The sequence below is a fragment of the Myxine glutinosa genome, chromosome 1, assembly GCF_964187855.1.
Source record: "Myxine glutinosa chromosome 1, kmMyxGlut1.1, whole genome shotgun sequence".
Lineage (NCBI taxonomy): Eukaryota > Metazoa > Chordata > Myxini > Myxiniformes > Myxinidae > Myxine > Myxine glutinosa.
In genome coordinates this window covers 19757125-19818072 of record NC_136261.1, presented here as the reverse complement: position 1 = coordinate 19818072, position 60948 = coordinate 19757125, and the positions used below count along the sequence as shown (strand labels likewise).

The 60948-nt window shown below is 44.6% G+C and overlaps 1 protein-coding gene across 1 annotated transcript; it reads left to right on the top strand.

Annotated features, from left to right (window-relative positions):
- Positions 1-1850: 1850 nt before the first annotated feature.
- On the top strand, positions 1851-31434 carry SSX2IP (SSX family member 2 interacting protein). The gene is made up of 12 exons (XM_078770885.1): positions 1851-1866; positions 3250-3305; positions 7678-7868; positions 8015-8173; positions 8671-8781; positions 10700-10835; positions 11056-11131; positions 13893-14064; positions 16328-16436; positions 19931-20022; positions 20146-20316; positions 31309-31434. Exons 2-12 carry the CDS (start codon positions 3263-3265, stop codon positions 31432-31434), a joined length of 1386 nt encoding a protein of 461 aa, XP_078627011.1. The 5' UTR covers positions 1851-1866; positions 3250-3262.
- Positions 31435-60948: the final 29514 nt, after the last annotated feature.

Sequence of the window (60948 nt, the reverse complement as noted above, 5' to 3'; positions counted from 1 at the left end):
AAAACAACGGAACCACAGCACCGCTTAACCAAACTACAGCAATTCACCCCGTCAAGTCCACTTTGAGCAGAATCTTTGAATATGAAAACAACGGAACCACAGCGCCGCTTAACCAAACTACAGCAATTCTCCCCATCAAGACCACTTTGAGCAGAATCTGTGAATATGAAAACAAGGGGACCACAGCGCGCTAAACCAAACTACAGCAATTCTCCCCATCAAGACCACTTTGAGCAGAATCTGTGAATATGAAAACAACGGATCCACAGCACGCTTAACCAAACTATCGATTCAGTATACAAAAAAACCCCAAAAAAAACAAAAAAAAAAACAGCAATTCACCCCGTCAAGACCACTTTGAGCAGAATCTGTGAATATGAAAACAAGGGGACCACAGCACTGCTTAACCAAAGTGCAGTAATACACCCCGTCAAGACTGCTTTGAGCAGAATCTGTGAATATGAAAACAAGGGGACCACAGCGCCGCTTAACCAAACTACAGCAATTCACCCCGTCAAGACCTCTTTGAGCAGAATCTGTGAATATGAAAACAAGGGAACCACAGCGACGCTTAACCAAAGTGCAGCAATACACCCCGCCAAGACCGCTTTGAGCGGAATCTGTGAATATGAAAACGAGGGGACCACAGCGCGCTTAACCAAACTACAGCAATTCAGCCTGCCAAGACCACTTTGAGCGGAATCTGTGAATATGAAAACAAGGGGACCATAGCGCCGCTTAACCAAAGTGCAGCAATACACCTCGTCAAGACCACTTTGAGCGGAATCTGCGAATATGAAAACAAGGGAACCACAGCACCGCTTAACCAAAGTGCAGCAATACACCCCGTCAAGACCACTTTGAGCAGAATCTGCGAATATGAAAACAAGGGGACCACAGCACCGCTTAACCAAAGTGCAGTAATATACCCCGTCAAGACCACTTTGAGCGGAATCTGTGAATATGAAAACAAGGGAACCACAGCACCGCTTAACCAAACTACAGCAATACACCCCGCCAAGACCACTTTGAGCGGAATCTGTGAATATGAAAACAAGGGAACCACAGCGCGCCTAACCAAACTACAGCAATTCAGCCTGTCAAGACCACTTTGAGCGGAATCTGTGAATATGAAAACAACGGAATCACAGCACTGCTTAACCAAACTACAGCAATTCACCCCATCAAGACCGCTTTGAGCAGAATCTGTGAATATGAAAACAAGGGGACCACAGCGCCGCTTAACCTAACTACAGCAATTCACCCCGTCAAGACCGCTTTGAGCAGAATCTGTGAATATGAAAACAAGGGGACCACAGCGCCGCTTAACCAAAGTGCAGCAATACACCCCGCCAAGACCGCTTTGAGTGGAATCTGTGAACATGGACGTAAACGAACTAAACACAACAGCCTGTCTATTTGATTCTGTCATCATTGTAATTCTTTTTTATTTGTGGTGTTTTTGCTGAATGTCAATGTTAACTCTTTGTGATGAATTCAGGATTACTATAACTTTGCAGGAACTTCATGACTCATTAAACATTCAAGATAGTTAATTGAATAGTTTAATTTAAATTTTAATTCAATTTTTAGTTTCTTAATTTTTAAAACTTATTTAGTTATATATTAATTTATTTAATTTTATTTATTTATTTTAATTTTTTTTTACTTTTTAATGGTTTAATTGGTTTAATAGCGGAGCAAACTCGAGCTCGAGAGTGGAAGCAAACAATGTGCAAAGCCGCTGCACTTCCCGACCAATGGGCAAAGCCGCTGCACTTCCCGACCAATGGCGGAGCGCCGAGCACTTTGAAAGCTCACGGTGGACAGGTGTGCGAAAAGCGTGTTTATTTCGCACGAGTGAAGGTGAGTGATTGATGGGTTTGGCAATGACGGGAACACGGGAATGGTCCCCGAGGGTGCAGTCGATTGGAGAGCATCACGCGAATGGTACAAGGAAAGTTCTAGACATATGGGGTGCGAATTGGAAGTTTTTGTAGTTCGGGTAAATTATAAATATATTCATAATAAATTATATGTATGACGCAGGTTAGCGGAGCCACTTTGAGCGCGGTGAGAAGCAGATCAAGGTGCAAACGAACACACCTTCATATTGATACCTGGTACCGTCATTACTAAACTCGATGTACTCGGACTGAATATTGATGTAAAATGGAAGAATCCCGAAAATAATTCAACATGGATGAGCAGGTTTCGTTATCTTCGTGAGGTGCACGAACGTTGCTTTCACTCCTGTCTTTGTCTGTGAGCAGGATGTCTCAAAAAAGTTGCGGACGGATTCGGACGAGGCTTTGTGGACAGGTTGGGTGTTTGATAAGGAAGAATTTTTTTCGATTTTGGTGAAGATCCGGATGTGGATCCCAGAATTCATTAAGTTGATTCCTCACCATTCAGGAATGGGGCAAAAAATATCTAGCATTATATTTCAAAATCTTGTGGAAGGGTTAATATGGCAAAACTTGGTGGATGGGGTTGAGTGTCGAGAACAAGCCGATTCGATTTTTGTTCAGGTCCGAATCCAGATCCGGCCTATCTGGGATACAAAACATGAACTGTTCAGCCTGGCGGAGGTGTGCGCTCTACCCAGTGTTCTAATTGTCATATTGTTTTCATCTTGCTCCAAACTCTGTCCGACGTGTCTGCTAAAGTTACATCCATCCATACCGCCAGTTTTTTTTTCTTTGGGTTAAGTACATTTTTTTAAATTTTTTAATTTTTTTTAAATTTAAACGGTTAAGCCGTTTTTCTTTTGATATCCATATCCCACTCGTATGCTTCATTTGAACCGTCTTTGTTGACTTTGGAATTCCGAGTGTTGGCAATTTCCGATGGCTCTGGCTCTTCTGACCCCTCATTGAATTATTATTATTTTTTTTTAATATTTTCCAAAAAAAAAGTTCATTTTGTGGTTATCTTGGTGTAATATACAAATTTTCCATTTTTCACCCAATTGGACAAATGGATGTGTAATGGGACATGGTTTTGGGATACCACAACAGCTAGAGGGTGCTTTGATGGAATATACATGTATGTTTCCATAGTATCCAAATATGGGACATGACGTGCCATACCGATCATGATTAACGCCGAGTTTGACATTTAGATTTTTTTTTTCATCTCTGTGATGCCATTTGGCCCAAGGTTGTCCTGCTGTGGTCCTTCAGACAAGACCTCTCTGGGTGTACGCCCGCGTAAGTTTGTTTGATTGTGGGTTTTTTTCTTTCGTAGTTTGTCTGCAACAATGGCTGATTGGAAGTCTGTGACGTCACCAGCGGAGGCACCAGGTTGGTAGAACATGGTTGGGGGTCGAGTTGGTATAATAAATGGTAAATGCTTGTGAATAATTTTTAACTGTTTGGTTAATATTCTAAATGGAACCCACCGTTTTGATGGTAATGGGACAGGTGCCAGTATAGTTTCATCAATTATTTTTTCATTTTCATGTCAAACAATTTGGTTTTGAGGTTTTAGTTTTGCTGGTAGATTGGAAACAAAACTGTCTCGATCAAACAACGATGGTCATTTATTTTTCTTTACGGTGTCTATCAGGGGGTTCTAAACCCACTTACCTGCATTACCCACCTGGCGATGCACTGCTCACACTACTACCTGACCTAAAGTTGTAGTAATTTTTTTAAAGCGGTGTAAAATCATTTTAGTTCAGCATCAATGACAAATCGGATACTATAGGTGGACAGGGCCAGGTAATTCAAGGGAAAACTTGTTTTTTTAATTTATTTATTTATTGTAACTAACACTGCCAATCGAGATGCCGTAACACTCGAAGCACACCACCAATCTGCTTTCCCTTCTAATTTGTTTCGTATCTTCGTTTTTATTGCTGGCAGAGATGAAAACGCTGTCTCAAAGGTAGGTAGATGAAAATTGGATCAGCACTCGAAGAGCTACTTGGCTGGTGTTTGGGTATACCAGGAGCATCTTGGCCCAGAAGTCTGGGGACGCTCAGACTGGGAAATTCACTTTACATTGGTGTTGTCTGTGAGCTCCAAAAAGTCATTTTTGTTGTCTTCAGGAATGTTTTTCACTTAAGAGTTTCACTTGATGGCCATTTGAATGCTCAATGTTAATCCGGAGGAAGTACCGCCCAAATTTCTTTTGGGCGAGCTTCCATTACCCCCTGGATATCCCAAATTACCTTGTTTGGGGATAATTGTCCCATGTTGAAAACCCCTGGTGTAGGCACTGACAAAAACTGGACATTTAAGAATTGATTGTGCATTGATAGCTAACTTCAGTTATTGCATGTACAACTCTTCCTTTACACTGCTAGAAATGTCAGATCCTGGCATTCCCTTGTACACAGTTTGGGTCCGGGTACCTTTGCTCCAACGGCAAATTTGGACTGTATTTGTTGTCTCTTTACTCGCTACGATGATGAACATTCTGACCCAAGCAGATTCCAGAATGAACAAAAGTTTCTCGACAATCTGCTGGAAGGACTGTCTGTCCTTGTCCTGCATGTGATTTGTGCTTAACATCCTCTGCGCTTGATCGGTGATTAACAAGACCGATGGCCTAACAACGGCGTAGCCAGGCTTGGATATGCTGAGTGGAGGATCTGCAGTCTCGCCATGTTACCAGATCCTCAGCTCTGGGCATTTGTGAGGAGCAAATGCTGTTCCAAATGGCATTCCCCTATGGGATAGGCCATGAAAATATGGCTGCTGAACCATGTGACCGATGACGTCAATTTTTTTTCTCAACAAATTTATCCTTGGATCATGCTAAAGAAATTTCATACTGATTGGATCAAGCGTTCTACTTGTCAATGTATGACGTCATAATTAAGGCCCCTATGACATTAACATAGGTCATTACACCCCATGTGGTGTACTTTACAATGAGCCACCAATTTTTTCCATGGAGTGGTTTTAAAGATGTGCAAAATGTTTTGGTATTTCCAATATGGCGCCGATACCACAACCTATGATGTCATAATTGTCATTATAAAACGTTCTACAGGAGGAGCCACTACTGTGGTGAAAATGTTGTCGATCTGAACGGTTGCAGAGAAAACAAATTTTAAGGGGAATAAACCCGCAAAATGCCGGCGAAAGGGACATATATATACATACATACATACATACATACATACATACATACATACATACAGTTACGTTTGTAGGGGGTAGACAATGATTACCTTAGAGCCAAGTAGAATGTATAGATTAGTGTGCTCCTACTGTCATGAAGAACAAACCTCAATGTGTCATAAGTAGGAAATTTGTGTCGACCGTATGTCATGTAAGCTTGTATCTTCGTCCCCATGAGAGGGCTGGGGTTTGTTAATTAGCGAGCGATTATGGGTAATTAATCCCCTGTATGTAATTGCCTCTAATATTTTCCTGTGTTCTTTATGACACCGTACTACAGACCATTAACCGGCCATTAACTAAGAAATCGGCCATTAACCACTAATTAAAAACCAACCGGAAACAAGACATCAAGCACTATCGCTAATAACACCGACTTGGTGAGCGCAGAGGCACAAAAGGTCTGGGACCCATGCCCCAAAGAGCAGTGATTGGCAGGGATTTTATTGGCACAGACTGTTAAGATGAGGTTCGCTGATAGGCGCAGAGATGGAGACGTCATGGGATGATGTCAGCCTCAAGTACAAAATAGTTGGAGCGGCGGACATTTTCTCTCTTGGGTCTGGACTTTGTTGGTGAACAGTTGCCGAGAAGCTCTCTCTCAGCATCAACGTCCTCTTGGCTCTTCTCATTCTGGATCCCATAGCGAACGGTCGCTATTGCTCTTGCGCAAGGAAGCTTCATCACGAATGGTCGTGAGGAGGACATCTTGCTGGTGGTCATGAGGAGGAAAAGCTGCGCCGGAGAACTGCGGTTTCCCGTGCAGAGATCGTGAGGACAAGCGCTGCTGGAAGAGCGAGCTGCACGCCAAGGCCGTTCGCTTTGCGCACGGAGCCAGGAGTGAGTGGGCCACGAGTGAGGCTTAGTTCGCGCCAACAAACGTGCGTTTCCCACCAAGGCCTCAGACAATCTTTGACGATTCCTGACGAGATACACCAGCTGATTGGAGAAAAGTTCCACAAATCACACCTTTTTATTTTCCAGTTATTTTATACTTTGTCTGTATTCGGGTCTGTGTGGGAGCGCTCCTATTAGAAATATAGTTTTATCGTGTTTTCTTTGTTACCGGCATTTTCTTTAATAAATCCGGTATTTTTGTACATTTTTATTCCGTGTTTGAGTTCATTTATCCATGTGTGAAGATGTCGGGTGGAGGCCGTCCAGGTAATTTTGTCATCCCCCTTTTCCTTTGAGTGTAACAAATACCGTCATATTGAATTGAACGCCTCGGAGATAAAGCTTGTTTGGTCTTTCGTGTCACCCTGCGGTGTTCACCACACGGGGTAGTGACACGGCAATGCATACATACTGACAGACAGGCAAATGCTGTTCCAGACTGCATTGCCCTCCGGGCTATGCCGTAAAAATATTCCATCCACATCATTGTTCCCAGGATGAAAAATATTGGCGAATGCAAATCTGATTTAAAATAGAACGACCCATGAGCAAGTTTTATGAAAGTTAATTGGCAAGCCTCAATAGCCAATCACTTTTGCTCCTGGGTGATTGCTGCAAAGTTAGTCCGTGATGGGGTTTGAATGCCTTGAATTGTTTGTGATACAGAAAATACAATGTTGGGAGTGAAAATTATGTTGGTGGTAAATATCTGTTCAAATTAATTAACACTTCGACTTGTTCAGGCCCTAACATTGTTGGGCTCCATTTATTGCTCTTTTTATTCCTGTTGATTACTCGCCCCCATTGAACTTCATCCGAAATGAGGGCTTCTGGATTTGGTCTCGTGTGTCCATGTGTCCGCAACCATATCTTGGAGATTTATGAACCGATTCTGTTCATACTTGGTACAAAGACGGTATACCTCGGCACATCATTTTGTTTCGCGATGTGATCAAAGGTGGCTGACTGGCGGCCATTTTTGTTGCAAAAAAAAAAAAAAAACCCATCAATATTGAACACATGTTCAACCATTTCCCGGGCATGCATTTGCTGATGTTGTTCAAATTTGGCACACAGATGGTTTGTACTTGGCTCACATATGCCCGTCATTGATTTTCAAGAACGGTTCCAAGATGGCCAACTAGTGGCCATTTTGTTACTTTAGCGTGCCCCCATCAATTTATAGGACATGCATGGACCGATGTTCTTCAAACTTGACAGACAATACATGAGTATACATATGCAGAAGATATTGTTTTGCCATCCGACCAAAGATGGCCGACTGACGGCGTTTAACTCCATACAGCAAAACTGCTAGAACCACAGCGGGGGCTATGACTGTCTTTTTGTTATTTCTGGTGATTCCCTTGCTTTGACATCGTGTTCTCATTGCAACATGGAAAATTTCAATGTGAATGGCAGTTAAACATATTCATAATTGATTTAATTTGTGAAACTCGTTGGTGCAAGGGTAAGCTTGAGCAATTAAATGAGCAAGTTCCATCAAAGCATTTTTTTATGGACGAGAAGTCTAAAGGTGGGAGGACAGTTGAGCTGGGATGAGCATGTAGGGAATGGGGAATGACCAAGCTGGCAGTGTTTTGTCTGACCTGAATATATACATATATATATATTTTTTTGTCAGATGGACACAACGTATTCTCCCGATATCTGTCAGTCTTGCGGTTGTCACCGAACAACAGCTTCAACACACTCACTTTTTCTCTCCCTGCTGCTCGCTCCACTATTCGTGACCAAGATTCTCTAACGTGCTTGACTCCCATAAAATCCTCTCCATCTGAAACAGAATCCAACTTCTTACCATTGCTCGATCAGGTGCGTGATTACTTTGAATTTGATGGTTCCTTAGTTTCAAATTTGCCTCTTGCTGTGATGCTTGTTTTACTTGATTGTTGTTTTTGATAAACCTGGAGCATCACTTGTGTGACTCATCACGATACTGGCCATTGGGACACCTCCAGGAAGCCGAGGTGGTGGCCGGAGCGCCTCGGCCTGCCTGCTTGCATGATGTCTTCTCGCTCTACGATTTGATGAAGCGACGTTGTGAGAAGCTAAGACAGGAAAATGAGAGCACAGCTAAGGAGCTGAAGCAAATGAGTGCTGCCAACACAAGACTTCAGGTGAAGTTGAATGTGGGTATTCGTCCAATAGGAAATTTATTGACGTGACAATGTGATGAAATATAATAGAACCAAAAATAGTAATTGGCTTGTTCTTGTCACATACCCAGCTCATCCACCAAATTTTGTCATAGCCTGTGCACAATATTTAGGAATATCGTTTTTGGCCATACAACTCAATTCTGAAAAATCACTTAAATTATCGGATTCGGATCTTTGCGAAAGTCTAATCCATCCGGCCTCGTCACACACCCAACCTGTCCACTAAGTTTCGGCCAAATCGATCTAACTTTGAGATCGTACTCACAAACAGGTGAAAGCATAACCGACATACACCTTCAGTGGCAGAGGTAATTCAAGAATGTTGAATACATTTTCAATGTTATGATAAGTTTGAGAAAGCTTGGCGTTGCTTTAAGTGGATTTGTACTTTTGCAACTTGCTGTTTATTTATTTAATTGTTAATTTTTTGTTGTTTCTCATTTATTTTTCAAAAGGATGAGTTTGAGAAAGAAAAGCAGGAAGTGTTTGGGTTGAAAGAGAGGGAGCAAAAGCTGCACAGTGAAGTACAGACCCTTAAAGAAGAAATAGACAAAAAGAAAGATGATGTAAGTGGGTGAACGTCGTACGCATGCACATGGAACCCTAACTCTCGCTTCATTTTTCTTCCTTTATTTTGCTCTTCACGAAACAACTTCTGCTTTAATTCCACATCCCCTCTGCCTGTGCCACAAATTTATTGGCTTAAATTTGAGGAACTTTCCTGAATAATTGGTGGATTTGAGCTTGGCAAGTTGACTGTTTACAGATCCTCACGCCATCACTGCCTCATAACAGATGTTCTTAAGTGCTTCCAGTCCTTGTTTATTGGGCATTTTTTTGTTTTATGATTGGTACCGTTCCAAATCTGGTGTTTTGAACCAAGTGACAATTGGACGCCTTTGTTTGACTTTATTATTGTGGCTGTAGTGTTCAAATTGCGACCTGAAATTATCTGAAGGCTGAAGCTGCAGCACGAGGCGCAGAGAAAAAACATTCTGTGCTTGGGCCGCCTGAATCTGAGCGTTTTGATTGGCACGAGGTGCGATTGATGAACCAAGATGGCGTATTGGTTACAATGTCACCTCTGAGTCTGCACATTCGGCGGTTCCGTCCCTGACAGACTTTACCAAAGACTTTAAAAATGGTACGTACTGCTTCCCTGCGACATTCAATATTTGAAAGGATGGAGCATGGACAAACAACCCTAGGTTGGCAATTGTAGCACAGGCTTTGTCTAATGGGCTCCTCCTGCATTGAAGTTCCTTGAAAGAGACCTCTTGTTAAACCTTGTGCCATGTTAAATATGGCAATGAAGAGCTCAAGAACACTTATCTGATTCTATGTGAGGTATTTGTGGAGGATCACGTTGACAAACTGAATTTTATCACAATGTTCGCTTCCATTATAAAGTTTATTCTTTTTTAAAATTTATTTAACAATTATCATCTGGTCGATCGTGATCGGACACTACAGACAATCTTTTTCTGTTCTCTTATCGCCATCGCTACAGGGAGGTCACACCTGTTGATTTTTGTCGCGTTCCAGTATATTGATGTATGTTGTGGTGGGTCGTCCTCGAGCAGTGACCATGAGAAGGTTCCCAGAAAAGTACCATCTTGGCCATCTCTCGATCACTTCTTCAAACAGTGCCCTTTAACCTGAGATGTTTCTGGAGTAGTGACTCCGATACTCTGGGGATCTTTCCATACAGCTGTTCGTTAGTCCAGTGTGCTCTCCATGAAATGTTGAGTGATGCCCTCAGTCATCTGGTGTGTACACCTTCGAGCCGTTTGGACAGTGTTGGTCATCCAAGTTTCTGCTCGATACAGGAGCACACTCTCGACTGGTGCGGAAGAAGTGTTCCTTCAGTTCTCTGCATCGGTCTCTCCTCCAAACAACAATATGATTGCTGATGCTGCCCAGGCTTTCGCAATCCGGACCTCCATGTCCTTCACAGTGTTGTTAATGTTTGACCCCAGATATTGGAAATCTGGGACCCACTTCTATTTGGTACCACTGAGAGAGCAACTCAGTCTTTTAAAAATATATATTTTTTGGGTTTGATTGAGAGGCCGACTTCTGCGGCTTCACACTCGGCCCTTTGTAGAAGTTGTTGTGCTTCAGCTAGAGTGTCGGAGAGAAGGCTAATACCATCTTTTTGTTGTTTGTTTGTGTTGGCGTCCGTCACCTGTGTTTATGCAACACCTGTGTTGGCGTGCTCCCAGTTTGTGTGCAATATCAAGTTTGCATTAAAAGAAACGTTTTGTATTTTAAAATCTCAACATGGCTGTTGATGAAATGATTTTGTTTCCAGTCTGAAACTCGAAGCTTTATCTTTCCTCCCCATCCCTCAACCTTTATATTTTTAGGTTTGCCAAATGGTATGGTTCCACATGGTACCAAGGTTTGAGAGGGGATCTGAATGCTGTCCTGCCGTTTAGGGACGTTCAGGTGACGTGAATATAAATGTTTCCTTGGATGCAGGAGGTGAAGATCCAGCAGGCGCTGAAACAAGCCAGAGTGAAATTTTTTCACGAGCAGAAGCGGGCAGAGCATGCGATGAACAAGATGAAGCAACGGCTTGCTTTGCTGCAGACCTCCAAGAAGGATAGGTTTATGTGTATGTAGAGCACGGGTCGGGTAGTGCCCACAAGTGCAATGCAGTTTGTTTGTTGCCCCCAAGTATCAATTTAGCTTTCCTCATAGGTGGATTTAAAGTTTTCATTTCCCCATCGTTGTCCTTTGTGACCAAGTTGGGCTCATAACAGTTCTTTGACTTGTCATGCTTTATGCTTTCGAAAACTCCTCTATCTGAGGAACTGATTCGTGTTTTTGTTCAGCGATGGAGGTGCTCAATTGTGTGGGTCGGACAGACGGTCGTCGCAGCTCGTGGAAGACCGGGGACTTGCAGCAGCGGTAAATATGTATGTTGACTACCTTCACCACCGAAGGTGGACAGAGGTTTTCATCTTGTCTGTCTGTGAGCAGAATATCTCGAAGTGATGGATTCGGACGAAACTTTGTGGAAACGGGTGTGTGACGAGGTCGAATTGATTCGATTTTGGTGAAGATGTTGGTCAGGCAAATCTGCATGTTGTATTTTTAGTGATTCTTTGCAATTGAGAGATGGGGCCAAATGACACAGCGCAATATTTGAGAACGTTGACGGGTATGACAAAAGTAGGTGGATAAGTTTGGTAAGCGACAGTAACGAGTAGATTAGATTTTGGTTCAGGTTCGGATGCAGATCCGGCCCATCAGTGGGATACAAACGTAAACTGTTCAGCCTGGCGGAGGTACGCGCTCTACCTGGTGCAGTTCTACTTGTTAATAGTGTCACGGTGAGACTGTAGATTAGCATGTTAATACTTTGCACCACAAACGATATTCAGGAGCATTGAAGATAGAATGCTGTTATCCTCACGTAAATATTGCATGACAATATCTGACCAAAATACATCTATCTTGCGATAATTGTTTGCGGTGCATCGTCTTCTCCTTCGAGTCTCTGAGGGGGTGATGTCTTATGGTACCAAGCTCCTGCCTTGACCACGATACTCCTCCACTTCCCTCTGCCCTCAGCCAACTCTCTCCACCCTCCCCCTACCTTACTGATATCCATCCTCACACAATCCTCCCATTTCAACTGTGGTCTACCGCTTTTCCTTTCCATTCGCCCTCATCCTATCCGCTCTTTGCCATTCTCTTCTCGATCCACACCATGTCCTACCCAACTACAGACAGAATTTCATCAATCTCCCTGTCAAGCTCATCTGCACACCAATGCCATTCTCTTCTCGATCCACACCATGTCCTACCCAACTACAGACGGAATTTCATCAATCTCCCTGTCAAGCTCATCTGCCCAGTGTGCTGGGCCCTGTGCTTTTTCTGGTCTTTATCAATGATCTCTCCGACTCTGGAAAATCCTCTCTATCTCTTTGCTGATGACTCCACTCTCTGCTGCTCCAAGCCTCTTCCCTCAGATCGGCAGTCTGCAGCCTCCTCACTCTGAAGACCTGGACAAAATCAGACTGGTCAAACAAGTGGAACATGTCTTTCAATCCTGACAAATCTCACACTCTTACTATGTCTCTCCGAAAAGATCGACTGGACAACCCTCCCATCTACTTTCTCAACAATCCTCTCCAAGAAGTTCTGTCGCTCAAGCTTTTGCGTCTCACTATCTGCCATGATCTTTCTTGGGAAAACCACATTTCCAAGCTGGCCTCCAAAGCCAGTCGCCGACTGGGCATCCTCCGTCGTGCGAAGTCCTTCCTAGGCACACCTGAGCTCCTCACCACATACAAGGCTTTCATCCGCAGCTCTGGAATACTGTTCTCCCCTATGGGCTGGTGCTCCTGCCTCACACCTGACTCGGCTTCACGCTGTTGAATCCAAAGCTTTCAGAATCATTGGAATCTCCCACGATGAAGCTATCTCTGAGGGCCTTTCACTCACTCACCGCAGGCAGGTAGGTGGTCTTTCTGTCTTCTACCGACTCCTCTCCGGCCTTGCTCCCCCAGCTCTTTCTGTGCTCTGTCCCCCAAATATTCCTACAGGTCGCACAAGATCTGCCAGCTACCCTCTGATGGTTAAACTGCCGAAATCTCGGCTCTCTGCTCACCTTCACTCTTTCATTCCTCTTTTCTCCCGCCTCTGGAACAAACTCTCACACTCACTTCAATCACACTCCTCCCTCCAGGTCTTTAAAACAGGTGTTCACCACCATCTCTTATCTTCCCCCCATCCAAAACCTTGATCTTTTCTACCCCCACTAATTCACCCCAGATCCACCTTGTTTGAAATTCCAACTTCTTTCGTGGAAGTCCTGGCAGTGTCCATATGTTTTATACCTCTCCCACCCCCCCCCCTTCCCATGCCTCCCCCCAAAGCCCTCTCCCTCCCACAGTTCTCTCGATGTCTCCATGTCTCTCGGTCCCTGCTCTCAAATGTTGTTTGTGTCCTTCCCCCTCTCTCCCCATCTTGTGTACCGCTCCCGATGTTATTTGTTTTATGTGTCTGTCTTTCTGTGATTAATGTTCGCTCTTTCACGAGCCTCGATCTTGTATACAAAAAAAATAAAATATATCCTCCTCCCTCGATTCATCCATTCTCCTTATATCCACCCTCCTCACTCCTGCAAACCTCCTGACCCAGTTGTTCTCGCAGACCTGCAACCTATCTTTGTCATTACTACCATTTTGAGACTAAAGGTAGTCTGGCATCGCACAAGACACCAAAACGTTCCCTTTCAAATTTTCAGTCTGACATTACACCCTCCGCCCTCATCCATACGTTCACGGTCACCAGCATCCTCTTCTGCATCTCTGCTTCCCCGGATGTTGAACGTTGCCCTTCCTCTTTCATATAGGTCCATCCAAAGTGAATTTGGGTCTAAGCATTTTCAATATCCTTTTTTAAATTTTATTTATTTATTTATTGTTGATGACTACTTTTTTGTCTGCTGGCAGATAGTTGTCATTTCTTAATTTTTCCAAAGATGTGCTTGATAGAGTAGAAAGCAGAGCTGTAGTTGTAGGTATGGCATTGTCCTACTCTCCCCCCCCCCCCCCCCCCTCTATTGCCACCTGGAGGAGGTGGTAAAATTGCAATTTTGCTTTTGTTTAATAATGCTCTTATTTTTGGGAATCGTTTCCCCTCCGTTTGCTTTCAGGCGTGAGTCGGCCATGCTCTCTTCTCTGCTATCCAAGCATGAAGCTCGGCAGCAATCCTTGCACATACAGAATCTGAAGCTGCGCCAGCTGCTCACGCTGTTGAACCATGAAATCCGTGCTACGATGACGACCGCTGAGCTTCCTGCAAAGAGCGAGGTTGAAACTACACAGGTTGTGTGCGGATTGTACTTTATCACACATCGAAACTACAACGTCGCTAAAAGTGTGGGACCACAGCCAAACTGCTTCCAATATGTTATACACTACTCACAATAAGTTCGGGATATTGTGGGAGTGAGTTAATTACTGTATATATATATATATGGGTTAGGGTATTGAAATCAAGAATGCTGTAATTTTTTCACACAATAACCATAGAATTAGGGCCAACAACTTTTTTCAACATAATTGATACACAAAATGAACCACACCGAAGAACCTGCCAATATCCCTAACTTATTGTGAGTAGTGTAAGTTGGCAAGCCTTAACTTTGCATTTTGTACAAACTAATAATTGTGCATCAGATAAATCTGTTGAAGCCCTGTTGGGTGCTTGCTCAAATTGCAGTTTTGAGGCTGATGAAATTTATAATTTTTTATTATCTGGAATTCAAGAGGTGAAGGCGCTTCAATATTTGGCGATGTCGGTCCGTCAAAAATGAAGAACCTTTTATAACCCACCGTGTTTAATTGTAAAGGGTAATTCTAATGGGTTTCATTCTTTCTAGGTTTGGCCTATTTCATATTAAAAATGCCAAACTGAACTGCTTCCTTCAGACAATTTTTTTGTTATTTATATATATCTACTATATAAGAGATGTCTGTCTATGTCGCCATTTTTCTCAGATATAGCTGAACGGATCTAAGTCAAACTTTCAGAGGTTTATCAGTGAGTGCCTGGGAGTGTTTTAGGCGGGAAAAAAAAAAATCGCTCTCGTGTCGAAGCCTTTTAAATTAATGACAGTTATATACAAGTACACATTCGCATAAATAAATACAAAACAATCACCAGACATTTGAATACAAATAAATCAAACAATTCCAGAAGTGTACGAAGTTGGTAGTACGGCTTCTTCCTCTTCCTGATCGGCATCACGCTTAACTCAAAAACGTGATGAACGCCACATTCACCCACCAGCATATATATGAACCCCCTTCCTCTCCTGCCTCCCCGCTCCCCCCTTTCCACCCTCCCCTCCCCCCTTTCCATCCTCCCCTCCCCCCTTTCCACCCTCCCCTCCCCCATTTCCACCCTCCCCTCCCCCATTTCCACCCTCCCCTCCCCCATTTCCACCCTCCCCTCCCCCCTTTCCACCCTCCCTCCCCCTTTCCACCCTCCCTCCCCCCTTTCCACCCTCCCCTCCTCCCTTTCCATCCTCCCCTCCCCCCTTTCCACCCTCCCCTCCCCCCTTTCCACCCTCCCCTCCCCCTTTCCATCCTCCCCTCCCCCCTTTCCATCCTCCCCTCCCCCCTTTCCATCCTCCCCTCCCCCTTTCCATCCTCCCCTCCCCCTTTCCATCCTCCCCTCCCCCCTTTCCATCCTCCCCTCCACCCTTCCCACCCTCCCCTCCCCTTTCCATCCTCCCCTCCCCCATTTCCACCCTCCCCTCCCCCTTTCCATCCTCCCCTCCCCCCTTTCCATCCTCCCCTCCACCCTTCCCACCCTCCCCTCCCCCTTTCCACCCTCCCCTCCCCCCTTTCCACCCTCCCCTCCCCCCTTTCCACCATCCCCTCCCCCCTTTCCACCCTCCCCTCCCCCTTTCCACCCTCCCCTCCCCCTTTCCACCCTCCCCTCCCCCCTTTCCACCCTCCCTCCCCCTTTCCACCCTCCCCTCCTCCCTTTCCACCCTCCTCTCCCCCTTTCCACCCTCCCCTCCCCCTTTTCCACCCTCCCCTCCCCCTTTTCCACCCTCCCCTCCCCCTTTTCCACCATCCCCTCCCCCTTTTCCACCCTCCCCTTCCCCCCATTCCCCCCCTTCTATCCATATATATATAGTGACAATCAATTTTTGCACTGTTTGGCTTTGTCAAAAGGAAACTGGATGTTTCAGAGGTGGACATCAAGTGGTTTTGGATATTTGAGCATGGCCATCGGTCACACCAAGGTGTTTTCTTTTGTTTGTTGCAGTGGAACATGCAGTAGGAAAGGTGATCTAACTTTCAAGGTTTTCATCAACTTGCGTTTAAAGTCTGAATATAAACTGGAACGTACTTTCCATACAAGAAAACATTTGCATTTGGTGGAAATTTAGAAGAAGCTTGTGACATATTTGGCCCTCGAGAACATGTTTTGAGACTTTTGTGCTTCATCATCAAACTTGCAGGATGGGTCGGCTTCGGTTGTCGGTCTCGCCTTGCCAGAGCATACCTACGAATTTGCATTGGTTCACGATGCACATGGTTGACGAATGTTATGATGCGTTTCTGCTTTTAGCTTGTCGTTATGGAACTGGAGGACATTGAGAAACTGGAGAGTGACACAAAGCACCAATGGCAGCTTTTGAAATCTCACATTGAGGAACTGGGATTGAAAGGAATAAAAGGTGAGATTATTTAATTGTTATATTGCCCTCTGCCCCCAAATAGTTTACAATGCAGTTTTTTTTTTTGTTTTTTTTTTTTTGTATACAGAATCGAGGCTCGTGAAAGAGCTAACATTTATCACAAAAACAAATCAAAGCGACAAACAAATAAACATATGTCACCCACAGGGTGAACCGTATCTTGCCATTTGACCTTGACCTTTGACCTTGACCTTAATAATTTCGTATGGTGAATAGTATGTCTTCATGACCAACGCACATGAAATATTGAAAGATTTTGATGAGAACTGAGGAAATAATTTTTTCATGAAAATTCCGTTTTTTCGTCATGACGTCATCAAATGACGTCATAGCGTCAAACTGTTTACAGATCTGGGAAGCACTCATCAAGGGCATTCATATGAGGTATTACTCGATATGGTACCTACGATTTCAAAATTTGACCTTGGGGTCAATAATTTTCGACCTCCAGCGCTAACCATGAAGGTCAAGGCCGATCGCCACCAAAAACTAATCAGCTGAGCGCCGGACCATATACTAGATTCCCATGAAGTTTGGAGACGATCCGATCAAAGTTACTCAAACAATTAGTGTTTCGTCGACCTCCATGATTGGCCGCAAAGTGACCTTGACCTTTGACCTTGACCTTCATAATTTTGTGTGCTAAAGGGTATCTCTAAAAGACTGATATGCGAACTTACAAGAGTTTCCAAAGGGAACTGTGCTCTACAGAGTGACCTAAACAATGCGAACTAAAGCAATACAATATACATGAAAAGTGCAGTTTTTTCGTCATAACGCCGTCAAATGACGTCACATTGTCAAACTAGTTATATGTTTGGAAAGCACTCAACAAGGGCTTCAATTTGAGGTACTACTCGATATGGTAACTGAAACTTGAAAATTTTACCTTTTGGTCAAAATTGAATGACCTTCAAAATGACCTTGAAGGTCAAGGCCGATCGATACCAAAAACTAATCAACTGAGCGCCATACCACACCCTATATACCCACCAAGTTTGGAGATCATAAGATCAAAGTTACTCAAAAAATAAGGGTTTCGTAATTTGACCTTGGGGTCAATAATTTTCGACCTCCAGCGCTAACCATGAAGGTGAAGGCCGATCGCCACCAAAAACTAATCAGCTGAGCGCCGGACCATATACTAGATTCCCATGAAGTTTGGAGACGATCCGATCAAAGTTACTCAAAAAATAAGGGTTTCGTTGACCTCCATGATTGACCGCAAAGTGACCTTGACCTTTGACCTTGACCTTCAAAATTTTGTGTGCTGAAGGGTATCTCTATAGGACTCTGATATGCGAAGTTACAGGAGTTTCCAATAATAACTGTGGTCTACAGAGTGATCTAAACGTGAAAAAAAAATGATTAACCACAAACAAAAAAACAAAAAAACAAAAAAATGAACATATGTCACCCACAGGGTGAACCGTATCTTGCCATTTGACCTTGACCTTAATAATTTCGTATGGTGAATAGTATGTCTTCATGACCAATGCACATGAAATATTGAAAGATTTTGATGAGAACTGAGGAAATAATTTTTTCATGAAAATTCCGTTTTTTCGTCATGACGTCATCAAATGACGTCATAGCGTCAAACTGTTTACAGATCTGGGAAGCACTCATCAAGGGCATTCATATGAGGTATTACTCGATATGGTACCTACGATTTCAAAATTTGACCTTGGGGTCAATAATATTCGACCTCCAGCGCTAACCATGAAGGTCAAGGCCGATCGCCACCAAAAACTAATCAGCTGAGCGCCGGACCATATACTAGATTCCCATGAAGTTTGGAGACGATCCGATCAAAGTTACTCAAAAAATTAGTGTTTCGTCGACCTCCATGATTGGCCGCAAAGTGACCTTGACCTTTGACCTTGACCTTCATAATTTTGTGTGCTAAAGGGTATCTCTAAAAGACTCTGATATGCGAACTTACAAGAGTTTCCAAAGGGAACTGTGCTCTACAGAGTGACCTAAACAATGCGAACTAAAGCAATACAATATACATGAAAAGTGCAGTTTTTTCGTCATAACGCCGTCAAATGACGTCACATTGTCAAACTAGTTATATGTTTGGAAAGCACTCAACAAGGGCTTCAATTTGAGGTACTACTCGATATGGTAACTGAAACTTGAAAATTTTACCTTTTGGTCAAAATTGAATGACCTTCAAAATGACCTTGAAGGTCAAGGCCGATCGACACCAAAAACTAATCAACTGAGCGCCATACCACACCCTATATACCCACCAAGTTTGGAGATCATAAGATCAAAGTTACTCAAAAAATAAGGGTTTCGTAATTTGACCTTGGGGTCAATAATTTTCGACCTCCAGCGCTAACCATGAAGGTCAAGGCCGATCGCCACCAAAAACTAATCAGCTGAGCGCCGGACCATATACTAGATTCCCATGAAGTTTGGAGACGATCCGATCAAAGTTACTCAAAAAATAAGGGTTTCGTTGACCTCCATGATTGACCGCAAAGTGACCTTGACCTTTGACCTTTGACCTTCAAAATTTTGTGTGCTGAAGGGTATCTCTATAGGACTCTGATCTGCGAAGTTACAGGAGTTTCCAATAATAACTGTGGTCTACAGAGTGATCTAAACGTGAAAAAAAAATGATTAACCACAAACAAAAAAACAAACAAAAAAACAAAAAAACAAACAAACAAACAAACAAACATACAAGCTGACTGATACATCTTGCAAAAACTTCGTTTTGGCAAGATAACAAACAAACAAACATACAAGCTGACTGATACATCTTGCAAAAACTTCGTTTTGGCAAGATAACAAACAAACAAACATACAAGCTGACTGATACATCTTGCAAAAACTTCGTTTTGGCAAGATAACAAACAAACAAACATACAAGCTGACTGATACATCTTGCAAAAACTTCGTTTTGGCAAGATAACAAAGTATATAAAAAGGGGAGCGGTAGACAAGATGGGGAGAGAAGGGGAAGCACATAAACACATTTGAGAGCAGAGACATCAGGAATGTGTGGGAGGGAGAGGGATTGGTGGAAGCTGGCCCCCAAAGCCAGTCGCCGAATGGGCATCCTCAGTCGTGCGAAGTCCTTCCTTGGCACACCTGGAGGTATTGACTTCTATAGGGTTGGTTTTCTAAGGCTTGTATGAAAATATTAACTTATATCAATTAATTTTGTCATCACTTAAAAAAAAAAATTTGAACTGTGTACGATGGATGTGTACAAGCTTCAGAATTTGGATGAAATATGTTCTAAAAAAGTTTGGATATGATCCGTTTCACTTTAAGAATGTACTCTATCCCACGTTGACGATGCATATTGAGGGTAACTCTCCCCAAAATGTTTGCATCACGTTTCATAATCTGAAACTTGTTTCCAGTGTACCTGTAATATGAGATTTGATTACTTTGTTGATTAGTGTTATTTGCAAGTTTTCTTAAAGCTCTAACCTGTTGGGACCTTGAAGGAATGACGTCTGAGCCGGAGGTGGTGGCGTGTTTGAAGTCCGAGCTCAGCGAGTGCCAACAGTTGCTGTACCTGCATGAAAAAGTATTTAAGGTAATGATGGAACGTCTGCACGTTAACTTGATTAGTTTTGGACTGCAATTCGCCACGCCAAGGTGTGACTGTGTGCTCGTTGAATTAAGAGTCGTATAACAATGTCCACACCCCATCGAGCAGCAATTTACCTCTCCACCGGACCTGGAGACCAAGGCACTCCTGCAGGATTCGTATCTGCTCGAGGAGCGCGAGTGCTTCTTGGCAGAGCAGCAACGCTTTGCTCAGGAACGTTCAGCATTCAAAATGGAACGACAACGCTTCACAGACGCTGCAATCTGCCTGGGCCATGAGGTACCAAGTTTTCCTGATCTCTAGTGATTTTGCTTTGCTTTGCTTTGATCTAAAAACAAAAAACGACAATATGAAGTGTGCTCTGCTTGAGTGCTCATGTTTCACCAGCAAAACGAGCGTTCACAAATTGCTATCGACCTTCGTCCGCAAAAATGACTCCAGCGAAACTTTATATTAAAAACTATCAAATTTAAGCTTGTGTTTTCTGTTTTCGAACTCCAATTTGTGTTTTCTCAATCCTAAAGGAGTCTTAATATTGAATATGTAAGCTTTAAATTTGAATTGTGCCGCGATAGTACATCTATCTATAATTCCACTAATCTCTGTGTGTATGTTTGTTTGTACGTTTGTTTGTTTGTTTGTATGTCTGTGACCGCTGTTTCTCGACAACTACCGGTCCGATATACTTGAAACTTGCCAGGTATATTGCTGGGGACCCGAGGATGTGCCTTTTCAAGGTTTCATATTAATCGGACAATTACTTACCGAGCTATGTCCAAAAAACGATTCAACCAATCAGAGAGCAGCGAGCTATCGCGTGTGCCGAACGTGGCGGACACACTCTGCCTCGGATGGCACATTTGAGAGCGTATTCATTTATTTCACGTTTGCAAACTATGTTGCCGTTAAACTATGTTTTAAAACTAATAAAAACTAATTTGCGATTCATCGTAACTGCGATATACGACCTTCCGGACAGAGGACTGCACTTCCGGCATCCAATCACAGAACGCGTTATTGCGTAGGCGTGGCCGATGTGAGAGCGAGCTGATGCTGAGCCCAGCGCGTGCGCCATTACGGTACGTAATTCGATTTCTTCCGGAGAAAATAATTTCTCGATTTCTTATGCGCATTATTTCTCCCAATTCAGTCAGAGCGAAGGGCGGAAGCGAAGAGCGTTGTTTTTTTTGTTTACGGGCGTACGGGCGGGGTAGAGCGTACGGGTAGCGTTTTTTTTTTTTTTGGCACATTTGAGAGCGTATTCATTTATTTCACGTTGGCAAACTATGTTGCCGCTATGTTGGCGTTAAACTATGTTTTAAAACTAATTAAAACTAATTTGCGATTCTTTCGCTTTCCTGCGCATTTGTGCACGCTATGGCGATTTCTTTACCAAACTCCGCTAGCCGTTAGCTTTGGACCAAACCATTTCATGTAAATAGAGGGGGGGGGGGGATTGTCACCGTACTCGCAAGCCGTTAGCTTTGGACCAAACCATTGCATGTAAATAGAGGGGGGGGGGGGGGGGATATACTTTTAGATATATATATAGTACGGGCATGCCCTAGTTGTATTAAAAGCATGGCACAGAAGAACCATTACATGGTTCATTTAGGCCGAGGACCCTCACTATACCAGAGATGAGGGCGTGTGGGGGTTGGCAGGATTTGGGTGTGATGGGGGTGGAAGATGACTGCGATAGTGGACACCAGTCAACACCGGATGAAAAAGGTACCAAGGTTAGCAAAAATGTCCAACGTGCGTTTGCCGAATGCTGATTGATTGCAAGGACAGAAAATCGAAATCTGAGCAGACTTTTACAAGAAGTGATATCCTCAACCAAATTATCCTCTGACCATGTGGAGACATGGGTTCAAATATTTCGTTCAAATTTTATCGTTCTTTGTTTAGTTGCATATATTATATATATATTTTTGTATTTTTATTTATTTTATTTATTATATTTATATTTTATTATTGTACACCGCTCCTTTCCTATGCCACCTCCAGGCATTGCAAATCGTCATTGCCGGGCACCGAAGGGGGCTCGGCAGTGACGCACGCTGAAAGGGAGTACTCAGTTTTCACTCTGGTTTCTTGCTTGTTTGTCCGGGCGATATCTCAGCCATCCTTTGAGCTAGGAAGCTGAAATTTCGGCACAATAGTGAGCAAGTCCTTTGTCAAAATCGATATTTTTTGTTTTTTGATTAATCAATTAATTGATTCGTTATTTCATTATTAGCGATTAATTAAGTACTTATTTAATTAATCAAATTTCCTTTCTCTTCTGACCATTAACTCAGGCACCTTTTGAGTTAGGAAGCTGATTTTTCTGAAATTTCGGCACAATAGTGAGCAAGTCCTTTGTCAAAATCGGTATTTTTTGTTTTTTGATTAATCAATTAATTGATTCGTTATTTCATTATTAGCGATTAATTAAGTACTTATTTAATTAATCAAATTTCCTTTCTCTTCTGACCATTAACTCAGGCACCTTTTGAGTTAGGAAGCTGATATTTGGACATGCCAATGACCAGGTGATTTGGCTGCAAAGGATATTTTTGATTTATTAATTAATCAATTAATCGATTAATTATTTAATTATTCGATTAATGACCAAAAAATTTTTTTTTTTTAAGTTACAGATTCTGATGAAATAGTGGTAGTTTGTGTTCTCTGACCAAATTGATTCATAATTTAATTTTTTTATGATTATTATTTATTTATTTTCATTATTAATCATTTATTTATTTCCTTTCTCATTTGGCCAATATCTCAGGCACCTTTTGAGCTGGGAAGCTAATATTTGGACATGAGTGACCAAGTGATGTGGCTATCAAGGTTATTTTTGATTTATTGATTAATCATTTCATCTATTAATTATTTATTGATTAATCGATTAATTATTTATTGAGTAATCAATTAATTATTTAATTTTTTATAAATGACTTATTTAATTAAATTTCTAAAAGATACATCTTCGGATGAAGCACTAGTGGTTTAGTTATGCGATTAGCCAATTGATTATGAAAATATTTTGTGATAATCTTTTATTGATTTTAATTATACAATTAATCAATCAATTAGTGTACACCTCTCCCTCCCAATGTAGCCTCAATGAGCTGCACTGCGGTATTGCGAGGCGCCCCGGCAATGCCGCGCTGCAGCATATTTAATTATTTGGCATGGGGCGGTGTACTTTGAATGTATTTGTACTTGTATTGATATTTATTCTATTTATTAATATTATTATATTATTATAAATGTATTTTATATCTCTTCTCTCTATATTATAAAAGAAAGTTTCTGTTTGTTTCTCTGTGCAAGCTGATCTCCTGAACGGTGAAAGATAGGAGGAAACCTCCAATACATAAAATGTCGGGACGGGCCCCGGGAAGGTGATAGGCTAGTTGGCGAGACCGGTTGAGGCCGCATAGGCCGGACCAGGCCCATTTCGCAATGAAAAGCTGAGCTGAATTACAGTAGTCAATCTTCTTTGGCCGCGAGTAAAAGCTGAATTATAGTCGTAAATTCATTCAAATATAACCCGGGCAACGACGGGTGCTTTCAGCTAGTCTATATATATATATATATATAGACAGACAGACAGATAGATAGATAGATAGATATAGATATATATATATATAAAAAGGTTTTCTTTGTCTGCACACGCTAATCTCCTGAACGGTGAAAGACAGGGGGAAACCTCTGAAACAAAAATTTTTTGGGCCGGGCCCCAGGAAGGTTATAGGCTGGGTGGCGAGGCCGGTAGAGGCCCACCTCGGCTGGGCTGGGCCCATTTCGCAATAAATCATCTTCTTCTTTCAAAATTCTCTTGAAGTACAACTTACGCACTTAATAGGAATATCTGAATGATTGCAACACATGCTTCCTAAATTCTCTCTCACGGGGCCCGACAGAAGAAAGAACAAGGAATCGTTGAGCATTAACTGATACTGGGCTTGCGTCAGACCTATGTACAGGAGATTAAATTAATTCAAAAAGAACCCGGGCAACGCCGGATGCATTCAGCTAGTACATATATATTTATTATACGATTATATTTACATAAAAAATATATTGTATTTTATCTATTATTTTATTTCTATTATATTATGTTTATATATTATATTTATATTATAAATATATTATATTAGATTTATGATTATTTTATTTATATTGTATTATATTGTTTTATTTTTATTTATTATTTTATTTATATTATATTTATATTTACTATTTTATTTATATTATATTTATTTATAATATTTATTATTATTTTTCGTTTTTTATTTGGTTGTAATTTTTTATCGTAGAGTAAAATTTCACTAGGTCTGGGAGGTCGGTGGTTCAAAACCCTGTCTAAGTCGTACTAAAGATTTAAAAATGGTACCTGCTGCTTGCTTGTGTGATGCCGAACATTGGATAACAGATCACAAAGACAGCCTTCTTTCACCTGAAAAACATCGCCCGTCTCCGTCCATCCCTCTCCTCCGTGGCTGCAGAAACCCTCATCCACGCCTTCATCACTTCCCGTCTGGACTACTGCAATAGCCTCCTTTATGGTTCACCCTCAACAATCACCAATAAACTCCAATACATTCAGAACTCCGCTGCCCGTCTACTCACCCATTCCCGGACCCGTGACCACATCACCCCCCGTCCTTTACAAGCTTCACTGGCTCCCCATCTCCCAGAGAATCCAGTACAAAATCCTCTTCGACCTACAAAGCCCTCCATAACCTGGCCCCATCCTACCTGGCTGACCTCTCCAAACACACTCCCACCCGCAACCTCCGCTCTGCTGGTACCAACCTCCTGACCCCCCCCCCCCCAATCCGGACCAAATTCAGATCCTGGGGGGACAGGGCCTTCTCCATCGCTGCTCCCACCCTCTGGATCTCAATACCTCACACCATCAGAGACTCCTCCTCACTCACCACATTCAAAACATCACTCAAGACCCACCTGTTCAACACTGCATTCAACATTTAACCCACAGCATCTAACCCCTGACTATCTCCTCTCCTTCTCCCTCCTTTGTGCTTTGAATATTTCCCTTTTGATTCTTCTTTTTTTTGCAATTGTTGTTATGTTTTGCTATGCATTATGTTTTGCACTCTGTCAAAGCGTCTTTGGGCTCCCTGAAAAGCGCTATATAAAATAAATGCATTATTATTATTATTATAGAGCATGGACAAACAATGCTGGAAAGGCAATTAAATGGCAAACCACCTCGTATAACCCTTGCCAAGAAACTGTTTTGGCAGCATCAACGCTCTGTGGACTACGGTACATACAATCAAAATCTGTGTACTTCTCCGATGTATTATATAGACCCGCATACAATTTGGTACAGAATACTTGAGCATGCACACACTGATGCTGATAAAAGAAACCCGATCAGGAAATTGGATGAGCAGCATGTAATGTTTCACTTTTCACCACCTGCACTGGGTCATCTTCGAAAATGGCATCCACATTACTTTCCCACAATCTGTGCACGACCTATGTCAATACCTCTAGATTGGCCACTCGTGCAAATATGTTTGGGAATTGCTCGGTGTCTGTCACCAAATGTTGCGTCGCACCATTGGGACGGTTCAAGGGGCAAAGAATGGCTGCCGCTTCCAGTGCAATGCCCATAAGTGCAATTTCTGGAGCGCACGTAGGTACTGTCAAGCTGGATAAGTCATGGAGACCTCATTAAAGTCGCCCAAAAGTTTAACTCTTCGTGAGATTATCTTGTCACCCTTGCCAGAAGGAGCTGTTTTTTTTTTTTAAAGCATGATCCCTCCAGAATGACCCGCAACGAGTAATCTCCCATCAAATTTCATACAGCACAGTTCATAATGGCTCATCAGTAGTTTGAGATCCAGAAGACCACTGTTCTACTTCCCTTAACTAGGGCCCAACGACACCGTGTGCAATGCATGACGCAATCTCAACTTGAGGATGAAAGGTTAGTGCCTTGTTCTTTTCATCAATTCATCTAGATTCTGTTTAGGCCTCAATGATGGATGTGTGGGAGAAGAGCTCGGTAGTGATTTGCTCATTGAGCAACATAATCTTTGATTAGAGCAACTTGATTGTGTTTGGCATACAAAGTTGTTCATGTAACTGGGTCTTGTCATTATTCAGAAGGGGTGCTACTTGTGTCACAAATTAGATATATACACCTGTGGTCCCTCTAGCCTGACTAAGATCAACTTTTTATGACATAGCTGTCTAGAACAGTCTGTCCGTCTGTCCGTCTATGTATGTATGTCCCCTCAAACGTATACCAATCAGAGCTGAGGATCTGGTCACATGACAGTGTGATGTGATTACGTCTGTCATTACGTCAGCTGACATTCCACACGCCGCCATTTTGATTTATATGCCGTTCATGCCGAACATATCATCGAACCTGTCGTTTATCGCAATCGCCATGCTCGACCTTTACGTTTTTCATTCAGTGTGAAACAAACAAATCAACCCTTGTGGGGTATGTACCCAGCCCTTGTGGGGTATATAGATTACAGTAGATCTTCCCTCAGTTCTGTAAGCAAAGCTTGCCTCATGGATGTTGGGATTCCTCCAAATTTCTTTGTTTAATGTTATAAACAGCATTAGTGACTGTTTAAAAAAAGCTAATCACGTGTGTTTGTGGTTCATAATATATTGCAAGCCCGGCTACACGGTGTTAGACTTTCGGTCTTGTTTTTTAATACCTCTGCCAACAAAGTTGCCAGAGACTGTTTTTGGGTTGTCCGCTGGCTCAGTCCATGTTAAGTTTTCGTTTCTGCGATAACTTAGTGGCTGAAGGGATCAAAGTCAAACTTGGAGTAAGTATGCATGAAAGCATGATGTAATAATGTGGGCGGAGGCATATTGGGTGACATCATGGTGGTGAAGTGGTCTGTTTTTTTTTGTTTTTTTTAAAATAATGGATAACACCTGTCCACACCATGGTATGACAACTTTAGAACCACAACATGACAAACTGACCTGCATTTTTAATCTTATTGGAACATGCTTGGGACAACAAAGGTCTTATTTTGTCACGGCTTCCCACCATCAATATTATCGACTGGAAGTGTCCCTGGTCAAAGAAAGGTGCAAGATCCCTTCATGACTGCTGGATTGACTGATTCTGCTGACGAGATGTGTACAAGTTTGTATTGAGGTCGACAGTGGTCACACTTTGTAAACTTGTCTGATCATTTGTAGACTGGCATAGTTGCCCACTTTCACACTTTAGACAACCAAGTTTCCACATTCACCGATATATTTGAGTGATAGATCAATTTGCTGGTCTTCGAGAATCTGAACTCGCATGGACATGCAATGAGTCTCGACCTTTGTTGCTGAATTTCTCGAAATCTATTGTTTAAAAATATTGTTGCGGATCTCAGCGCCAGTCTTTTCCCCTTACCAAGGGGGGATTAGTCCCCTTGTCTTTGACTAGCCAATGGGACCCGGGACCTATGACGTCCCTCCCGGACAGCGCGAAGTAGGGTCGTAGGACTAATCACTAATACCCAAGTACTCGCGCCGCCCGGAAACGGGGAAATAAGCCCGGCCCGAATCACTGGTGTTGGTGGATATGCCGAGCGGTAGCGAACCCGTGACCCGAGCCGTGATCAATGACTAAACCCGATCCAAGTGGTTCTTAATCGTTCCACGCTTACCCAATGATGGAAATCATAGAAACGGTCGAATTTGGAAGAAAGGAAGAACAGAATTTATTTACACTTTGTACAATAATCAGAAGAAGAAAACAGTGCAGTCTTAATCACAGTCTTAACTTATCCCTTGACAAACGGGCCGGTTCACACTCAGACACACTCATGCAGGGTTGCAGACGAACAGGTTGATGGTCCAGGGATGGTGTCCGGGCAGCTCTCCCTCCGGTCCCCAACTCGCACCGCGAAGATGAATACAGTGGCCAGGAGCTCTCCGCGTGTCGTTGGTGCGCACAGGGTTTATTACAGGGCGAACGGTAGGGCTGGCTTTGGTGGTTACACTCACGGCCGCATACGTAATAGTTCAATAAACGTGAACAATGCGCTTCCAAGTCCTCGATACTGTCGTGTGCATGCGCTACTTCGTGAGTTCTCCAACAACCAATCCTCAGTGCTCTCCAACAAGTCCTTTTCCAGCCAGTCCTCGCCAGTCCTGTTCAAGGGCTTTGGACAAAGACTTGTATAGCCTTGCCCAGCGAACCTTCCAGCACTTGCCCAGACGTGCCCTTACCACGCCCTATCACGCCATGCCCTCCGAGCCCTGGTTGGCTGTTGCTCCTTACCGTCACCGCCTCTGACGTGCTACTTCATGCCGCCACACCCCGACCTCACGCTCCTCCCTCTTTTCAGGCCTACATCGTGTCACTTGGCTAGTTTCGAGCCAACAGGGCAGCGAACGCTGCTGGCAGCCAAAGCGTAACAAATTGCGGGTAGCCAAAGCGTAACAAACTTGAGGGATGCCAAATGGGGCGCGGGATCGATTATGCCCACTGATGTAATTGGGGGGTGGCGCAAAGATGAAAGGACCGAAGCTCATTTCTTTACACAACACAGATATTACTAGGGAAATGGCCTACTCTTACACATACCATGACGTAACTAATACTCTAAGTGGGCCTACGTGTTGCTTGTGGACTAACTATGGGGGGCAAACCTTTAACCTTTAATGATGTCATATGTACAATCTCAAAACCGCAACTATATATATATATATATATATATATATATATATATATATATATATATATATATATATATATATATATATATTTAAATATTAAAAAAATAGTTTCAACTTTTGTTTAAAAAAAAAATTCATATATATATATTCTTCCATGAGCCAGTGGTTTTAAAACAAAGTATCTTACTGATGGATAATACATGGAATTATCTCATCCAGATTGTAATCCGAGATTAAATGGGTATTCACCTTGATCCAAATGACAAAATATGGCGGTGACACTCCCAAATTGTGCACCATGCAAAACGAGTTGAACCCGTAGCTTTAAGGTGAAGCTGATTTCAAGGGAATGATTAATATAAATGGGGACAATTTAAGATCATCTCATTAAAAAGGTGTGGAAAGCTGAGAAGTTTGGCCTTTACAGGACCATTCCAGCATACAGCTCATTACAACACTGCAAAACTGGGGAAAATGGTGTTAAATTGACCCAAGCATTCACCCCATTTGGCCCCCGTGCATCGATTTGACATTTTTTAACCTGGTGCTTGGACTTGCAGTAACCAAATGGTACATACAAACATATTGTGGAAGAGCATTTTATTTTATTTTATTTCTTCGACAGGATTTAAGGCCGAGTCGTAACACATCATGTTCATGTGACATGCTTGAAACAAGACCAGACTTTATTTCAGAGAAATACAGCCAATGAAGGTAGTGTGGATGGGGGTCCGCCATCACTTACCAGAGCACTCTGGGAACCAGCAATGGCATCTTAATGGCCTTTTCTGTTCGCATTCAGCAGGGTAATTAAGAAAGTAATTTTGATGCTCAAAATGGAGTTGTCAACAAACATGAGCAACGTGACATTCATATATAAATTTTTTATTATTTTATTTTCGATGCATTTCCACAGTTTTGTCTGTCAACTTTGTCTAAACTTGTCACTCGAGCATTTGGGTCTCACTATCTGCCATGATCTTTCCTGGGAAAACCACATTTCAAATCTGGCCTCCAAAGCCAGTCGCCGACTGGGCATCCTCCGTCGTGCGAAGTCCTTCCTTGGCACACCTGAGCTCCTCACCACGTACAAGGCTTTCATCCGCAGTTCAATGGAATACTGTTCCCCCCTCTGGGCTGGTGCTCCTGCCTCACACCTAGCTCGTCTTCACGCTGTTGAGGCCAAAGCTTTCAGAATCATTGGAATCTCCTGTGAAGAAGCTAACTCCAAGGACCTTTCACTCACTCACCGCAGGCAGGTTGGTGGTCTTTCTGTCTTCTACCGACTCCTCTCTGGCCTTGCCCCCCAGCTCTCTGTGCACTGTCCCCCAAATATTCCTACAGGTCGCACACGATCTGCCTGCAACCCTCTTATGGTTAAACTACCAAAATCAAGACTCTCTGCTCACCTTCACTCCTTCATTCTCTTTTCTCCCGCCTCTGGAACAAACTCCCCCACTCCCTTCAATCCCACTCCTCCCTCCAGGTCTTCAAAACAGCTGTTCACCACCATCTCTTATCTTCCCCCATCCAAAACCTTGATCTTTTCTACCCCTGCTAATTTCACCCCAGATCCACTTTTTTGAAATACCAACTTCTTTCCTGGAAGTCCTTGCAGTGTCCTTGTGTTTTATACCTCCCACCCCCCCCCCCCCCCGCTTCCCATACGTCTGCCCCCCCAAGCCCTCTCCCTCCCACAGATCTCCTGATGTCCCTGCTCTTAAATGTTTTGTGTGCTTCCTCTTCTCTCCCCATCTTGTCTACCGCTCCCCTTATTATATACTTTGTCTGATTTTTTTTTTGTGTGTGTGATAAATGTTAGCTCTTTAACGAGCCTCGATTCTGTATACATAAAAAAAAAGAAAAAAAGATTGTTGGTCAAATGTTTCTGCATGGGATGTCGTGGTGATTTAAATTTAATGTTCCAATTGGTACAACATATTGTAAGCTTGAAAATGCCGACATCTAAGATTAGGCCAAATGTACACCAAAAATGATTACTGGGAGAGTAAGTGGACATGCACGCCAGCATTTGCGGAAGATTCCTGAAGGAGAGGGAGGGTAGACAGGCCCTCCCGACCGTTTCATGTGCAACCCATTTCCATCATTTATTTGCTTCAACAAAAGTGATGTCAACGAGAGCCACACTATCGAGTTCCCATACTGCTCCCAATGCAAACAGGAAACGGGTATTGGCAAGAGGAACACTGCAGGATGTGGTATGTGCAAACGAGCATTAAAGTAAACTAACGATGCAACTACTTGGACGAAAGCTGTGGTTGGATTGGAATGGGTCCGAGGTTGAAAGGAGCGGGTACGGATATGTAATTAATAAAAAAAATCAAGCCCGTTTCCCAATCAATATTGTCCTTTTGGTATCCCAATAGGTTAACTTATTAATTTATTTAATTTTATTCTGGATTTGCCATTTTCATTGTCGCATTTTCTTGGCATCTTTCTTCCCTGCCACAAATACAATTGTTTTTGATGCAATTTGAATATACCCATGTGGAGGACATCATTGCTTTCAACTACTGGCGTGTATTATTCTTTCCTTGTAATTGTACTCATTTATTGCCTCAGCGGCGTCTATTTGAAGCTGAGCGGGCAAGCTGGATGCAACAGCAGCTTTCATCTTTGACGCCGTTCCGTGATCTCCAACTACCCAGTGCTTCGAGCACTAATGGTAGTAGCGCACCAGCTTTTTGATATGACAATTGCATTTTTTATGGAAAATTGGGGTGTGCATATATACAGTGCATTCAGAAAGTATTCAGACCCCTTCACTTTTTTCACATTTTGTTATGTTGCAGCCTTATGCTGAGATCGTCTAAATTCATTTTTCCCCTCATCAATCTACACTCAATACCCCATAATGACAAAAAGAAAGCAGGATTTTAGAAAGTTTTTGCAAATTTATTAAAAAGAAAAAACTGAAATATCACATTGACATAAGTATTCAGACCCTTAACTCAGTACTTAGTTGAAGCACCTTTGGCAGCGATTGCAGCCTCGAGTCTTCTTGGGTGTGATGCGACAAGCTTTGCACACCTGGATTTGGGGATTTTCTGCCATTCTTCTCTGCAGATCCTCTCAAGCTCTGTCAGGTTGAATGGGGACCGTCGGTGGACAGCCATTTTCTGGTCTCTCCAGAGATGTTCGATTGGGTTCAAGTCAGGGCTCTGGCTGGGCCACTCAAGGACCTTCACAGAGTTGTCCCTAAGGCACTCCTGCATTGTCTGGGCTGTGTGCTTTGGGTCATTGTCCTGTTGGAAGGTGAACCTTCGGCCCAGTCCCAGGTCCTGAGCACTCTGTTTCATGTTTTCATTGAGGATATCTCTGGACTTTGCTCTGTTCATTGTTCCCTCAACCCTGACCAGTTCCCCAGTCCCTGCTGCTGAAAAACACCCCCACAGCATGATGCTGCCACCACCATGCTTCACCGTTGGGATGGTATTGGGCTGGTGATGACCGGTGCCTGGTTTCCTCCAGACATGATGCTTAGAATTAAAGCCAAACAGTTCAATCTTGGTTTCATCAGACCACAGAATCTTGTTTCTCACAGTTTGAGAGTCCTTTAGATGCTTTTTTGCAAACTCCTAGCGGGCTTTCATGTGTCTTTCACCGAGGAGAGGCTTCCGTCTGGCCACTCTGCCATAAAGCCCAGATCGGTGGAGTGTTGCAGTGATGGTTGTCCTTCTGGAAGTTTCTCCCATCTCCACACAGGATCTCTGGAGCTCAGCCAGAGTGACCATCGGGTTCTTGGTCACCTCTCTTCCCAAGGCCCTTCTCCTCCGATTGCTCAGTTTGGCCAGGCGGCCAGCTCTAGGAAGAGTCCTGGTTGTTCCAAACTTCTTCCATTTAAGAAATATGGAGGGCACTGTGCTCTTGGGAACCTTCAATGCAGCAGAATTTTTGTAGGCTTCCGCAAATCTGTGCCTCGACACAATCCTGTCTCTGATCTATGCAGGCAGTTCCTTCGACCTCATGGCTTGGTTTTTGCTCTGATATGCATTGTCCACTGAGACCTTATGTAGACAGGTGTGTGCCTTTCCAAATCATGTCCAATCAATTGAATTTACCACAGGTGGACTCCAATCAAGGTGTAGAAACATCACAGATCAAGAGAAATGGGAGCCACCTGAGCTAAATTTCAAGTGTCATCGCAAAGGGGATGAATACTTACGTAAATGTGATATTTCAGTTTTTTCTTTTTAATAAATTTGCTAAACTTCCTAAAATCCTGTTTTCTCTTTGTCATTACGGGGTATTGAGTGTAGATTGATGAGGGAAAAAATGAATTTAAACGATTTCAGCATAAGGCTGCAACATTGCAAAATGTGAAAAAAGTGAAGGGGTCTGAATACTTTCTGAATGCACTGTATATATCAGAGGGTTAAATGAAGGATGAGGCACTTGCAGGGTGAAAATCTGTACGAGGAGACTCTGTGCATATTGGACTTGGCGAATGATGAATGTTTTATTGGGGAAATAACGAGTTGAAGCGAAAATGAGAAGTTTGTCTTGGGACAGGAAACTGAGATTGGAATGTGACTGACATCATGGATTTTGTTTAAAGATGTTAAAGCAGGAAGAGACACAGCACATATAAAACTTTGTGGCAGATTAAATGGTGGACACTGATTTTATGGACTTTGGGGGTGGGGGTGGCATTTGAGCCAACTGAATGGGGGTCGGATTGCGGGTGACCTTGACTCGCCATTCATCACGTTGGGAGAGATTGCCCAATCGGGCAGTATATTTTCTTGTGCAGGCAAAATTCATGGGGAATTGCTTCGTCTTGTGAAGGTTATGGTAGAAACTGATTTGCCGCAATGAAAACAAAAATGGCGGTGGTTGTGCAGAAGGTAATGGTCAGGATAAACACAAAGCCGGCGAGATGGTCGAGTTGAAGCATTACCTGTGTTTTAATTTCCTTTTTTGTTAGATGAACGTCTCTCGCGTTCTCGGCCGCATCGTTCCAGCAATTCTCCTTCGTCTCCCTCCGACGGGCCGTCTCCTGCCTCCATCGCTCATGGCCGCTCGACACCCAGCACAAAGGGGCCCTGCCATGCTCTCTCCCTCGTCTCGTGTACATATAGGTGAGGGATGTGATTGGTTTTGGAGAGGCTTGTAAGGAAGTTGATGTGCAAACGGAGCAAGATGAGGCCTGGTTACTTTCTATAAATCTGTGAAGATGAAACAAAATGGAGTTTATTTGTTTAAATGCTTGCGAACATTGGTCTGTGTGCCATGTTGGAGCGTGGAGATGTTGGTGCACTTCTGCAAGGACATTTGGTAAACGATGTCCAAATCCAAAAATTTGGGCCGAACTAAATCGTGGCTCACAGGTTCAACTGGAAATTCTATTGGGTGGAGCAAAATCCCTTTTGCCGTAATAATCAGAGCAGGAAGCTGAGGATTCAGAGATTCCGGGTCCAAATCCCATATTGCTGTTCGGTTGCCGATGTCTGCCTCGTGTTCTTCGTACATAATCGCACAATCTCATGTCGATGTACTTTTGCGATGTGATGATGTGATCATTGATCCTTTTTTTGTTGTTGGGAAATTTTCCTCCTTTAACTTGCTGCGTTCCCAAGTTTCAGTCAGTCGACTGTGGAGAGGAAGCCACCCCTGGATCCCCAAAAACGTGTGAATCAGCAAGAATCTTCTAAAAGATCATGTGACCGACCTCGCCATCATCCAGTCCAGCGTCTCTCGTTTGAGTAAAAAAAATAGAAATTAAAAAGACCCCAAAATGTCACCAAGTTGAGATTTTCCCCTTCAACTGTTCAGATGAGTATTTCCTGCATTTGACCATTTGCGATGATTTTTAAGTTTACGGGATTTGTTTCCAGTTGCTGCTAAAAATTAATTATTTTATTTTATATCTGTGAAGCATGTGGGTTTGATTAACCTGTTTGATGAACACCCTTTTATTATTAATTATTATTTTATTTTATTATTATTAATTTATTATTAATTTTATTATTAATTATTAAATTAATTAATTAATTATTAATTTTATTATTATTTAATAAAATTATTATTATTATGTAATTATTATTATAATTATTATATTAATTTAAAATTAATTATATTTATTATATTAATTTAAAATTATAATTATTATTTTATTATTAATTTTATTATTAATTATGAAATTAATTATTTTATATTTGTGAAGCATGTGGGTTTGATTAACCTGTTTGATGAAGACCCTTTTCCTATTGGAGTTTGTGCTTTAATTTTCTTCCATATCGTGGGTTGTAATTTTTGTGGAAGGGGGGGTGGTGGTGCTGGTAGGGGGGGAAAAAGATTTTCGACTTTGAGAGCGCGTTTACTGCTCTGTGTGAAGATGTGGAAACAAATGTGGAATGGCCTGCTGATGGTACTTCAACCCTGCAAACCACCTGTGGAAGTCTCATCCCTGTAACGTGCCATTTTTGATTTTTGACATTAATTCTACCAATGTTGCTTTTGTGTAGCGATTTTAGATCGGGGATCATGTGACCATTTTCTGATTAATTTGGTTTGAGTGCTATCCTATTTTTTTGGATTATCTAAATATTAAAAATTCTCAACTTGGAGTTTTTTTTAATTTTTTTCCCTTTTCCTTCAAGCAACAAGTGTTCGGGTGTCTTCTGATACCTTAGAGAGATGGATGCCCTGCCTTGCGTAATCCCAGGTCACCTGTGGGCAAGGTGTAGTACCTGTCAGCCCTCCTTACCAGGGTAACGGTCCGTGGCCATGCCGTTTAAATGGCAGATGGCTCTGCACATCTGGTGGATAAGATTCTAGTTGACTCCAACAGCACGGGCGGAAGAGGGTGAATTCCCCAATGGCCGACAGACAGGAGTGGTGAGTGGCGACCGTCTATACCACACACTTACCCGGGTGTACCAGCCATAGAAAGGCAATATGATGGCACTAGCCATCACAGCCCGAGAAGACTCGACATCATCAACAAGTAGAAAAAGGTGTAGAGTTCGACTGGAACTTTTGTGGGTATCTCTTCTTGGCCCAGGTATCATGTTTTCTCTGAATGCCACACCTGGTTACAATTTCTAATTTGAACCTGAATTCGACTCGATTCCTTAATCTCTCCTTGTACACCGCTCCTTTCCTATGCCATCTCCAGGCGCTGCATAACGTCATTTCCGGGCACTGAAGGGGGCTCGGCAATGACGCACGCTGAAAGGGAGTACTCAGTTTTCACTGTTTGTTTTCTTGTTTTCTTTCTTGTTTGTTTGTCTGGGCGATATCTCAGCCATCCTTTGAGCTAGGAAGCTGAAATTTCGGAACAATAGTGAGCATGTACTTTGTCAAACACGGTATTTTTTTGTTTTTTGATTTATCAATTAATTGATGAGTTATTTAATTATTAGCAATTAATTAAGTACTTTTTCCATTTCCTTTCTCTTCTCGGCATTATCTCAGGCACCTTTTGAGTTAGGAAGCGTATATTTTGAAATGCCAATGACCAAGTGATTTGGCTGTAAAATATATTTTTGATTTATTGATTAATCAATTAATTGATTAGTTATTTAATTATTATCGATTAATTAAGTACTTTTTCCATTTCCTTTCTCTTCTCGGCATTATCTCAGGCACCTTTTGAGTTAGGAAGCTGATATTTGGACATGCCAATGACCGTGATTTGGCTGCAAAGGCTATTTTTGATTTATTGATTAATCAATCGATTAATTATTTGATTAATGACTATTTTTTTTAAAACTTGGATTCGGATGAAATGGTGGTGGTTTGTGTTGTATTAGGCAATTGATTAATTATTTTAAAAAATTTACGATTATTATTCATTCATTCATTCATCTGGCCAATATCTCATGCACCTTTTGAGCTAGGAAGCTGATATTTGGAAATGACGATGACCAAGTGATTTCTCTAAGTGGTATTTTTTATTTATTCATTAATCAATTAATCGATTAATTATATATTGATGAATATATTACTTAATTCATTTTTTAAATTAATGACTTATTTAATTAAATTTCCAAATGTTTCTTCTTCGGATGAAGCACTAGTGGTTTATTTTTGATATTAGCCAATTGATTAAGAAAATATTTTATAATCTTTTATTGATTTTAATTATGCAATTAATCAATGAATTATTGTACACCTCCCTCCCAATGCATGCTATGAGCTGCACTGCGGTATTGCCGGGAGCCGGAGGTGCCCCGGCAATGCGGCGTTGGAGGATATTTAATTATTTGGCATGGGGGCGGTGTACTTTGAATGTGTCTGTACTTGTTTGTATATTTGAACAAACTACCTGTATGTCTTGCCTCTCCCTTCCTGCAGTAATGAAGTGCTTCCCATTATCTCGAGTTGTCCCCTCTTTCCCCTTGTTCTTGCCCCTCCCCAGCTGGTTCTGCCATTTTTGGCCTCTTCTCACCCCATAACCGACGTGTGGTTCTCGATGGAATATTTCCATCTCTCCCTGTAAAGGCAGGAGTGTCCCAAGGCAGTGTTCTGGGTCCAGTTTGATTAATCTGGGAAGTCCTCTTTTTTCTTTTTTTGTCCACACACTGCCGTATTATTGTTAACCTTTTGGACAGGCAGGTTGTAGCCTCTTCCCTCTCTCCAGATCTTATTAGAATCGTAAGCTCGTCAAACTCTTGGAATGCATCTCATTTTCACTTAAGTGCTGGGGGTATGTACCCAGGGTCATGTCATGGGCACAACCCACCCCCACCCGCTGGGAAAACAATATGTATGTATATGTGTACATAGAAAATCGTAGAAAACAGGAATGATCACCCTGGGTGCAACCTTCACCACAAAATGTATATTTTTCTTCCTGTCCACTCAACTCCCTCATCATTCCTGTTGAAGGTATACAATTGATCTCTGAGGCCTTAATGGTTTGGTTCAATATCAATTATGAGTGATGGGCAGCTGGGTCTGGTTTAACACCCCACAAGATATTACACCACTCCTCCTTCCGATTAAACACTGATCGCCAAACAAAGCAAATGAAAATCTGATGCAACAAACTCAGAGTATATAATCAGAGGCCTCCAGGCCTGATGCCTTAGATCCACCAAAAAACCAAAATGGTGGCCATATTATTTCGTCTGGGTGCCATGGTTTGTGGAGTCGGGTGATCAATGTGTGGCTGTCTGGCCAATGGGTGCACATTTCAAAAATCGACCCCCCCCCCCCCCCCCAATTTGTCCAGAGGACTGTAGGCCACAGTGGAAGTCTGCTGGAGAGAGGTGGGACAGCCAACAATACAGCACACACCGTGGGAGGCAATTGGTGGGCCCAGTGATGAAAATCGCCATGTCTGCACATGCTCACAACAGTTTAGATCTGGACACCAAGAGGAAAACCTGTTTCACCCTCATGAGAAGGACCTTCTGGAGAGTCCCCAGCGACATCGCTTGTCTTTGCCATCCCCTCGTCTCCTGGCCTCATCGCCATTATCCACCCGAGGTGTAATCCGCCCTGTGCGAAACACCACCAACTAACTCCTGCCTCAAGCCCTCACATGTGTTGCCCTTGTTGTTTGACACTGTTAATTTGACGCCAATAGCAGGTTATTTATGTTTTCTTTATTGCCCTGTGCTCGTGAAGCGAAAAGCAGGGTTAGGCATTAGGTTGCAGACGTGCCGTGTCTGCATTAAAAAAGAAAAAAAAAAACATTTTCTTGGCAACCGTTGGTCCGATTGACATGAAATTTTACCGTCGGAGCGCCTCTGCCTGTAGATATTTTTTTTGCTGACAATTATGACATCATTGGTCACGTGGTATGGACGCCATCTTGGAAAAGCCTTGCACCTCAATCTCCCAAACCACTGAATGGGAAAAAAATTGAAACGTGGCTCATTGTCAAGAACACCCCATGGGGAATAAGATATGTTAATGTCATTAGTACCATAATAATGACGTCATAATTCGGCAAGTACAACGCTCGATTTGATCAGTATGATTTTTTTTTTTCTCTGCAATTCTTGGACCGATTGACATAATTTCTCACCATAGGAGCACCACCTCCTGTATAATATTTTAACGATAATTATGACGTCGTAGTTCAGCGGTAAAGGCGCCATCTTGCAAAAACCGAAAAACTTTCCCCCTCTATCTCCTTCCCTGCTCCATGGAAAATATTGAAACATTAGTGGGGTCACCCATGGGAATTCCACGGGCATGGACGTGTGTGACATTTGGACATCTTGATTTAGATGCTGCACATTAAATTTTACAAAATGGTTATTGGCAATTCATCAGATCCAGAAATGGTGTAATGAACACAATTTATTTATTTCACATAATATGTGACCCCCTCACTCCTCTCCACCTGACACTCTTCTCTCTCCACCCTCACGCCTCTCCAATCCCACTCCTCTGCACACTCCCCTCCAATACCTCCTCACACTCCTCTCAATCCCTCACTCCTCTCCAATCCCTCACACTCCTCTCCGATCCCTCACACTCCTCTCCGACCCCTCACACTCCTCTCCGACCCCTCACACTCCTCTCCGATTCCTCACACCCCCCTCCAATTACTCATCTCCAATCGCTCCTCACTCTCCTCTCCAATCGCTCCTCACTCTCCGCTCCAATCGGTCCTCACTCTCCAACTCCTCGCTCCTCGCTCTCCAACTCCTCGCTCTCCAACCCCTCGCTCCTCACTCTCCAACCCCTCGCTCCTCGCTCTCCAACTCCTCGCTCTCCAACCCCTCGCTCCTCGCTCTCCAACCCCTCGCTCCTCGCTCTCCAACCCCTCGCTCCTCGCTCTCCAACCCCTCGCTCCTCGCTCTCCAACCCCTCGCTCCTCGCTCTCCAACCCCTAGCTCCTCGCTCTCCAACCCCTAGCTCCTCGCTCTCCAACCCCTAGCTCCTCGCTCTCCAACCCCTAGCTCCTCGCTCTCCAACCCCTAGCTCCTCGCTCTCCAACCCCTAGCTCCTCGCTCTCCAACCCCTAGCTCCTCGCTCTCCAACCCCTAGCTCCTCGCTCTCCAACCCCTAGCTCCTCGCTCTCCACCCCCTAGCTCCTCGCTCTCCACCCCCTCGCTCCTCGCTCTCCACCCCCTCGCTCCTCGCTCTCCAACCCCTCGCTCCTCGCTCTCCAACCCCTCGCTCCTCGCTCTCCAACCCCTCGCTCCTCGCTCTCCAACCCCTCGCTCCTCGCTCTCCAACCCCTCGCTCCTCGCTCTCCAACCCCTCGCTCCTCGCTCTCCAACTCCTCGCTCTCCAACTCCTCGCTCTCCAACCCCTAGCTCCTCGCTCTCCAACCCCGAGCTCCTCGCTCTCCAACCCCGAGCTCCTCGCTCTCCAACCCCGAGCTCCTCGCTCTCCACCCCCGAGCTCCTCGCTCTCCAACCCCGAGCTCCTCACTCTCCAACCCCTTGCTCCTCAGTCCTCTCCAACCCCTAACTCCTCTCCAACCCTCCTCATCGTTGTTGCAGCAGCATCCTGTGTGGTTCTCCCGTCTCGTTCTTTTTCTCGCTGCATGATCACGTTTGCATTGACGTTCGTCGACAGACTCGTTCGCCCGTCTCATTCGTTTTCTTGCTGCATCCTGTTCAAGTCTGCGTTCTTCATCGATCGTCTCATTCATTTTGGAAATGGAAGTTTCCACGCAACGCATTAATTGTCACGATCCTCAAGAGGAAGTGTCTCGTCATCATCAAATGACAAATGGAAAGTAAATTACATTGTGAAAATTAAAGATTTCAAATGAACCTATTGAAAGTGTATGCGCACATAACTAATAAATAAAAAAACGAAGATATATCTCGGTAATTTCCTGAAACATATTGTTACTGACGCGGTTTAGATGTTATTTACCGAGCGGTGGTATTGCCGCGACCGAACAGTTATTCCCCGACTGGACCCCGATTCCACCCAGACGTTGACCAAATCGCGCTATGCCAAATCAATGATAGAAAGGACACGACGACTGGGAAAGAGGAAACGACGCAAGGGGTACAGTTCTCAAGACCTCCGGAGGAGGGTATAATTACAGTGGTGGAGAAAAGGGGGTAGATTACAAGGCAGTGAGGTAAAGACACAGAAGAGATGGGCACTTAATTACCGTCTTATCTTAGCCCAGACAGACCACAGACAAACGGAACAAGGCGGACTTACACAGGGATTGATGGCAGGAAGGGACAGGTAGGTCGATAGCACAAGGTGCACCTTGGCTCGGGGACAGGATAAAGCACGGTCCAGAAGATGCGGGGAGGCCTCACAGCACTCGGAAGGGACGTCTTTCTTGCTTCAAGCTCAGCGGGCATCTGACGTCACCTCCCTCTCCCTGCGCATGCTCAGCGGGGAGTGACACGCCCTCGGCTGGTTGGCTCCGCCCCACCGGGGCCGGTCCGCCGCTTCCATTGGGTGCGGGGGTTACCGGGCTCCGCCCTTGACGAGGAGCTGACAGGGAGCCCCTATTTGGTAACCCCGTCGAGCACATGTTCGATGGCGGCTCGTTGGGAAGGCCTGGTGCCCTCCCAACACCCCCTACCAACCAAGCCAGAGTGAGGACGCGCACTTCCCGCACCCGCCGCTGCCGTTGCTGTTGTTGTTGTTGTTGTTGCTGAACCGTGAGGAAGAGCTGCGGGGAGGTATCGGGAGGTCCTAAACTTCCTAACGGTGCCATACAATCACATTCTGGTGCAACGAAGGGTCAGAATTAATGGAAACGAGTCCTTAACTGACATAGACTAAGAATAACTAGCAAGATGTCCTATAGTTGTCTTACATGAGATGCGGTGAACCTGGGCACGACATTTAATGGGGGAAATAAGGGGAGGTCGGGTCTACAGAGTGTTGTTTACAGAAAATGGGACTAGGGAATGGGGGATTGGGGATAGTTGGGAAGTATTGAGGAAATAGGGGAATATTTACAAGCGGATATGGATGGATGCAAATCCCATATCCGCAACATTGCACCCTTCTCTACCTCGGGGCGTCCCGACCCAATAAATTTTTACCTACTTTAGTGTGGCACTCAGATGTAGTTCCCTCTACTATTAACTCAACCCTGAGTGTGACAGTTTTACAGATGTTCACAAATGAGTAAATATGTCCCCCTGCGACGTTGCACCCTTCTCCTAACAGAAACACACCCACAGGATAACCGAATCGCGGAAAGCATCCTCAAACTAAACATACAGCCGGTAGGGAGCATTATGTATACAACACTGATATTTACACTACGATCCAGGACCTGTTCTTTGAGGAACACATGCAGATGTTATGCATAGGGAGAGCACGCATGCCAGCATCGATACACCAACCCACGAGTGCCCTGTGGCCCTACGGCCTTTAATAATGTGCAGAGCACCCCGTCCAAGCACCAAAAGCACCACCCCATATGCACAGTCAGCACCATCCGGTGCACCAATAAAGTGTTCAATAACAATGCACAATTAAGTGTCCATGGTCACCGGTGGTGTCGCAGCCGGCCGATGTTCTGCCGCTGGTCTTGCCTTCATGGAGTGCACTTGGCCTTCTGGCTTCTTTAGAAATAAAGAAAGGCACCAACCGCGTCCATTTCTGAATTGTGGCCGTCAGGGGGGCCAACTAAAAGTGGTTCACCTGTATGGCATAGGTGCCACGTTGACCCAGAGGTCCATCCACGGGTGGTGCTTGACCGCAAAAGAACTGCGGTCCATTGTGGGTGGCCACAAAAATTGCGGTCCATATGGTGTATCGATCCAGGCAGCAAGCAGCAGAAGTACAGGCCCACAACTGCCGAGCCAGCACCTCTCTCTCCTCTCTCTCTGCCCCAAAGCCAGATCCTCGGAGGTGGGAGACAAAAGAAGACAAGTGAGTAAGGTGGTAAGGGCGCAAAAGTGCATGCAATACAAGGTAATGCACACTGGGGGCACATGGGAACCAGGTGAGACAGGTACGTTCCTACCGTACGCCCCCCCCCCACCAGGTAACCTACATTGCCCCTCCCTTACCCCTTACTGTATCCACAAAACACAACACTACCCATAAACATCTACTTTACACATCAACAAACGTCCCTACTGTCTTCCCCGTTCCTCCCATAAACCAAATTCATCTTCTCTCCCTCCTAACCGATCAAATTTGCCATTTCCAACTCTCATCAAAATCTGCCATCTCCAACTCAACATCAAAATCTGCCATCACCAATTCATCATCAGTCCCTCCTAAGGATGGAGAGATGGAATCACCCCAATGTCTTATCCACGTCGTGATGCGTCTCACAAATCCAAACAGCAATTCTCATTTCCTGCAACACAAAACAAAGAAAACACAGGTGTGGAGTCATCATCATCACCTCAGGTAAGTGGCTGCGTATGGTGCGACAGGTTCATCAATCCTAACTATTTCCTCAATGACTTTAACAACTTTACATTACCCGGGGTCTTTCTCCTGCCAAACCATTGGCCCTCATTACTCTATGTGGTTCGAAGAACCAAAATCCCATTGACCATCTGTGGTGCACACCATCAAGTTGGGTCTCACTCCCCGATTCAACACTCGGTGCCCCCGCACAATTTCGGTGGCTGGGTCGTGTGACGCTCCCAGCTGGTCCGCCCACCTGCACACCTCCACCACTGTTGTTGCCTACCGAGCTCACCTGCTCCTCACCCTAACCTAACTAACTGGGGAAGGCCCTCTCGCACTCTCACCCCCTCAGTGCCCTCTCTGGCACGGGCTGCCCGAACCACACCCGGGATCCTCAGGCACCCACTGACACTAACGGCTCCCAGAGCCAACCTGCGGCCTCACCTGGCCGACATCTAACAGTGGCGGAGTGCCCAACCATTCACACTCATACTAACAGGCCACACGACCAGCCAATTTCACCACACCAATGCACCCATCCACAATACCATTCTGCAACCGCACCACAAATGCCAATATCCAACCACAATTTACCTATACCTTCTAACTATTCTTTAAACTACCCTCCCCGGGTACTCGTGAAAAGGGGTCCACTCTTCCCCCATCCACACCTTCACACCATGCACACCACTCCGTACCACTTACTCCAACTCTCTCCACACCACTCATTCTCTGCTCCATATATTCCACACACCTGTACTTGCACACCTGTGCTCTCATACTTGGTGCCGCCTGCACCCTTCTCTCCCCCAAGCGCATTCGCGCTGATCCACAACACTCACTACTCACCATGACACTCATCCGCAATGCTCTCTCATTCATCACTTGTACACTCACACACACCTCGGAGCATTGCCTCACCGATGCCTCATTTGAAGCTGCTCACCAGCACTTCCATTCACACTGCATCATCTGCTCTGTCTACTCCCTTCTAAAACTCGCGCTCCTCCGTCTTCCCTTGCACTCAGCGCTCCCACGTCATTATCAAACCCTAAGCTACTACGTCCCCACTACAGGTACCAGTCACTAACTAACCTTAACGTTACCTAATGTCAATCTCTAGATCCCTAACAATATAACCTAACCCACCCGGGCTAGTTTTCACTGCCATACACCCCATAATCTATAGCGCATTTGCCCCCAGTTTGTGAGGGATGACAGAGTTGCCATCCCACCACATCGGGCATCTCCCACTACCAATTTTGCACATCAAATTTCAACAAATCAAAAATTTGCCAATCACTACCCATCATCTGCCAATCATTACTGCCAATCCTTTGCCAATCATCAAATTTTGTTTTTCTAATTTCGGGGCCAAAACACTATCCTCGTCATTACAGTCTACTTACTAATGCCTCTCGGTGCGCCAATTCACTTCCACAGCCCGGCTTCGTAAAGCCGAGCAATGAATGCGGGTTCTTTGGTGCCGGCGGCTGGATGCGTCCGGCACTCGGTGCAGGGACGGGGGCTTACCCGTGCCGAGATCCCACGCACCACCTCGGCGCGGAGCCATCCAATTGCCCGATCTCGACCTGCCGGAACGTCTCAATAAAAAGTGGTCGCCATGACGACCCTTCCTATCGGGCTGCCCGCTCTGCCTAGTGGAGCACGGACGCGGCCGTTCAAAGCGAGGCCCAGCGTGGATCGCGTACGGCGGTCCTTTCGAACCCGCCGTGGCTCGGATCCCCGCTGGTTCTCGCGGCACGCGAAGCTGCCCGACGCGCACCGAGGGCCCGATTCGGCTATAAGTCGTTCTAACCTCTAACCCGGTTACCATCGATGCCTCACCTGCATGCTTACACGCATACGCTACCCCTTTCTTGCTCATACATCCAGCCGTTTCCCTGCTCTTGGTCATTGCACCTTCTCTTACACACCCAGGCACACTCATTCCACTCACAGACTTGGTCACACACCTGACCACCGAACACCTTGGCACACATTCGTCGCTCGCACACCTCACCAACACACCTTCGTGCCCCCTCCTCGGTCACCTCCTCTGTGACGATCACAGGTGTGCTCTCACTCGCACACCCAACCACGTGCCTCACTACCAATTCCAGCGTGCATTCCCACACACGCTCTACCATTCCAGGTGTGCTTCCTTTCTCACCTGTCACAACCAACTCACGCTCCGTGTCACTCTTACTACTCTCACCTCCACTCTTGACAGCGCACTCACCCTTACTCTCGACAGCGCACTCTTTCCTCATGCACCCGTCCGTTACACACCTTTCTCGCACACACTCTCCCGTTACACCCTCTGTAACACTCACCACAGGTGTACACTCTTCCTTACTTTTGACCGCACTTTCCCCATGCACCCCAGAGTCGGACTTGCTCGCACACCTCCTTTTTCGCACACCAGACCTGTCGCACACTTCACCAACGGCCTCTCACGAACACCCGGGTCCATCTCGACCCTCAAGCTTATTAAATCACCTGGCGCATCATACGCACGACCATATTGGTCACCACTTACACCGGGTCCTCTTTCTCTTCGCTTCTCCTCCATCACCTGCGAATCCCTCATCCGGTTAATGAGCACATCATCACGATCCGAACACAGACTTTGGACCAATTCTTTTACTTCCTCTTTGATCTCTTTCTTATCCCCTCTCCGTCGCTTCTTAATTTCGCTTACCCCTTCTTCCACTTCTTCTAATTTCTGCTTCACCTCTTTTATTTCCCGGTGCGTCTCCTCAAGCTCGTCCTCTAAGGCCACCTTGACTGTTTCTATGTGCGTCCTCACCTGCCGGTCCTTCGTCTCCATTACCTCTGTCACCTCGTCCAACCTCGTTGTCAGTCCCTCACGTACCATCTGACATTGCCTCTGTGTCGCTATCAAGTCATTTTTTAGGTCGTTTTGTGTCGCTTTTAACCCTCCTAATACCGCAGTGTTCCTTTGAACCTGCTCCGTTAGTTCTTTTTGTCCCTCCGTCAGCTGTTCCACTCCCAGCGTCAACTCATCTATACCACCTTGCAATTTTACAGTCCCCTTTCTCACCTCCTTCTCCATGCGCTCCTCACAGTGCCTCACCTCCTCGCGCACTCCTCCGACCTCCTCACTCACACCTCTTCTGATCTCCTCTCCCAGCACTTGCATCTCCTGCCCCGATGCCACTCTCATCTGCTCCATTTCCTCCCTGTGAGCATCCAATTTAGTTTCTACCCCCATTCTGACCCCCTCTATCTGCTGCCCCATTTGTTTAACTTCCCTTTCCGCTTGGTCCCTCATGTCCCTCAATTTGCCTTCCATACTGTTTTCTAACCCCTCTAACCCCTTTGTCATCCCTTCCATTTGATTCTCTTGAGCGGCCATTCTGTTTTCTACCCCCGTTAACCCCTCCTGTATTTCCCCTAATCTATTGTCTAATCCCTCAAATTTGTTTCCTAATCCCTCTATTCTACTCCCTAACCCTCTGATCTGGACCCCCATGTCCTCCCTCAATTTCTCGCTATTGGACCCCATGTCCTCCCTCAATTTCTCGCTATTGGACCCCATGTCCTCCCTCAATTTCTCGCTATTGGACCCCATGTCCTCCCTCAATTTCTCGCTATTGGACCCCATTACCCCCATTTGCTCACTCTGAGCCTCTATACTGTTTTTCAAACCTCCAATTTGGTCTCCCATTTGTCCCATAAGGGCCCTCATTTGCAGGAAAAAAAGGTTCGAATCCACCAGCGGCGCTGCTACGGTCGCGGGCGCGGTCGCCGTAGCCATGTGCGAGGCGCCATTTTGCGCGCCCGTAACCTCGTGCGCGAGGACGCCATTTTGCGAACCTGCCGCCCTCACTGCTTCGCTCTCCTCATGTCCCTCAATTTGGTCCTGGATCGACCCTGCCTCACTCTCCTCTACCGGAACCCAGCCGTCTTGATCTCCCATAGCGCAACTTTCAAAATTCGGGTTTTTTGTAAAACAAAATCAAATTTCGGTGACTTGTAATTTTGAGCGCGTTAAGCGTGCTTCGGGTCCGTATCTCACTCCCGACACCAATTGTTACGGTCAATAACACAATTGGTGTTCCAAAATTTGGGCCTAACAAATTTAGTCCCAGGTCCGAATCCGACACTCCTGACACCAATTGTTACTGACGCGGTTTAGATGTTATTTACCAAGCGGTGGTATTGCCGTGACCGAACAGTTATTCCCCGACTAGACCCCGATTCCACCCAGACGTTGACCAAATCGCGCTATGCCAAATCAATGATAGAAAGGACACGACGACTGGGAAAGAGGAAACGACGCAAGGGGTACAGTTCTCAAGACCTCCGGAGGAGGGTATAATTACAGTGGTGGAGAAAAGGGGGTAGATTACAAGGCAGTGAGGTAAAGACACAGAAGAGATGGGCACTTAATTACCATCTTATCTTACCCCAGACAGACCACAGACAAATGGAACAAGGCGGACTTACACAGGGATTGATGGCAGGAAGGGACAGGTAGGTCGATAGCACAAGGTGCACCTTGGCTCAGGGACAGGATAAAGCACGGTCCAGAAGATGCGGGGAGGCCTCACAGCGCTCGGAAGGGACGTCTTTCTTGCTTCAAGCTCAGCGCGCATCTGACGTCACCTCCCTCTCCCTGCGCATGCTCAGCGGGGAGTGACACGCCCTCGGCTGGTTGGCTCCGCCCCACTGGGGCCGGTCCGCCGCTTCCATTGGGTGCGGGGGTTACCGGGCTCCGCCCTTGACGAGGAGCTGACAGGGAGCCCCTATTTGGTAACCCCGTCGAGCACATGTTCGATGGCGGCTCGTTGGGAAGGCCTGGTGCCCTCCCAACACCCCCTACCAACCAAGCCGGAGTGAGGACGCGCACTTCCCGTGCCCACCGCTGCCGTTGTTGTTGTTGTTGTTGCTGAACCGTGAGGAAGAGCTGCGGGGAGGTATCGGGAGGTCCTAATCTTCCTAGCGGTGCCATACAATCACATTCTGGTGCAACGAAGGGTCAGAATTAATGGAAACGAGTCCTTAACTGACATAGACTAAGAATAACTAGCAAGATGTCCTATAGTTGTCTTACATGAGATGCGGTGAACCTGGGCACGACATTTAATAGGGGAAATAGGGGGAGGTCGGGTCTACAGAGTGTTGTTTACAGAAAATGGGACTAGGGAATGGGGGATTGGGGATAGTTGGGAAGTATTGAGGAAATAGGGGAATATTTACAAGCGGATATGGATGGATGCAAATCCCATATCCGCAACAATATTTTACTTCCGGATAATGTTGAATGAAATAAGAATGAAGAAATATATGTCATTTTTGTGACGACTGTCATCAAAAGTAAAAGTAATATATCTTAACGGAAAAGAAAAAGCGAATTTTTAATGTATATCGACATTTTCCTGATTGTTATTTTCGGCGGTGTATTTTCGTGTATCATCGTCGCGTGATTTTAAAATATATATCTCTGCAATTTCCCGTGTGTGCGTGAATGTTCTCAATTATTTCTGACACCGAGTCTAAAACCATCGATAAAAATTAAATCGGATGGTGAATTCGAGATAAAATCGTGAGGGTGACTCAATGAATGGGCTTTATGTTACAGGCCTTTGAGAAATCATTTCATTCTATAAACGGAAACTTTCATGGGATTCTCTTCCCGTTTTTTTTCAACCGAGTCTAAAACTATGTTAGCGACTGTTAAAAATGAAATGATATATCGAATTAGAGTCGAAATAAACATGTGAGCGAGAAAGACAACACGGGCCTAACTAAACAGGCCTCAAAGCTATTCGAGTTAATAAAATGGTGGATATTTGTCTACATGAAGCCTCTCCAAGAATGGGTGGAGCTACTCTGTAAAACGGAGTAAGCCACACCCCCAGACAGACAGACAGACAGACAGAATCACCATAGCCTATTATAATATAGATGGCTTTGTCAAGTACACCCATGTGAAATAAGATATGTTAATTATGACGTCATTGGTGCCTTCATTATGATGTCATAAATTGTCAGGGACAACACTGATCATTTTGAAATTTATTGAGCGTAATCTACTTAACAAACTTTCCACCAAACAGTGATGACTCCATCTACATCTCGCTGTCTGAGAATATGGACCAACTTCTATCTACCCCCCCCAACTCTCTCTTCCTCATATGTGGTGATTTCAATCGTCACCATGCCAGTTGGCTGGGTGTGGGTACCTCTCACCAGCCATGGCTCTTCAGCAAAGGACTTCTGCGACTCACTGTGACTGACACAATCTGTCAATTTCCCGACCCGGATCTCAGTCAACGGATCATCTTCTCTTCTGGACTTGGTTATGACTAACTTCCCTGAAAATGTCTGCTGCTCTTCTGCTCCAATCGGCTCATCTGATCATGTGCTTGTTAAAGTGGACATCTCTCTGACCATTCTCAGAGAGCCTCCTCAGCGTCGACGAGTCTGGCATTTCACTCAGGCCAACTGGCACGGTCTTCAAGCAGCCATCAATCATCTGGACTGGTCTCCCATCTCTACCGCCTCTGACATCAACTCATCCTGGGAATTCTTCCAAAGTAAATTGCTCTCCCTCATGCACAGATTTATCTCATCACGTCTTCAGTTGTCATACCCTTCCTCCCGTCCATGGTACTTGTGGTGAGGCTGTTGCCCAGAAACAACTTGCTTTCGTCTCCTGGAAAGCAAATCCAACGGAAGGAAATCTCATTTCCTTTCACAAAGCCCGAAACAAGTGTGTCCACCCTCAGGAGAGCCAGGAAACAATATCTCTCCGTTCTCAAGACCGAACTCTCTTATCTGTCTCCCTCTTCCAAATCCTGGTGGCATCTGGTCAAAATCTGTTTCTGGTGTTTGTTCCCCCTCCATCCCCTCCTTCACCTCAAACGGCTACACGGCTGACTCCGCACGTGAAAAAGCTGCATGCCTTAACTCTGTGTTTGCCTCTAAATCTTGTGTCCCAGACCCATCCCTCTCTGTACCCACCGTACCCAGTCGTACCCAGCTGCTCCTGGACTCTGTGTCCTTTCCTCCTGACAAGGTGGAAAAGTTTCTGTCAACCCTCGACTCTGATTCTGCAACTGGTCCTGACGGCATCAGCCCACGGGTCCTAAAATCATGTTCCTCCGCTCTTTCACTCCCTCTCTCTGCTCTCTTCACCCTCTCTTTTGCTCAAGGTCATCTGCCATCTGCTTGGAAATCAGCCAACATCACTGCTTTGCACAAAAAAGGTGCAAAAACAGATCCTAGCAACTACAGACCAATCAGCCTTCTCCCAATTATCAGCAAAGTCATGGAATCCATCATTGCTTCAGATATGAAATCTCTCCTCTTCTCCAATGGCTTGATCTCTGACCATCAATTTGGTTTCAGACCTGGTCACTCCACTGGACATGCTGCTTCTGCTTTCTCAACAATGGATGGAGGTCCTCAACGCCAAACAGGAAATTAGAGCTGTCTCCCTTGACATTTCACATGCCTTCGATACGGTCTGGCACCCCGCTCTGCTCACCAAACTCTCCTCCTTTGGTATCCATGGAAATCTCCACACATGGCTGGCGGACTTCCTCTAGTCATAGTCAATGTGTGGCCCTGAATGGGTTTCTCTCATCTCCTCTTCCTGTTCAGGCTGGAGTTCCCCAAGGCAGTGTTCTGGGCCCTGTGCTTTCTGGTCTTCATCAATGATCTCTGACTCTCTTGAAAATCCTCTCTGTCTCTTTGCTGACGACTCTACTCTCTGTCGCTCCATTCCTCATCCCTCAGATCGGCAGTCTGCAGCCTCCTCACTCTCTGCAGACCTGGACAAAATCAGACTGGGCCAACAAGTGGAATATGTCTTTCAATCCTGACAAATCTCACACTCTTACGATGTCTCTCCGAAAAGACCGACTGGACAACCCTCACATCCACTTTCTGAATAATCCTCTCCAAGAAGTTCTGTCACTCAAGCTTTTGGGTCTCACTATCTGCCATGATCTTTCGTGGGAAAACCACATTTCAAATCTGGCCTCCAAAGCCAGTCGCCGACTGGGCATCCTCCATCGTGCGAAGTCCTTCCTTGGCACACCTGAGCTCCTCACCACATACAAGGCTTTCATCCGCAGCTCTATGGAATACTGCTCTCCCCTCTGGGCTGGTGCTCCTGCCTCACACCTAGCTCGTCTTCACGCTGTTGAAACCAAAGCGTTCACAATCATTGGAATCTCCTGCGATGAAGCTAACTCCAAGGGCCTTTCACTCACTCACCGCAGGCAGGTTGGTGGTCTTTCCGTCTTCTACCGACTCCTCTCTGGCCTTGCCCCCCCCAGCTCTCTCTGGGCTCTGTCCCCCAAATATTCCTACAGGTCGCACAAGATCTGCCTGCAACCCTCTTATCGTTAAACTGCCAAAATCAAGACTTTCTGCTCACCTTCGCTCCTTCATTCCTCTTTTCTCCCACCTCTGGAACAAACTCCCTCACTCTTCAATCCCACTCCACCCACCAGGTTTTTAAAACAGCTGTTCACCACCATCTCTTATCTTCCCGCATCCAAAACCTTGATCTTTTCTACCCCTGCTAATTTCACCCCAAATCCTACACTTTTTTTAAATACCAACTTCTGTCCTGGAAGTCCTTGGTCTCCTTGTGTTTTATACCCCCCCCCCCCTTCCCACGCCTCCTCCCCCCCAAGCCCTCTCCCTCCCACACTTCTCCCTGCTCTCAAATGTTGTTTGTGTGCTTCCCCTTCTCTCCCCATCTTGTCTTCCACTCCCTCTTTTATATACTTTGTTTGTCTAGTTGATTTGTTTGTGAAATAAATGTTAGCTCTTTCATGAGCCTCGATTCAGTATACAAAAACAAAAAAACAAACAATTATATTGGAGAATATAAGTTTGTCACGTGGTTTGGCAGCCATTTGAATAAAAAAAAAACCAAAAAAAAAACCCTTCAAAAACAAGAGTTCACTCGCATCAAGTTGACTGCCCAGGGTAAGTATTCTATGAATACCATCTAGTTACCCTCGCCAGAGGAGAGGGTATTGGATTTGAGTCCGTTTGTTATTTGCCGGAAAAGATTCCGGCAAGTATGTTGATTGGCTGGTTTGTCTGTCTGTTTTTGTGCACAGCACTACGTCTGCATCGTTGCACCTAGAATCGCCAAACTTTACCCATATTTGTCTTGCCCTGGTATAGACTGTGCCCAATTTTTTACTCTCTGCCAAGGCCTCCATTATGACGTCATAATTTGATAATTCGACAAGTACAAAACTTCATCCAATCAAGATGCAATTTCTTGAGCGACGACGGCGTAAACTGGTGGAGAAAAATAAATAATGGTCATCGGTCACGTGGGTCGGCCGCCATCTTGGAAAAACCGAAAACTTTGCACCTCTATATCTCCAAAAGTGCTGAATAGAAAAAATTGAGACATGGCTCATTGTAAAGAACTCTCCATGGGGAATAAAATATGTTAATGATGGTGTCATAGGTGACTCCATTATGACGTCATAATTCGACAAGTACAAAACCTCTTCCGATCAAGATGAAATTTATTGAGCATAATCTCGGAATAAATTTTGAAATAAATTTTGAATAAATCTAAACCTTATTTTGGATAAGGTTTTGAAAAAAAAACAATGATGACGTCATTGGTCACGTGGTTTGGCCGCCACATTTGTTTTAACACAAAAGCCTTAAAAACCACAAAGTAAACCCTGGCAAGGGTTTGCAATCTCTGATTGCTCTTTTTCTTTTTTGTTATTGTAAACAAGTTCGTTTTTTCGTGTTACATACCCTGTCTTCATGTCTGCCTTCATTCACCAGATCTGTCTGAGGACTGTTGTTTCATTATACATGTCAAAATAGTTGTGTGCATAAACATTTTAATTATAAGAAGTGTTTTTCTGTCTTTTGCCTCCCTCGTACGAATCCACCACAAATTTTAGCTTGGATTGGAGCGATTGTTGGAGTTTTGTAAATGATAAACGAGTGCAGTGAGAATTTAAAGATCGTTTTGCCATTCGGGGAAGTATTTGTCCATCTGGCTCAGACGAGCTGTGTCTTAACGGACCTGTCCGATGTGACATTTTGGGTGGTTGAATTCTTCAAATTATCACTGACAAGTCATATATGTTAACCTCAGCCACCAAAGGTGGATGGAGGTTATTGTTTTCACCCCTGTCTGTCTGTCTGTCTGTTTGTCTGTCTGTTTGTGAACAAAATATTGTGGATGGATTTGGACGAAACTTGGTGGATTGGTTGGGTGTCTGACATGGATAAATTGATTCAATTTTGGTTAAGATCCGAGTATGGATTCAGATACGATAATTATTTAATTTTTAAAGTTATTCTACACCATCGGGAGATAGGGCTAAAACCAACATATAGCAGGCTATGCCAAAAAGTTGTGGACGGATTTGGACGAAACTTGGTGGATCGGTTGTGTGTCTGACAAGGACGATTCGATTCGATTTTGGTGAAGATCTGAATGTGGATTCGGATATGAGAATTATTTAATTTTTAAAGTGATTCTTCACCATTGAGTGAAAGGGACAAAAACGATACATCGCAGGATATCTTAAGTTATGGACGGATGATTCTGATTAAATGTGATTCTGTATTGTGATTTTTCTGGTCTAGTCTGGGATACAAAACGTGAATTGTTCACATGGTGGAGGTATGCTCTCTACTGAGTGCTGTTCTAGTTATTATTGTGAATGAACAACCTTTATAAATGCACATGAAACAAACTGCTTCAGTAAATAAGAAGTCATTTTATAGTGTCCGTCAATACCGTGTGTGCCCTTTGGCTTCGTGGTGCCATCACTCTTTCACCCATGTTTCATGTATTCGACTGAAGCTCACTTACAGGAATTTTGTGCCAAATATCCAGTAGTACATTCTCCAGTTCGGTCAGTTGGGTTCATCTTGTTCTTTATTTCCAAGTAATCCCAAATTGCCTCGATGGGACTCGGGTCCAGAATCTGGGGTGGCCATTCTAACACTCGGGGGCACACCAGCTGTAACTGTTCTCCAAATACTGTTTTACTATATTGAAAGTGTTTAGGATCATTATCTTGTTGGAAAATGAATCCTCTTCCAATTAAACAATTTCCACAATGAACTGCATGATGCTGCAGTATCTGCTTGTACTTCTCTTGTAGCATCCCATTGATTCAGTGAGAGCCGATTGGTTATTCCCTCCAATTAAAGGGTGAGACACGTAATTGGATCTTGTTATTTATATGTGAGCTGCTATTGGGAGCCTCGGGGGTGTGTGTTTGTCTTCGCCCGTTGCTGACGATACGCCAACAAATGATGAAAGCAGTCCGGCCGCTGAGGGTGTGTAGCATTGTGATCCTCAGGTATGTACGACTTGGGAATGTCTGCAGCTGTAGAGGAACTCGTGTAGAGTTTGAAACAGCAAAGGACTTACCTTGTGTAGACTTTCATGGTTTATTTATGCAGCTTTCTTTCCTCGGCTCATCTGAACCTTTATCATGGGAATATCAAAGCCTTCACCAGCAGGACTGACTTAAATCAATAGTGTTGTCAGAGTGCCGTTCTAGTTTATATATGCTTCAAAAACTAAAAAACTACTCGACCAAATCCAAGCAAATTTTGCATGTTGCCTTAGGGTACTCCAAGTGTGGTTTTTGTTGGGATAGCACATGGTTTTTGCATGTTACCAAAGGTACCTTATCAGGTACCCAAGTATGGTTTTGTTGGGATAGCATATGGTTTTTGCATGTTACCAAAGGTACCTTATCAGGTACCCAAGTATGGTTTTGTTGGGATAGCATATGGTTTTTGCATGTTCCTGAAGGTACCTATCAGGTACCCAAGTGTGGTTTTTGCTGGGGTAGCATATGGTTTTTGCATGTTACCAAAGGTACCTTATCGGGTACCCAAGTGTGGTTTTTGTTGGGGTAGCATATGGTTTTGGCATGTTGCCTCAGGGTACCCCAAGTATGGTTTCTTTGGGGTAGCATATGGTTTTGGCATGTTGTCTCAGGGTACCCCAAGTATGGTTTCTGTTGGGGTAGCATATGGTTTTTGCATGTTTCCTCAGGGTACCCCAAGTATTGTTTCTGTTGGGGGTAGCATATGGTTTTTTCATGTTGCCTAAGCATACCCCAAGTATGGTTTCTGTTGGGGTACCATATGGTTTTTGCATTTGCCTAAGGGTAACCCAAGTATGGTTTCTGTTGGGGTAGCATATGTTTTTTGCATTTCCCTAAGGGTAACCCAAGTATGGTTTCTGTTTGGGTAGCATGTTTTTTGCATGTTGCCTAAGGGTACCCCAAGCATGGTTTCTGTTGGGGTAGCATATGGTTTTTGCATGTTGCCTAAGGGTACCCCAAGCATGGTTTCTGTTGGGGTAGCATATGGTTTTTGCATGTTGCCTAAGGGTAACCCAAGTATGGTTTTTGTTGGGGTAGCATATGGTTTTTGTTGGGGTAGCATATGGTTTCTGTTGGGGTAGCATATGGTTTTTGCATGTTGCCTCAGGGTACCCCAAGTATGGTTTCTGTTGGGGTAGCATATGGTTTTTGCACGTTGCCTTAGGATACCCCAAGTATGGTTTCTGTTGGGGTAGCATATGGTTTTTGCATGTTGCCTAAGGATACCCCAAGTATGGTTTCTGTTTGGGTAGCATATGGTTTTTGCATGTTGCCTCAGGGTACCCCAAATATGATTTCTGTTGGGGTAGCAAATGGTTTTTGCATGTTGCCTCAGGGTACCCTAAGTATGGTTTCTGTTGGGGTAGCATATGGTTTTTGCATGTTGCCTCAGTGTACCCCAAGTATGGTTTCTGATTGGGTAGCATGTGTTTTTTTTCAGATGATACCATACACATGGTTTTCTGTCAGCATATGGTGAGTGCAGGATTCAGACTGGTACAAGAAGGGGGATACATGCTCTTGTTTCTCGCTGGCACAAGGCTGTTGAAGTTGATGGAGATCATGTTGAAAAATGAGCGAAATAAATACATCCAGTTATCCTACGAGTATGTTCAAATAATTATATAAGAAATTACTAGCAACAAAAAAATTGTTGGAAAACTTTTTGGGCAACCCGTGTGTGTGTGTGTGTGTGTGTGTGTGTGTGTGTGTGTGTGTGTGTGTGTGTGTGTGTGTGTGTGTGTGTGTGTGTGTGTGTGTGTGTGTGTGTGTGTGTGTGTGTGTGTGTGTGTGTGTGTGTGTGTGTGTGTGTGTGTGTGTGTGTGTGTGTGTGTGTGTGTGTGTGTGTGTGTGTGTGTGTGTGTGTGTGTGTGTGTGTGTGTGTTGTAACGGATTTGAGAATCCTGTAATTGTTGTAAATATCACCATCTGTAAATTGTAATGATTCTTGTAAATACCTCCATTTGTGTAAAGGTCAAAGGTCGTCCCCTTAGCTATTCCATGTACAAGCACGTAGGCCACCATAGAACCTCTATAGTTATTTCTTATTCTATGTTTAAGGCTCTGTTTCCCACTAGTTGACTCTGCATTGCACCAAATGACATAAGATAGTTCCCTTTTCAAGTTTCCCCCAAATCATCTCTTCAAAGTGCCAGTAACATTGGGCTGTTTTCTGCGGCGTTCGCCACCGTTACTCCATTACGCACGCGGTCAACTCGGGGAAGAAAGGCGTGTCTCCACCTCGTCATCAGAAAGAGGAGTGAGCCAGCCCCGATCAACCAACCAAGGATGAGGGGTTTGGCCTGAGAGGGCGGAGAGAGCGTTCGAGGAGGTTCACGAAAGTTCCATGGGCGTGGTTATATAATCCGTCGCGCGGAGCCCCCCACAGCAGTCCACCGGAGTCCAGTTCAGAGAGTTCAGTTGAGGGACTGCTTCAAGAGAGGTGGGAAGGATGAGAGATGCGTAAGGGGCCAGAGGAGAGAGTGAATTCTGGAGAGGAAAGCGCATAACCAAGGAGCACAAGGCGAATGAGAATCGGCGCGCCCTGCTCGCGATACCAACCAGCACTCTGAGGAACAACAAGTGCGGGCACGCGAACCTCGACGTGCAGCGGTCCTCGGATCTCCCTGTCGCCCATTCTGTGAACCAGAGTGCGAGGAGTCGGAGCTGTCACCTCCAGCCCTGCCGTTTGCACGGACCTGAACCTTCTCATCCCTCCACCCATTCCTGCCATTCCATCCTTTTGTGTACGTGAGTTTGTTTTGTGTGTCTTGTCCCTGGGAATTAGTTAAGCTTGTATAAGTAGAATTGCACTGTCTTCCTCTTCTGTAAATTGCTTTCGTTTTCTTTCCTTCTCCTTGGTTTCTTTGACTTGTACATAATTAGTAATAAATTCCTGTTCCTCCTTGCTTTGGCTTCTTCTTCCACATCCGATCGTCTTCGTGATTTCCCCATTGAATACCTGTGGCGCGATTTCGGCCAACGCTTCAGAATCAGGTTAGTGATTGTTAATAGCTCGAACTCCGGGTTGCTAAAACCGCTCGGCAATTAGAACATCTAAAACCGTGGTTCGAGCGGGAGTCCCTCCCCTGCTTTGAGGTCAGGAGTGGCACTCAGGTCCTTGGGACATTTCGTTGACCAAATACCCTGGCTGCTCCCGACTGAAAGGAGCGTTGGGACCCCCAGGACTCACGTCGGTCAGTCGCAGACGAGGGGATTAATCCCCCCTTGTTAAGGGGAAAAGGGGTCGACGTTGAGATCCGCAACAATATATATATATATATATATATATATATATATATATATATTGTTGCGGAACCCAACGTCGACCTCTGGTTCCCCTTTGAGGGGGGATTAGTCCCCTCGTTTGTTACTGACCGACGTGGTCCCTGAAGCTGCACCGCGACCTCCGGAAAGGCCGGTGCACAGCCCCGTTCGCGACCGTGGATAAGATGTTACTTTACCGAGCGGACGGCAGCCGCGGCACGAACTGTTAACAATGACTAGACGCGATTCTCAAACGTTGGCCAAATCGTGCCACAGGTATTCAATGGGGAAAAGACAACGACGGATGTAGAGGAAAGAAGACAAAAAAAAGGTTTGAAATACGACTAATTTATTACTACTATTTACAACCAAAAGAAACCAAGGAGGAAGAATAATAAAATAAAATACAGAAGAAGAGGCGGACACAGTGAAAATTCTAGCTTATCTATTAGTCTTAACCCAGGACAGAACAAACAAAAGACAGACTCACACGAATGGGGAATGAAGGCAGGAACGATTGACTGGAAGGAGGGGATGGTCCAGGTGGTCCACAGAGCTGGAAGGATGCGGGTCCGGTCCGTGTAAACGGCAAGGCTCGAGGTGAGCGGCCGCCGACCCTCCTCAATCTGGCCTGCACGGCGGCGCCGCCTCACAGCAGCAGGTCGAAACTGCCGTCAAAGCTCAACTCAACCGTGGTGGACTCAGCTGCGGTGGACTCAGCTCATCTGTGGTGGACTCAGATCATCTGCTTAACTCCCTCTTGACGCATGCGCCCCCGTTTTAAATCGCGCCTCCACCTCTTTCCGCGAGCTCTCTGGGCACGCCTACCGGGTCGCTACTGCAGTGCCGGTTGGCTCGCACGGCCTCTTTTGGCTCCGCCCTTGATGACGAGGGGCGGCCAACGCCCTGGATTCGGCGGCTCCTCCCCCCTCTTCTCCGAGCCCACCTCGTGGCTAATGGAGTCGCGGTGAAAACCGCCCAGCAGCTGCGGCGAAAACCCAAGCCCGAAGAAACAGCGGACTGCAGCAAACCGCGCAGAGGAATTTGTAATGCGGCTGACAGAAGGGGATTCCCATGAAGGTTCTGGGGAAATTGAAAGGGGATACTACCTATTTGAATTCGGTGCAATGGAGTGTCAATTAATGGAAGACACAGCCTTAACCTACATAGAATAAGGAAATAAACTACCAACAAGGAGGAAATCTATGATTGGCTAACGTGATTGTATATGACCTAACTACGGGACGCACTTTGACCTTTATACACAACTGGAGGAAGGAGGGTGATATTTTACCATTTATTACACAATAAAAAAAAACACAATTCTCATATCCACAATATATATATATATATATATATATATATATATATATATATATATATATATATATATATATATATATATATATGTATATATATATATATATATATATATATATAAATTTTTTCTCTAACAATAAGTTGAAATTGATAAAAGTATTTTGTCTCCACAATTCCTTATTTCACTGTTAATATTACAGAACCTTTGTTTTTGATTCAGAACTTAATATATCTTTTTAAATCAGAAAATAAAAAGAAATGACTGACAAAATTATTGACACCCCAGACTTAATATTTGGTAGCTCAGCCGTTCGACAAAATAACTGCAGTCAAGCGCTTCCTGTAGCCATGAATGAGCATCCTGCACCTCTACTGGCAGTTTGTCCCACTCTTCTTGTGCAAACTGCTGAAGTTCTCCCAGATTTGAAGGGTGCCTTCTCCCACCAACTGCTGTTTTCAGATCTCCCCACAGGTGTTCAATGGGATTTAGATCTAGACTCATTGGTGGCAACTTCAGAACAGTGCAGCATTTTGTCTTGAACCATTCCTGGGTGCTTTTTGAAGTTTTGGGGGTCATTCTCCTGCTGGAAGACCCATGACCTCTGACAAACGCAGCTTTCTGACAATGGGTTGAACATTACGCTCCAAAATGCCTTGGTAATCTGATTTCATGAAACCATGCACACATTCAAGGCATTGGGGGATGTCCAGCTTACAAGAGCTTCCAGGATTGGGGGATGTCCAGCTTACAAGACAAGGGGACTAACCCCCCCCCCCCCCCTTGATAAGGGGAGAGCCGACCCCCGAATCCGTAACAATATATATATATATATACACACACACACACACACACACACACACACACACACACACACACACACACACACACACACACACACACACACACACACACACACACGAAAAAGTAAGTACACCCCATGTAAAGTTTTGACTTTTTCAACATATAGCTATTTGATCTTCATTTCAACAATATTGATAGATAAAGGTGATATAATATAACAAATATCATGAAATATTTACATTTTGTAGTCAATTGTATAAATTAAATAAACATAAATGCAAATTTCGCATGTGGAAAAAGTAAGTGCACCCTTGGCTCTAATAGGTGGTATTGCCCCCTTTGGCAGAAACAACCTCAAGTTGGTGTTTCTTATAACTGTCTACCAGTCTCTGACATCGACTGGGAGAAATTTTTCCTCACTCCTTCATGCAGAATTATTTCAGCTGTGTGATGTTTGAGGGGTTTCTTGCATGCACAGCTTGTTTAAAATCCCCCCACAACATCTCGATGGGATTAAGTTCCGGGCTTTGACTTGGCCATTCCAGAACCCTCCATTTCCTTATTTTCAGCCATTCCTTGTTGGATTTACTGGTATGTTTCGGGTCATTGTCATGTTGCAAGGTCCACCTTCGGTTGAGCTTCAACTTCCGACAGATGGCCTCACATTATCCTCAAGCACCCTCTGGTGCAATGAAGAATTCATAGTGGATTCTATGATGGTGAGCTGCCCAGGCCCTGATGCAGCAAAGCTGCCCCAAACCACAACATTTCCACCACCATGTTTTACAGTTGGTATCAGGTTCTTGTGGTCAAATGCTGTCTTTGGTTTTCGCCAAACATGTCTTCTGGTACTGTGGCCAAATAGCTCTACCTTTGACTCATCTGTCCAGAGCACATTGTTCCAGAAGTGCTGGTCTTTGCCTCAGTGTTCACTTTAGTCTTGCCCTGATGTTCTTTCTGGACAGCAAAGGTTTCCTCCTGGCACACCTCCCATGTAGATCAAATTTGTGCAGCCTCTTTCTAATGGTAGACTCATGCACTTTGACATCAACAGTGGCAAGAGCTACCTGTAGGTCCCGTGATGACATTCTGGGGTTCTTGGAGACTTCTTTAAGCATCTTCCGGTCTGCTCTCGGGCTGAACTTG

Excerpts from the sequence above, each read along its gene's own strand:
- SSX2IP (XM_078770885.1), top strand. The coding sequence starts at position 3,263 with ATGGCTGATTGGAAGTCTGTGACGTCACCAGCGGAGGCACCAG. Across the intron at positions 7,869-8,014 it reads TCTTACCATTGCTCGATCAG|GAAGCCGAGGTGGTGGCCGG; the intron begins GTGCGTGATTAC and ends GGACACCTCCAG. Across the intron at positions 16,437-19,930 it reads GGGATTGAAAGGAATAAAAG|GAATGACGTCTGAGCCGGAG; the intron begins GTGAGATTATTT and ends GGGACCTTGAAG.